We start from the raw sequence: 72089 nt of genomic DNA, 5'->3' as shown, positions 1-72089 counted from the left end.
AGAGGCCCACCCAGAATTGTGTACCATCCCAGTGAGCTAGGCTCTGCTTCTGCCCTCCCCTCAAGAAAACCTATCTAGTTGAATGTATCACTGTTTGAGTGAGTCACAAGCTTCAGTACTTTCTTTATTAGTAACAACTGACTCAAAGCACACCTTGCAGCTGTGGGTGCCCCACCCAGCACCCCGACCCTTGGTGCAGTGCAGCTGCTCTGGGATATGCTGGGATGCCACAGCTTGTGAATCATTCCTGACTTGCCCTCGACTAGCAGCACAGATTTCCTCAATTTCAAGTGTCGTGTGAGTGCGCAACTCATTGTTCAACAAAGCCTAACATCTGTGCTTCCTTGTATCCAGCAGGAAAACTTCTCATTTCCCCCCAAATTTATTTGTTCAGTCAGTTGTGAGGAAAGTTGTATTTGCAAAGTCGCTCAAGGAGCAATTGGGAAAAAAAAACTCTTTTGGGTTCTTAGGACCCTTAGAGGAAAGGCTGACGGAGAAGGGAAAGGGAAGAACATTTCTTGCAACTCAGCTAAGTGCCAGGCGCTGTACGGAGTACTTGGCAATATTTTTTTTTTAGCCTTCCCAGCAGGCCTGTGAAGTAGGCACATTATACCCATCGCTCTTGGAGCGATGGGTATCCACTTCCCACTTTTTCTGTAGAGAGCAACTCTTCAGAGCGCTCAAACTCTCCTTCACGTGTCTTGTTCCTACTCCTTTAGCCATCATTAGTCTCTTCTGAAAATAAAACATGTTTGTGTTAAACATTCACCTTCGTTGCTTCTCCAGATTCTGTGGAACTTGTGATCAGAAGATGTTTCTCTGATGTCGTACGATTGATCTTTCATCATCCGATTAAAGGGAAATGCCGTTGCAGCCACTAGCAAAACAAATGTGTGTTTTGGTGTCGTGACTTCTCACAGGGAAGAATATTCATGTTTTTCCCATGCCTTCATGTAGCCATCCGCTGAGAAACTTACAGTAAAACTTTATAACTTTTAAAAAAATTATTTACTTCTAGATAACTTTGCCTCGGCTTTAAACAAGTGAGCAAACATCGGAGTTGTTAAAGCGAGGGCAAAAGAAGAGCAGCAGAGAGCGACACGGGGAAGGAAACAGGAGGGAGAAGCTGTGAGGGATTAGCAGGGAACGAGAGGGAGGGAGGCAGAGGGAGAGCTGGACCCCCCCTCCTCCGGGGGGGGTTGAAATCTAGGCTGAGGAGAAGCTACTGTGTGCAGGTCTCAAAGTCAGCCTTGGCAATCGAAGTAAAAAGGGAAACAAGACAAATCCCATTGCCCTGTAAGGGGACATTAAGGGGCAGTGGGGGGCGGGCAGGAGGCTGTTCTGTGACTACGGAATTTTAGCTCATCCCTCAGAGCTAAAAACAGGGAAATTATGTGGCCCTTACCTATTCCCTGGAGGGGAGCTAGACCCTCACACAGAATTTGCTAAGCAGTGACCTATAAAACCCAGCCCAGTGACCCTGAGCCTATCACCTCTACAGGGGGGTGGAGAGAAGAGGAGAAAGTTCATGGGGAGGAAGGCAGTGGGACTTCTTTGAGGAGAGTCATGGGTACGCTGAGAACGTGAATCTCCACCACGGGCCGAGGGCAGGGAGGGGCTTTGAGAGAACCACGGGAAGGTGGGGTGTCTCCCAGGAGGGAAGCCGACATCTCGCCTCCTGGCTGAGCAAGGCAGAGCTGTGGAAACTGCCCGGCCCCATGCCGTCACAGTACCGAGACAGAATGTGGGAAGAGGCTTCTTAGGAGGACTTGACCTGTGTCATCAGGAGTTTAGGGAAACAGACTGGAGCCTGGCTGTTATGATGTCTGTAATGTAATCGGAGTGTGGCAGATATTCCTCGGGGAGCGTTCTAGACACGTCCAACCTCACAGTCCCCTGACGAATCATCCCCATCGCTGCTTCAACACAGGCAGGGTGATATCATGTGTGTTTGTTAAGCTCTAGCCTTACCCACACTCCAGGGGCAGCTACCCCACAGGATACATAGTTACCTTATCTTTGAGCAATGCCAGGGGCTTTGCTAATTAGCATAATGAATGCTTAAAATGGGTTTTATTTTGTGAAATTAATATTATTCAAGTTAGGTGGATTAGCCAAATATTTATGGACTGAGCGTATGTCTGGGGGGCCTATGACCTGTGCCCTTAAAGGCACCAGAAGCTTGATGTCTAATGTCCTGTAACCAGCAATTGGTTTGAAGGAATCTGGTTGTCTAATGCTAACCCTATAGTTTATTTGAAACTTGCCTCTGCAATATCATGATGTTTCCCTTAAATGATTCTTTTGTGCAAAGACAAAGAGCTTTCATGATTAGCTAGTGACAAAATTGTGAAGGAATAATTAATCCCCACCTACCTCTACATACTGATGGCTCCTGTTAACTTCCCACTGCCCAGCTGCCTAGGACAGTTCCTAAAACTGCAGCTTACCTGGAAAATCTAAGCGCTAGGCTCTGGCTGGAGCTGCCTGGGACAGGAGAGTAGAAAGGAAGGGCTGTGTGAAGATGGCAGGCAACCCCAGTGCTGGGCAAAGCAAAGAGGTGCATTCACATGGGTCCAGTGGAGACTGTGGAAGGTGTCATCACGAAAGAGACCCCCACCCCACAAGACGGAGTGAGGGGTTCCTAACAGAGCTGGGTTCTTTCCGGAGTGTGCTGTCGGTGGGGACTGAGGGAGGGGCTGTTGGGAGGCAGCCAGCGATTGGGATGTTTCGTCAGGGGACTGTGAGATTGGACATGTCCAGAATGCTCCCTGAGGAATATTTGCCACCCTCCAAGCCAGGAGAGTCCTCCTGCCTCTTACTTCCCCACCGGGAAGGGGCCAGAGCCAGCAATGTGAGCGGTGGAGGAATGAGAGGACCCAGTGGGAAACTGGTCAGGAAGCTAACCTTCTTTCTCCCCAACACACCGTCTGCACTTCCGCAGGCTTCAGACTCTTTCTCAGGCCCCAACTAGGGCGGGGAAAAAGCTGTATCTTAGATCAGAGACTAAAGCTTCATGTGAGACTAGCCTGGACTTTCTATACCTAAAATTGAGATGCTTATTAATACCTGAAAGTGACCGGGAAAGCTTGAGGATATGCCCAGCATTTCACCCAGGAAAATGGAAGAATAATTCAACAGAGGGACGTAAAAGGGTAGCGATGAGAGAAATACTAAATTGTTTATTTTTTTATGTCTAACTGAGTCCCACTTGATCAAGCATCTACAGCTTTCATTATTGAATGAAAGGGACATGGTATTTTTACTGTAATTTTCCAAATCATTTATTTTTATATCTCACTGTGTAGAAATCAAGGGGTGGCAAATTAGTTTTCAAGCCTATTCTTTAAAGCTGCAAACGAAATATCAGTGGGATGGAAAGGTGGGAAGACGTGTATTAGTTACTTATTGCTGTGCTAACAAATTACCAGAAACTTCGTGGCTTAAAAATGACACAAATTTCTTCTCTCACAGTTCTGGAGGTCAGGAATGAGTTTCACTGGATTAAAGTCAAGGCGGAGGCAGGGCTGTGTTCCTTCTGGATCCTCTAGGAAGAATCTGTTCTCTTGTCTAGCTTCTAGAGGCTGCTACACTCCTTGGATTGAAACCCCTTCCACATCTTCAAAGCCAGCAGCAGAGGGAATTCCAATCTCACGCAGATTCTGCCTCTCCTGACCCCCTCTTTCACTCATAGGGACCCTTGTGACAAAATTAGACTCACCTAGATAATCCAGAATAATCTTTTTACCTCAAGATCCTTAATCACATCTGCAAAGTCCCCTTTACTATGTAAAGCAACGTATTCACGGGTTCTGGGAATTAGTGGATGGACATCTTCGGGGTGGGGAACATTATTCTTCCCACCACAGGAGAGGCCCAAGTATATCTCTGAGAGCCCTCTCACCCTTACCTACCAGTTAGCTGTGCTTTGAGGGAAGAGGCTCTAAGTAATCTTGGGAGAAAGTCATAATCTAAAAAGAACAAATTTAAAAAAAAGCACATAATCTCTTCATACCTCAGTTTCTTCCATCTGTGAAATTATAGTATTAGGTGTTCTCCTACATTGTCTTCTAAATCTAAGCCCCATGCTCCTTTTCTCTTTGGCATAATAAGCATTTGAAGAAAACTGGCTGCTTGCCTCAAGAAGACAAACTGATGTTGTTCTAATGACACTGCTAAGCCCCCAGCCCTGCCTTGGGCCAAGGAGGCTCTGACAGCCTGCACTGTGGGAGCCTCAGGGGACAGCAAGCAGCCTTCTGCTTTCCTCCCAGAGAAGGGACATGGATGCCACAGGTGGGAGGTTCTGGCTGACCAGCTTCTCCCAGCAAGAGCAGTTCATCATCCTGTCCCTTTCTGCTGAGTCACCATGGAAGGCCTTGAGCAATGGTGCCAATCTCAGACATGGCTCCTGACCCAGAGCTGCTGGAGTGGTCCAGGGAAGCTCCAGGGGCATGACTCACTGCCCCTCAAGTCAGCACACAGACTCCTTCCTAGCTCTCCTTGGAGCCTCAGGCTTTTAGAGCACGACAGAGGTGTGACATCCATCCACTGAGCAGCATCTGTCCTCAGGGTCACCAAACAGGCAGGACTCTCTCTCTGTTCATACAGAGTGACGCTAGTCCTGGTCTGGTTAGGCAGGCCCAACTAAAGGAGGAATGACAGGCTTATCACATGGATGAAGAGTCACAGTTCAGTTGCTGGGGCTTCACAGTCCAACCCCTGACCTCCCAGGGATTGGTGGGTAGAGGTGACAAGTCTAGCCTAGGTTGGGAGGACAGGGACTGAGAAACTTGCTCAAGAAAGGACAGGAGCCCTCAGCAGAGTCCCTGGGCATTCATGAGGCTATGTATTCAGTACCTTCCTGGGAGGGAGCCGACATGGCAGTTGGGAGCCCCAGGAAAAGACTTATTCAAAGAAGGCTTGCAGCTGGGGGCAGGCTATATTCAGGAGCTCTGTGATAGAGGACAATTGACCTTCAGAACTGAAAAGGACTTTTAGGATGGTCTACTCTGATGCCCTCATATTGGCACAGGAAGGGACTGGAGGAAATAGAGGCAAACCCCAGTGTGGCCCAAAAGGATGGTGTGATGTCACCTCTGTCCTTGGAGCATCTGGAGCACCCAGGGCCCCCACCTACCCATTGCACATCTCCAGGGCCTCTGTGTAATGCTGTGTCCCCTTGCCTCAGCCCTGGCCACACTTTGCCAAGGACTCCTTATTCCCAGAACCTTCCTGGCTCCTTTGAACCCACAGAGGTGCTCTCTGGAACTCAAACCACCCTCGGATGTTGCCTTTTGCCACATCCATTTCAGTTGGGTTCTCGTGTTTCCCCTGAAAAGTGAGCAGTCCCTTTCTGCTCGTCCAACAAGGAAATCTACCTTTTATTATCACATGGGCTTAGGCACCACCCTCGCCTCGAAAGAAGGAAACTGGACACAAATTATCGGAGTTGTAAACTAGCTTCCCCTTCAGTCCAGACCCCAGCACAGAGTTGGCCTGTGCGAGCCCGGCTCTCTTCCTGCTGCTGGAGGAGAAAGGCCTATTGTTCCAGCCTTGCGGCGTACTCCACCGGACCACATGCTGGGTGTTCCCCTGGGAGGTAGAAAAGCAGCCTCCGAGATCCGACCATCTCCTGCCCGGGCTCTATTTGCTTTTGTTTTTGGTCTTTCCTTCTTCACTGTGTGCCTTTGCCAGGCACTCGGCGCCCCTATAGCGCTTATTTCTTCTTTTAGCCTTTGCACAGTGAATGCCTTTTGTATGCTGTGGATGTTGCTGGCCCTTCAGGGAGCGGAATGAACGTCTCTCCCACCTACAACACTCGCTCTGGGCTGGCCAGTGGTGGGGTGGGAGGGGGTGGGGGTGAACAAAGGCACTGTTTGGCCCCGAGGGAGGCTGGGGGTAGGGCCTGGGTCAGGAACATAGGGTCCCCTCTGCCTGGATTCAGGAGGGTTGCTGCTTCCCAGAGAGTTGGGGGTGGGGGGGTTAAGCAGGGGAGGCTTGGCGGAGCTGAGCCACCAGCATGAAGTGTAGTTTGGCCGCCCAGTCCTACCCTTGTCTGCTTAGTACCCAGCCCGGCTGAAGCTCTGAGAGGGAAGCATGGCAGGAGGAGCCAGGAAATTCTGGTTGGGCCCGCCTCTGCCACTGTGTGACCCAGTGCCACACTGGGCCTCCCGGGGTGAGCCTCCCTTCTCTGTCCCAAGTGGGGCAGTAACTCCCGCCCCACCCGACTGCTTCCTGGGGCTGATGTGAGGAGCTAACACAACACTCTCAGAGGAGACACTGTGAGAAGCAAAAGCCCTTTGTGAGTCAGCCGTGGGAGTCGTCCTGTCTTTCCCTGCTGTTTTCCAGGCCACCCCTCCACCCCAGTCCCTGTAACCATCTAGCGAGCTCGTGCTGCACCCTAGTGGCCGACTGCATTTCTTGTAAAGTAAATTTCTATTAAAATCGTAAGAAAAATTGATCATGATGAATATGCAATAATGAGCCCAGCCTGGATCATATCCATTTTTGTATCAAGTCAGTCATAAAATTTAATATTAAATACCCTTTTAATGGAGGAAGTGGCCCACGAAGAAAAACGTGCATACAGCAGCCCCAGACGGGAAGAGGGAGGCAGGTGTGAGCTCCCTGTCCCCCAGCCTCCACCCCCCGCCCAGTGGCTCCCCAGCGGCTGGCTCTGCTCTGAGCCTGCAGGGGGCCTGCCTGGGGCCTGACAGTGGCCTTTCCCCAAAAGGGCCCATATTCCCCCCGCAAGATGCTGTGGATTGGAGGGAGGAACATGTGAGAAAGCAAAGTACTTGGCTTTTCTTCTTCAGCCTTTAAAGCCTTTAAATCCCCAAAGATTATAAAAGGCCTTGATAAATCGCTGTCTTTCTCTTTGCTGATAACGAGACAGCTCTAGTTGGCCTGGGGAGAAGTTAGAGTTCCTACATATTAAAAATGATGAGTGACCAATAACTGCAGTGTTCCCTTGTTTATGAGAAGTCTCCTCACATATGTTCTCACAGACTGCTCATCACGGCCCTGAGGTAGCAACTGCTTTTATTTTCAGGTGAGGAATTTGAGGTCTCAGGGTCATGTGTGGGTCAGAGGGGAGCAACAGCTTGAACCCAGGTATTCAAACCCCTCACCTTGAACCACTGCACAAAAAAAGTAACAAGTCTTTTCCCTCCATACCTGTGAAAGAAATCATCTGGTCAATAGTCACCCTCCTGTCATGATGAACAATAGACTGAAAACTCATGCCCTTTGACCTGGTTAACTACTTTCCTTTTCCTTTCTCATCTGACAGATTTCTTCAGAGCATTCAACATTCCAGTATCTCTTTATTCCCTTCCCGGCCTTTTGCTAGGCCTCTGAGGAGTTTCCTTTAGACTCAGCTTCCTGGCGTTGGGACAGGGATGAAAGGTTGCTGGACTTCTGGAACTTTCACCCTGAGTCCTCCCCTCTTACCCCATGCCCTCTCTCTCCTCCTCCTCCTAAGCAGGCAGGATGGTAAGCATCTAGGGATTCACTGCACAACTGAGAAGAGTTTTGTCCACTGGTGGCAAATGCCGTCCTGCTTTGAGGAAACGGGTAAGCACAACACTGACAAGCCTGGAGGGCCTGACAGTGGAGGGGCAGGTGGACAGCTCATCACAGAGGCCCTGGGGACCCAGGAAGGCCGTGGGCAACCCGTCACAGGCACTGCTGGGGTCCAGGCCTGGATTTCCTGAGAAGGGCCTCTTGACACCCACAGTGCCGTGAAGTGACATGCAGGCTTGCTTCTCTACGCATTAGAGATGGGAACGTTCGAGCAAGTGTGCGGAAAGCCTTCTTCCAGATCCTCCGTCTCTGGGTGGAACTAAGTGAGATTATACCTGGTTTCTTACACGATCTGGGAAATTTCACATCTTCTAACTCTCTCTCTTATGCCAGCCCCTGGCATTTTTGCATATGTCACTGCAGTTAACCCTAGCAAAATCCTGTGAAGTAGGGGTGATTTGCCCTGTTTTTATATATCAGTAAATCCAGGTCCAGAGAGGTTCAGAAATATTTAGCCAAGATCACAAAGCTAACGAGCAGAGTATCAATTCAGGGCATGATATAAGCTCCAGAAGATGCTGCACCATTGAGACTGTAGTTTGCCTAACACACCTCTGGATACTTTTCTGCTTTGGGGCTGAAGGGAGGAGTCCCTTGTAGCATGTTAGGTGAGTGCATGTGATTTACCTATCCGCTGGATTTATAAATTGAGTGATCAGATGACTTAGTTACGCATGCATGTGCCTGCCACCAGCATTGGCCTTTGTTCCAGTTTCCTATCTCCTCCCTCCCCTGCACATGGAGGCCAAGGCATGACAGTCAGTCCCTGTGGCCTCATTTGTCTGACTAGCACAGATGTCTGGGCAGCTGTGGGGCAACTGACCAAGATAGGAATGGAGAATGTGCTTTGGAGCAGGTGGGGTTGGGTTTAAATTGAACATCTGCCATATCTTCAGGAAAAACTACCCCATTTCTAGGGGGGTGAAGATGGGGCTGAGGAGGAGAGTTAGAAACACCGGGTCTCAGCCTGCTTCTGAGGAGAGGAAGGAGCAGGTGCCAGGGACGGCCCCTCCAGAACCACAACCAGTCAGAACCTTCCTGCCCAGAGACGGGGAACGGAGCACTGCTGGTCACTGGTAGCCCTCAGCTCATGGGACACAACTGCAGGAGCCCAAACAAGACACAGGTGGCTCCTGTTCTCCCAATTTCTCTCCCACACTCAATTTTAAGGCTCTGGCCATTGGCCAAATGGAACTCTCCCTGGAAGGGGATGACCCTTTACAATGTTAAAGCGAAGCAACATGTAATGAAGGGAGAGGACTGGTATGGGGCCCACCAGAATCTAGGCTTTACACATGATTGTGTGGCCTCTGTTTTGTCATCTTGAACATATAGTAGCTAATATTATATAATGGTGACTAACCCTTCTGTAGGGCTGCTCTTAGTACTTTTTACATAAGTTATCTCATTTAATGCTCATAATAGCCTGATTCTTATTTTCCTGGTGAGGTGGCATGTAGGTCAAATCACCTGCCCAAGGTCACATAGAGAATGAATAGCAAACCTGGACTTGGAACTCAGGCAGTTAGGCAGCACCATCCCTGCTCTCGACCTCTACACCGTGCCGGCTCTTATGGTAATAATGAGGCCTTCCTCTAAGGTACGAGCGCCAGATTAAGATTCTGGCACAAAGCAAGGACTCAGTTAATGCTCTTTTCCTTCCCTGGTCTTTGGATTTGAGAGGAGAGAGCCACAGCCTACCTCTCTCAGCAGAGGTCTGTCTTGCACATATACACGTTCAGGCAAAATCTGAGGGACAAATGGAAGGGCAGATTTTGATAAGGTCAGAGGTAGTCGTTGGAGCCAGGGGCGGGGGCGGCACTAGAAATAGAGGCCTATATGTAAGGCCAAGGTCAGAGGGCTAAAACTGTGGCAAGTGAAGTGGTTTTCCCAGGGCCTCCCTGCCTGCTCAGGCATCACCATGCTGACCGGGGGCTTGATGCCCTGATGTGGGCTTCAGCTGTTAGCTGTCCTTATGTAGGGATGTGTGTGTGTGTGTGTGTGTGTGTGTGTGTGTGTGTGTGTGTGTGAGAAAGTGTGTGTGAAACTAGATCCAGTGCAGAGGACTGGGGGAGCCACTGGGGAGGAGAAGGAGGCACTCGCCGCCCCACCACCCCTCTGTTGCTGAGAAGAATGTGAGGCTACTCATGGTGGGGGGAGGGGCAGCATGGTGGTGGGGGATGGGAGCCGGTGTAAGGAAATAGAGCTGTTCTGTTCCAGGCCTAAGATAGCTCAGGCCCACACCCAAGCCGTGGCTGCCCCACCCCTGCTCTGGCCTGAGTCAACCAACCGCTGACAAATGGAGAGTGCTTCTTAGAACCCAGAAAGAGGTCTATGTAGGGGCAGACAGAGCCCAGCTCTCTGATGGAAGGTCTCCAAGCCATCCTGGTACAATTCAGCCAGACCCCGGCTTCACCAACACAGGCTGTCTGGGTAGTGGTTACTGAGGTGTATACATTTCTGTTTATCAAAATTACACTGGCCAAGGCCAGGTGTACCCAAGCCAAAACAAGCAGACCTTCACCGGGCAACATACCAATGCATTGGTTTCACCATGTTCTCTCTGAATGTCCCTCAGCTCAATTGATACATCATGATCGGGATGGTTTAGGATGACTAAAATGGAACTGCCACCCCCTGTGCCAAGTTTACCCATTTCTGTTCATAGGCACAGCCTGCGTATCCAGTGCCAAGTAAAATGAGGTGGTTTTTTACCTACAAGGTGGAGACACTGAATCCCAATTGCTTGGGGTGTTTTGGGAGGAGTTATTTAAAAATCCTACCCACTGCTTCAGTTTGCTCTGCTCTTTTAAAATAGTCACAACCCCAGACTCCAGGAGAGATTAATCCACTGTGCTTGTTCTGTTTTGTTCCACGTGACCAGCTGAACTGGGCTTTTCTTGTTCAAGATTTGCAAAGGATAATCAAGACCCTGCTTCAATCACTGGCATTTCAGAAGGGTTCTTGAAATAACAAAATGGTTTCTTTGCACTGTCGACATTTTCGTCGTCAATGAATATTTATGAAGTGCCCACACTGAGGTTGCTTGCCAGTTCTGAACCCGGATAAGAGGGAAGGTTCTTTTTTCTGTTGCAAAGGGGGACTTGGTCAGTAAACTGCATTTCTTTTAACTTCTGAAGGCCTTCCTCTTCCTGGGGGGTGGAAAAAGTCGTTTTTGCAAATGAAAAAGTAAAGCTTTTGCTAATGCATAGTGTTTCTTCACTTATCCTTTTGTTTTCCAGATGGTGCTTGTTTTCTGAAACCCTCAAATTACCTGATGTCTTTGCACTAAAAATAGTCAAACATTATTTGAACTCATGACTGTAGCAACTTGTGAATTCAACAGATAGTTTCATTTTTTCCAACCCATTCTTTCCCTTTTCATCTGCTCCACCCAAGAACAAATCATTCAAATACTGCATGGCTGGAATGAGTTCAGGGGAGGGAGTCCCATCACTGATCAGCTTCTCCAGCCTGCATGGTCTTGCACTGACCCCTTGTGGTGAGGAGAGCATGGGCTGTGTCCTGCGCTCACCATCTCTTAACGCCAGTGAGGGCAGAGGCTGCTGGGCTGGTCTTAAGGAGTAGGTGGCAAAAACAGCTTGTGAGGTCCTGAATGGCCCCAGGGTCCTTGGGTACTAAATGCCATCATATGTACTCTCCACAGTGAAAAGGCTCTGGGCTGTGGACGTGGCTTTACCTCTTCTTTGAGACACAGTAAACCAGACTGCCTCAAAAGGGAAGTCATTCCCTGGGAACTGGGTGCTTGGAAAGGGGTGCGTTAACTGTTCTAGGCCTTAGCAGGAACTTTTAGCCAGAGCAGGAGCTCCTCTGGCTGGGTTTTAATTACCTGGCACTTCTCAGAGCCTGGCCGTGACACTTGGTAAATACTCCATAAATCCTTGTGAAGTTACCTCCGTTAGTCTCTGTCTTCAACAGTCATTTACTGAGAACTTACAGTTTGGGGTCCTTGGTTAAGACTAGCAATGTGAAAAGGTGTGAAGGACGGTCCCGGACTTGACTGACATCTAGCTGGAGAATTAAGACAGGCCCAAGAGACGCCGCTTGCCCTCATCAAGTGATGTATTTTCATTGCTTAAGGAATAACACCGGCAGTGAGAGGCACTAGTGTTTGGGGAAAAGGACAGAGCCACCTAGGACACAGCATCAGGGTCAGCTACTCTGACTGGGGATTGGGCTCTACCTTTAAGGAGGTGATAGTAGTAAAATCCACCAAGTACCTCCTACCCTGTGCTGGTGTCCTTTACGTACATCATTTATTCTCACAACACGTGTGCCGGGGAAGTGTTATCATCATCCACCTACGGATGAGGAAACTCAGGCTCACGGAGTCAAGCAGTTCTGCCCAAGGCCACACAGCACTGAACAGGAGCACCAGGCTTCTAATGCAGGCCAGTCTAACACCAGAACCCATGCCCCCTTTCCGGTCCCTGCCAAGGTACCTTGGGGGGTTAATTTGAAGCATCTTCCAAAGCAAGCTGCTCCTGCTTCTAGGAAGCAAAGGCCAAGCAGGGAAAAGCTGGTGGCCTCAGGTTGTCTAAGTACAACACTGAACAGAGTGGTGATGAAGCTGCTGGGTTCCTGGGGTTGATTCCAGGACCTGGCCAGCCTGCAACCACAGAGGTCAGGCTGGGCTCAGGTGTGGGCATAGGCATGCCTCCACTGGACTGGTTCCCAGTGACACACAGCTGGTAAGAAGCAACCACCACTGACCTCCAAAAGACCTCTGATGATGTTAAATCTCATTTCGTGGATGCTTTATAAAGAAGCCAACGATTCCAGGCTTGAATATAGAAAGATTTAATTAAAATGGGACTCTAGAAAAGCCATGCAGGTTGATGCACAGCGTAGTGGTTAAGGATGTGGACTCCGGAACAAAGTATTTGGGTTTCAATCATGGCTCAACCACTTACTAGCTATGTGAAATCGCCTCTTCATGAGATCCCCCCAACACACATCATAGGGTTTTTGAAAGACGTGAGATGACTTAAAGTATGTGAAACAGGCACCTGAAACATAGTGCTTACATAAATAGATGTCTCTATCTTTATTTTTCTTCCAGCAGAACTTAGCAAAGCTATATACCCTTTGAGTTGTCATCAAGGATTCAAGTCTGGATTAAGGATTTAAATGAGGCTTAAGTGGACACGTCTAAAGACTCTAGTATTCCTTTGGAAACAGACAAATCCTTATTGTGTTCCAAGTGTGACTTGCCAGTCAGCTGGTAAGAGATTTAGAGAGAAATCATCTTTCACATCTAGCCAAAAGGGACCTCTAATGTGGGCGGAAGGAAGTACTTACTACTAACTCATACTGCAAACTAAAAGGTTCTTGTAAGGAAAGAACAGACTGTTGGAGTATGGGAACTGATCATGGGTGAGGAAGGTTGTCATGGGCCAAAAGGAAACTGTAGTGAGAAGCCCTATACAATGGCATTGTGGTGACCTTGACCTTTAAAAGTCATTCTATCTCCTTTAAAGCCAGTGCTGATGAGAAAGCCCAAGGGCTTCTCATAACACACTCCTAGAGAATGTACAAATGTTGTGAATCTTTTGGAAATCACACATGTGAAGAAAAGTCTTAAAAATATTCATCTCAGGGGCGCTTGGGTGGCTCAGTCAGTTAAGTGGCTGACTCTTGATTTCGGCTCAGGTCATGATCTCAGAGTCGTGAGATGGAGCCCTGCATTGGGCTCCACCCTAAGCATGGAGTCTACTTGAGATTCTCTCCCCCTCTCTCCCTGTCCCTCCCCCGCTCATGCTCCCTCAAGTGTACTCACTCTCTCTAAAATACATAAAAATCTTTAAAAAAAAATTCATCTCAAAGGACACAGAAACTAGTTTAAAAACGATTCTTACTGGCCAACATCTGGGATAATTATAACAAAATAAATGATAGTAATGGATTATGACTCACAAGATACAAGATGAGTACATACTGATATACATAAACAAATGAGTAAATGAAGGGAAAGCTCTTCCTTACAGTGGGATTCCAACTAATAAATGTGGAAGGAATGCTGGAATTAGAAAATCATTTTCAGTAAATGTTTCAAGCTAAAATCAGTGGATGCTAAAATTAGTAGGCAGAATTATGATGAAAAACAATATGTGATCTCAAAGTACCTCCTCCATAAGATACTGTTAATTACAAAGGGGGAACTAGTAACAGTTAAGTAGAGAACACTGGCAGACACCACCATAATCAATGACCAAAGTTAACACCATCAGTAATGGAACCAATCAACATGTGCCTCCTAATCTGATGCACTGAGAAAGACACAACCTCACTTCTGTTGTACTCCTACCAAAAACACAAAACCTGAGTCTAATCATGAGGAAACACCGGGCAAACCTCAATTAAAGAACATTCTACAAAGCTACTGGGTTACATTGGGAGGAAGGAGCAAAAGAACCCCGTAGTGATGGAGTAGAATCGGAGGTTTCATATGAAAGGATGTAAAAACAATGATACCGAGTAGCAATGAGCATACCTTATGCCAGAATTTGGTCCCTTACTAACAGGAACTTGTACTTCTTAGAGGAATGGCTTGTTCTGGGGTCGAAGCAGGGAAAGTACAAGGTGAGCCTGGATTATCTTGTTGTACAAGAAAGAAACATAATGCCCAAAACTAATGGGGACATTTTGAAAGGTCAAAGGAGCTAGCTTACAGAAGTTTTACGGGCCTAACTTGGGATGATGTCAGCATCATGATGAATAATGAGAGGAATGAATTATAACACATGGAATTTTTTTAAATAATGAGTCTATAGATACTTGAAATAATAAGAGATGAAGGGAAAGCTCTCTTCATAGAAGAATGCCAACCAATAAATATTTAAGCAGCTAGAAGTAGAAAAATCACCGTTTTCCAACTACTTCAGTAAAAAACAAACAAAAAACTTGATTCAGGTAAGACCATTAATGGATGCTAAAGCCCATTGGTGAAAACTGTCAAGGAACAGGAAATTCAGTCAAGACTTCATTTTTAACCCCACAGAGTACAGATTAAAAGTACCTTTACAAAATAGAGGAATCTGGTAGACAATACCTTAGTCAAATGACCAAACTTAATGGGACAAATTGACATGTGCCTACTTAGTGATACACTGAGAACACAATATCAACTATGTAGTGTACCTACCAAAAATGTTTAACATGGATCTAATCACAGGGAATTTTCTAGATTCATGTAGCCTAAGAGATATTAAACTAAATACAATATATAATCCTTTATCCTGCATCAAACAACCAACCCTCAGTTATAAACAACAATTACAACAATCTGGAAAATTCTAACATAAACTGTGTATTACATATTAAATTTCCTAAGTGTGATGACAATTGAATTGTGGCTATGGAGACAAATGTCCTCGATCCTTGGTGGTACATGTTAAAGTGTTTAAGGGTGAAGTAACTTAAATGGTTCAGAAAACAAAAGTATGTGTCTACATATATATACCTAGAGAGATGATGCATGTGTAGCAAAATATAACTATTCACCTCTGGTAATGAATATAAAGGTATTGGTTGTGCTACTCTTAATTTTCCTTAGAGGTTTGAAATTTATCAAGCTATAATGTTGGAAAAAATAAATCTCTCCAAAACAAAAAATGTCAAGGTTATGAAAGATGGACTATTTCACAAGAAAGGAAATTAAAGGCAATGTGTGATTCCAGACTGGATCCTGGACCAGAAAAGGGCATTAGTAGGAAAACTGGCAATATTTGATTAGGTCAATATATATGTATTTTTTTCAATTTCCTGACTTCAATAATCATGCTATGGATATGTAAGATAAGGGTCCTTATTCTTAGGGACTATACACTGAAATACAGGTAAGGGGACATCATGACTACAACTTACTCTCAAACATATCAGAAAATCCGGTACACACACACGTAGAGGGAGAGTGATAAAGCAAGTATGGTAAAATGTTAACATTTGGGGAATCTGGGTGAAGGCTATACAGGAATTCTTTGTACTGTTTTTGCAACTTGTATTTTATAAGTCTGAAATTATTTCAAAATGAAAGTTAAAAAAATGTTCACTTCAGTTTCTTTCAACTTGTTTTTCTTATGTCACTGTAGTGGGTTGAATAGTGTCCCCCTCAGCCCCCAATTCATGTCCATCTAGAACCTTAGAATGTGACCTTATTTGGAAATAGTGTCTTTGCAGATGTAATTAGTTTAGATGAGGTCATGCTGGATTAGGGTGGGACCTAAATCCAGTGCCTGGTATCCTTATAAAGAGGGGGAGGACATACACAGAGAGAAGAAGGCCATGTGAAGATGGAGGCAAAGAATGCAGCGACACGGCTACGCCAGCGATGGCTGGGAGCCACCAGCGGCTAGGAAGAGTCAAGGAAGGATTCTTCCCTAGAACCTTCCAGGGGAGTACAGCCCTGCCAACAGCAGAACTATGAGAGAATACATTTCTTTTAAGCCAGCAAGTGTGTGGTAATTTGTTACAGAGACCCTAGGAAGTTAATAGTCACCCACCTGCTAAACACAGTGGCTCTCTGGTCTACAAGACACCTCAGTCTGGCATCTACAAGCCTCTGATGATGCTAATAATGGTAATACCACTTACTGAACCTTCACTACAAGCCTAACACTGTGCTAAGCGCATTACATACGTACATTACGTCTCTTAACCCTTGGAACACCTGAATACAGCAGACTCTTATGACGAACTCTTCAGATGGGAAATGGAAGTTTGCAGATGTTAAGTAATGTGTACAAAATTATATAAAAAGTGGAGGAGGTAAACACTGACCCACCAGCAGTCCACTCCCTAAGTCCACTATTCTCTACACAAGCTTCTCTGGCCGCACAGGTCTGGTGTTTCCCCAGCGCACACTCCAGAGTCCACCTCATACACTGCCTTAATATTACATTACTTTTCCTTCTTGGCCTTTCCAAACCCTTTCCCATCCCAGGCCAGACCATGTTCCCTATTCTCTGTGAAGACTTTCCAGGGTCCTCTAGGCCACAGAGGTCCCTCTTCCTTCTTTCAACTCAGCACTCATTATACTGCTTGCTTGGCCCTAAACTATACTGAAGATTATTTTGGATATTAGTTGGATTACTTTGGATGTTTTTTGGCTTTTTAAAAAATTGCCTCCAGGGTCGCCTGGGTGGCTCAGTAGTTGGGCGTCTGCCTTTGGCTCGGGTCATGATCCCGGGGTCCTGGGATCAAACCCCGCATCGGGCTCCCTGCTCCGCGGGGAGCCTGCTTCTCCCTCTCCCACTCCCCCTGCTTGTGTTCCCTCTCTCGCTGTGTCTCTCTCTGTCAAATAAATAAAATCTTTAAAAAAAAAATTGCCTCCAACTGGAAAGCAAGTACCCTGCAAGCAAATATTAATTATTATGTAGATATTTGCCGCAAATCTAGCCATCAAGACTTTCTCTACCTTTATTTCTCTAGGTAGAAACTTATCATGGCTACCATTTAACCTGATGAGGGTTAAATGAAATTATGGCAGACACTTGACAGTTGCAATGACTATTTTCAAGTAAGTTGAAAATTCATTTGCTGACTCTTAATTTCACTTGTGTGGAAAATATCATCTGCCAGGACTAACCAGTTTCAACATGACATCATTGTACATTGTTTATCCATGTTGCAGTAATTGTTAAATGAATAAAACTTGGTTTGCTTGAAAAGATCCAAGAAAATAATACATTTTTAAAAAAATTTTTATTATTATGTTAATCACCATATATTACATCATTAGTTTTTGATGTAGTGTTCCATGATTCATTGTTTGTGCATAACACCCGGTGCTCCATGCAGAATGTGCCCTCTTTAATACCCATCACCAGGCTAACCCATCCCCCCACCCCCTCCCCTCTAGAACCCTGTTTGTTTTTCGGAGTCCAGCATCTCTCATGGTTCGTCTCCCCCTCTGACTTACTCCCCTTCATTCTTCCCCTCCTGCTATCTTCTTCTTTTTCTTTTTTCTTAACATATGTTGCATTATTTGTTTCAGAAGTACAGATCTGTGATTCAACAGTCTTGCACAATTCACAGCGCTCACCATAGCACATACCCTACCCAATGTCTATCACCCAGCCACCCCATCCCTCCCACCCCCGAAAATAATACATTTTGAGCAGAAAATTAAGTTTTGTAACTTAGCGTGGAAAATATTGAACCTCATCATGGCTTAGATTTATGATGTGCCTTGTGCTCTGTACAAAGATCTGATGTGTCAAATGCTCTGTATAAAAACAGGAAGAATCGGGTGCCTGGGTGGCTCAGTTGGTTAAGCGACTGCCTTCGGCTCAGGTCATGATCCTGAAGTCCTGGGATCGAGCCCCACATCGGGCTCCCTGCTCAGCAGGGAGTCTGCCTCTCCCTCTGACCTTCTTCCCTCTCATGCTCTCTCTCTACCATTCTCTCAATAAATAATAAAAATCTTTATTAAAAAAAAAAACAAAACAGGAAGAATCCACTTGTGGAGTTTTTCCCCAAGTGCTCCAGCAATGCAAAATTTCCTCAAATGAGAAATTCCAGTTGAAAAGGTTAACCGTATAATAGTGGTTAGCCAGTAAAGAGAGGTTGGGCACAGTAAACAATCTGATTTTTCAACTGACCCAGGATCCTATACAAACTGCCACATTCACAGGTGTGGGGATTTGTGTAGGTCTTGGATTATTCTCTGTGATGTCAGGGGTCTACTGCAAAAAGACCAGGCAGAGGGCACCTGGGTGGTTCAGTTGGTTAAGCGACTGCCTTTGACTCAGGTTATGATCCTGGAGTTCCGGAATCGAGTCCCACATCAGGCTCCCTGCTCGGCAGGGAGTCTCCTTCTCCCTCTGACCCTTCCCCCTCATGCGCTCTCTCTCAAATAAATCTTAAACAAACAAACAAACAAAAAAAAAAAAACAGGCAGGTAACATCAATGAGCAAAAGGAGCAGGATTCAAGAAAAAGACCACTGTCAGCATACTGATTAATGCAAGCTGACACCTGGCTTCAGTGGCTTCAGTGTTGTGAATAAGAGGGAGTAGAAGGAACTATAATGCACTGGAGTGTGTGCACCCCAACCAGAGAGCTACCTGGGGCAAGTCAGTTGCTGCCAGGGATTGTGGATCTCATCTATTTTTTTAAAAGAAGCTGGCAGTTTAGGTTTTTATGTGAATATTTCCAATAAAAAATGTGGCAGCTAGTTCATTTAAAACTAACATTGCACAAACCAGATACATGTGCAAGCCAGGATTTGGCCGTGGCCTACCAGTTTGCACCCCCTAGGCTGTTGTTTTCAGGTCTCTCCCCCTTTGTCAGATCCAGGAACCTAGAACCCTCTGAAAGGAATATACATTCATAGAGGGGCAGTTAGATAACCTCTGAAAGGAATATACATTCATAGAGGGGCAGTTAGATAAAGAACACATTGAAAGCTGAGGGCTTAAAAATGTCAGAGAATGAACAGTAAGTGAACTTAATTCATTCCTCAGTATTTACTACATGCCCTATTATGGGGTCAGGCACAGTTGTAGGATTAGGTGAGTGGCATATGATAATGAATAAACCACTTTTTGCTGCTCTCTTGAAGCTTATATTCTTATGAATAAGAGAGTCCATGATAAAGCAAAATAAGGTAATTTAAGATAGTGGTATTAGGAAAAATTAGTGCTAAGGAATAGAACATGATCGGAGTGGTGTCTAGAGATGCTCATTTTAGATAGGGTGCGAAAGAAGCCCCCTGTAGAGAGAAGGACACGCGGATGATGGAGCCTATGATGTATGATTTGGGAGAGCATCCCAAGTAGGAAGGACAAGTGCAAAGGCTCAGGAATAGATGTGCATATTTGAGAAGGAGAGAGGTTGGTTGATGAAGAGGCTGATAAGGATTGGATTATGTATAGCCAGAGTCAAGGGTTTATATTTTACTCGAAGTGAAAGAGGAAACCATTGGAAGCGTGTTAGAGGAACATGTGATGAATGTTTTAAATAGATCATTAGCTGCTGTTTGAAAGATTGTGGCAAAGGCATAGACAGAAACGCCGCGACTGCATAGTGTTGAGGTGATAGCTGATGTAGGGAAAGGAACGGGGTGACATATAAAAGCAGGCAGGCTAGTAATTCCTCTGTACGTGGAACTGGGTTAGAAGTACACTAAGCAGAGGTGGCAAAAACAGACGGGTCAAGAGAACACCTGGAATCAGAGGGCCCAGTGTTTTCATGAAAATCTTGTCCAGAATCAGATCTAATTTCGGTGAAGTAGCATTCTGAAATTACTGTATTTTGAACTGTGTTCATAGGAAATGTAGAATTCAAACTCTTCTAAATAGTTGGGATGCTTTCTTATAAGAATTGTTTGAATTGCAGAGCTAAAGATAGAACCCTGTATTTGCCTAATATATACTAGAACAACATGCTGTGAGGTAAGGCTCAGTCCCCTTAGTAGAGGAGTATCCCGAATCCAGAGATGGCAGGGAAGTCCATGTTCCTTTCATTCAAGCAATGAACAAAGGCAAGCTGTGACTTCCAGCCACACACATAGCTACTCTAGGGGACAAAGATCAAGGCCCACACAATGAATATTCTCCCCTCCCAATTTTCCCGGTGGGGGAAGTGATGGTTTTCCTTATCAAACCACGTGTACATTTCTCTCTCCCATCTAAACTAAGCTCCCAATATGCCTATGCTTTTAACATGAATTCTGGAAAAATCTGGTCTTTAAAAAACTTCACTGTTGGGCGCCTGGGTGGCTCAGTTGGTTAAGCGACTGCCTTCGGCTCAGGTCATGATCCTGGAGTCCCAGGATCGAGTCCCGCATCGGGCTCCCTGCTCAGCAGGGAGTCTGCTTCTCCCTCTGACCCTCTTCCCTCTCATGCTTTCTCTGTCTCTCAAATAAATAATAAAATCTTAAAACAAAAAAACCACTTCACTGTTATCTATTATAGCCCTAAGAAATGGCTCTTATGACAATGAGTATTATGAAATTATCTTGTTTTTGGAAACCTTCATGAGAGCTACCTTTACATTTTTAAAGATGGCTTTTGATGCAGGTTGTGGGCATAATAATGTGGTTACAAACAGATGGTAACTGACAATATTTAAAGCTTTATAATAAACAGCAAAACTTAGAGCCTCAGTAAAAAGGTAGTCATTTTGATGATATGGAGAGGTGAAAAGAGTTTCACTGGTCTTCCTTTAGGGTTAAGATACCAATCATAAAGGACAAATGTAATACTCCATACCATGAAAGGACTTAAGTATTATGAATCAGGATCATAAGAATACTAAACAATTCATCTGCAGTAAGACTTATGGCTGTACAGAGGAAACACAAGATGAGAGAACATATACACAATTGGGAAATACGCACAAAGCTGTCAAGGTGCAGGCACTAATGGATTAAGAATCAGGAACTCAGTGAAATAGTGAATGAGGCAGCAGTCTAGTAACAATTCTAGAGTAACACATAGCCTGGATCCCCAGACTTCTAAATTTCAGACTAGTAAAAAAAAAAGTTATCAAATCTGAATCTCGTCTTGAGATCTATTAAGTTTACAAGAGACAGAAAAGTATGTCCACGGATTCCACAGGGTTACAATGAGCAAACCCAGAATACAAAAATGTCCTCAGAACAATTTTAAGGGAAAAAGGATGGGAGAATCTGTGATTAAAGCCAATGTAACATATATGAACTTTGCTTGAACATCCCAATTATAAAAAAAATTAGAGATAGTAAGGAAAACTGGATATTAACTGGGTAGTTAGGTAGTTCTATTAATTTTTTTAAGTATAATAAAAGTATTGTGGCTGTATTTAAATCCTTACCTTTTAGACTGAAATAGCTAGGGATGAAATGAGTTGTCTGGGATTTTCTTCCAAATAAGCATGGCAAGTAGAATGGTAAATTGGTAGGTGTGAACAAGGTTGGCTGACCACGAATTGATTATTTTTGGAGCTGAGAAATGGGTATCGTACTACTTCTATTTGAAATTTCCCTTAATAGAAATTCAAAAATTGATATACTTCAGGTTTTAAATTCAGGTAGAGCAGTAGGATGTCAACTTCTTGACAAAAACCTGGAAAACGGGTTTTCTTTTTGCCTGTTGCACAAGGCAAAAATTAGGGTACCTGAAAAAAGTCATCTTTGCAAAACCATCTCTGACATTCAGATCTTACCCCACATGCAGGTGTATTCTCTGCATCTTCCATCTTCACAAACCTCACCCGTGGTGCTCTTTCCAAACAAGGGTAAGTAAAGTAGGTAAAAATTGAAGCACTACTAAGAATTCAAGATTAATCTGTTAAACACAGCCTTTGTTACTTTTGCCTTTGCCTTTTTTCAATGCCTGTCTTGTAAAGGAAATAAACGGTTTCCTGTTTAGATATAGTTTAGGCTTTTAAGAAAGTTACAGTTCAGCATTACGTATTTACAAGATCATCTATACAAAGAACGTTCCTAATACTGTTCACCCCCTTTCAGAAGTTACTCTTTCATGCTAGGCCATGTTAGTTTCTAGTTAGAAACATAACTGATTTAAGTAGCACACCCAACATTTTAAAATCCAGATGAGTCTTGTCTCCTTCAATGTAGTTGCCTTTTCTTTTTCCAGCCCCAATGCCCACTGTTGGTGAACATGTTTTTTAAGTCTTTGGGATCATCTTCAGCAACTTTTTTTTCTTCTTTTAACATCCTTACAGCAAATCTTCCTATCTCTGTGAGTGTATTTCATTTTTTGATACAGCAAAAGAAATCATTTGGAGCCAAGTCTAGTGGACTAGTAAAGTATCAAGTTGTGTTAAAAAATGGAAAACCTATTTTAACTATAAAATAATGAAATCATATATGGCCCTTTAAGATTTCTAAATTCAGGGGCATCTGGGTGGTTCAGTCAGTTATAGCATCTGATCTTGACTTCAGCTCAGGTCATGCAGGGTTGTGGGATCACCCCACATCCAGTCCCATGTGGAATCTGCTTGAGTTTCTCTGTCCCTCTTTATCCCTCCCTGCTTATGCGTGCTCTCTAAAATCTTTAAAAAGACTTCTAAATTCACTTCCAAATTATTGGGAAAATAACTCTCAGTGTAACTTAAAAAGTATTCATTTGAATATAAGGACTTGTGGCTTTTTCAACAAAATTTCATTTTCTTTGTGGTCAAACTTTATCAGCCCCAGCCAACTCTGGGAGAGCCTCATTTTATTACTGAATCCTCCTAGCCTAGATAAAAACCATCACTAAATAGCTAAAGAAAAACTTTAAAGGTCAGTAGTTGGGTCTAATTTACTGTCATTTTAAAAGTTTTGATTTGTTCAAGAGGGTAGCTCACTTAAAATAACCTTATGGTATCATTTCTTAAGTTAGTTTTCAGTACTATTTATGTGGCAAATGGATTTCCATTTGAAGACTGGTTTAGTGCTACAGTATAACATTTACTATTACATTGTTGCACAACTCCTGTTTTTTCCATATATAAGGCAAAGACTTTTACAATAGCTCCCAATGCAGATAAGAACTGCATTTAGTAATCTCAAACCATAGCTAATAGAAGAATAGGTTTGTCAGAAAATCAGTACAGGCACTTTACTATTAAATTTTTACTTTTTAATAATTTATTTAAATAAGATATTTGAAGCAGTTTAGAAAAACAAGATTTGTATTTTATTTCCTTGTAAAAATCTTTACACATGCAGACAAACCAGTGTTAAGAAAGTATTCACCATCATTTAAACAAATAACCACTTAAATAGAACAGTGTCTGCAATTTTATCTGTATAAAAATAAGATACATTTTTACAGAATTCACGCTCCAGTTCTTATAGCAATAACAATACACAACTATAGTAAGTACAATTGAACCTGACCATGGTTTTCAATTAGATACTGCTAGGGCATTTTAATGTGCAAAAAAAAAAAACCCAAAAACAAAAACCAAAAAGAAAAAAAACAAGAAAACAAAAACAAAACAAAAAAAACATACTTCTTTCCAAAAGAGAATGTCCTCAGTGTTTCTAGAGACCTAGAGGGTTTTAAGAAATCAAATCCTAATCAGTTTGCTTTTAATGTTTTTGATTATGAGTCCATACATCACACTGTAGATAGGCAAAACCAGGAATTGATGCAGGCTCAAAGGAAGAAAGTCAGCGCCTGTGCCTGCTATGTCCTGAGCGACTGCCACCATGGTGCTTGCCTTTATGGGACCTCTCAAAGGAGCGAGACCTTTCACGCCTGTCCCTATGATGTCCCCTTTCATGCCTGTGTTTCTTGGCAGCATCTGAGTGATCCCGAGACTTGCTCTGAGATCGAGAACGAGATTTTTTCCTTTTATGACCATGTCTATTAGAACTTTTTAAATCATCTCTGGTATGCTTGGCCTTAAGGTGAGGAGAACCATGATTATGATGTCTTCTTGGGCTTTCACTGTGACTGCGTGACCTGCTTCTTGATCTTGAGCTGTATGTTCCAGATCGGCTCCGCCTATTATTATAACTTAGATAATAAAAATTTGAGGTTTAGATTTCAGTTTCTGCTGGGAACAGATTATTTTTGGTGGTGCTTATGACAAGTTCAAAACAAAACTATTGGCCTGTAGCAGTACAGGCCAGATGGAAAACTTTCATTAAATCTCCCTACCCCTAACTCCCGTCCAACCTATATTAGACAAGTCTTAATGTACTGGATGTCTCTATATGCCAAAGTAATTTTTACAAAGTGTCCTGGATAACTATGCTTTTTACTGAGTATCTCCCACATGCTCAGAAGAGCCACTGAATGTAGACATAAGCAGCCAGCGATCTAATTACAAAGCTACTAGGAAAGACTCTTTGGCTACGATCGACTTGAGTTTTGGTTGTTAATTAGCAGTTAATAAAATATTAATATTTTCTAACTGATATTTTCACACATAAGGATATTCTAGCTTTCCATAGCACTTTGTGGCCAGCCCCTACACTTCTTCAAAAAATGGGCAAAGACAGAATAGAATGCTCATAAGCTACACCACCCCAAAATAAAAAAAGCCACATATAAGCAGGATGTATTTCCAAATTCATTTCTCATAATTTACCTCATGTTAAAAAGCTAAATCTAACCCAACTGTGAGAACATCTACGTTCAATTTTTTTAAAAATAGGAACCTTACTCCAAATAAGACTGCTTTCTCTTAGAGAATATTTACTTACTGTCTTCTTGGAGTATGTGATCTAGAACGTGATCGCGTTCTTGACCTTGATCGACTAGCACTTCTGCTATTTCTACTTCTCTTGCTGTCTTTCCTTACACTTAAAAAAAAACAAAAATAAAAACCCCATTATTTTAGATACATGTTTAGTATGTTAGAAATTTAACACATAAAAGATTCCTTAGACCAGTTTTCTAACTCAAGTATACTCACCCATTGTAAGGGCTTTTGGAAGCCTGTTGTCTGTCCTCAGGTTCTTTCTTGACAGTCTTCACATTAACGGAAATTGGTGACTTCTCTTCAGCTTTCACTTCTCTTGGTGATGCTTTAAAAAAAATAAAAAAAGACATGTTACCCATTGGGACTTAACAGAGGGCCAAAAAGTTGTTTCTAAATGTAAATCAAAGTACCATGCTTTCAAGTAATTAGTCTTAGTCCTGAGTTGACTATCATGGGAGAAAACAGTAACAGCTTCTCTTATCATTGTTTATACGCCACTATTAAATGCTAAAGCTTTTTTAAAAAACGAATTTATTTTATTTATTGGGGGGGCGCAAATGGAGAGAAAATCTCAAGCGGACTCTGCACTGAGTACAGAGCCTGACATGGGGCTGGACCTCACACCCTGAGATCATGACCTAAGCCGAAATCAGGAGTCGGATGCTCAACTGACTGAGCCACCCAGGAGGCCCTAAGTGCTAAAGCTTTCTAATAACCACACACCTGCAGTGCCTAAATCATTTCAATTCTGAATATATCTTACATGGTTTAGAGGCTGGAGAAAATCCACCAAGGGTTGAAAGGGCTGGAGTTCCATCGGGATTCAACCCCTTTGCTTTTAATTTGGCTTCTTGTAAGGCTACTTTTCTTTTCTCTACTTCTTTTTCCAGCAATTCATAGTTTGGCTGATGGAAGAAAATGAAGTTAGTATTTTTCCCTTAATTAGTTTAGACTCTTAAGTACTTAAAAAGTATTAATACAAACATGAGTAAACAACTACCTTTTTTCTGGTATAAAGCCTAAGCGTTTCTATGCAGATTTCCTGGATCTCCTCTTCCGTAGTACCAAAAAGAAGAAACCAATGGGGACGAGTTGGTAATGGAATCTAAACCATAAAAACAGAATGGTTTAGATCAAATTTCAGTTTTTATCAGGACTGCTAATTCTTGTGATTTATCCTATAAGAACAAAACAGGCTATATATACCTACCTGAAGAGCTCTAGCCGCAAGGTAGATACAAGCACATGCTATAGTCTCTGGTTGAAATCGAACAAATACATTGGTTCGAAGACTGTCATTCATATAATTCCTGAAAAATATTTCAACCATAAGCTTTGTACATAAACAGTCCTTCTGAAGCTTACATAAAATTGGAGACTCAATCTACTTTATTCTTTTTTCTTCTCATATTTATATTCATATCCTCATATTCTAGCATACAACAATTCTTAACTCAAAAACCAGTAAGAGATAAGAATTTAATACTAGAACCATTCTTCAGTTTTCCTATATATGACCAAAGTCCTTTAAAATAATTCCATGTTATTATTCCAAATAGAACTTTAGAAATAAGTTTTTATGTACTTCTAATTTTGACATAACTAGCTTCAGAAATGATAAACCACTCCAACAATACTTCGAGCCATTAATTATTGACCATCTCTCCTTTATCCACAATGAAAAAGCAGTGTCAACCAAGTTCTTTCAAAAACTCAAAATACTGTGACAGGGGTAAAAAAGGCATTTTTGGTAAGCACTCACCAAGTTATATTAGGAAATCTCAGCTACTTCAGAAAATTTAGGTAGGGAAGAGCAGTAAATATACAAAACAGCCTTGTTTACATACCTTTTTTGTGACTAAGTATAAACAAAAGCAATAAACTACTTCAGTTATTTAACTGCTGGACTTTTTTTTATTAGTGAACCCTCCCCACAATATCCCTAAAGTATTAAAGAAATTTCACGAATTGTTTAAAAGGTTAAAAGACTATTTCTTAAAAATCCTTACCCATGAAATAACTGCGTAAATGTTTTATAGAGCATATATTAAAAATGTCATGCATTTTATAAAAGCAATTAGACTTTTCTAATATTACTAATATTTACTGAGTCCTAAAGAAGCATGGCACTCATTAAGTCCAGAACATAAAAATTACGTAAGTCCTGCACATCATCAACAGTCTTGAAAAAGTAGTTATAGCTGGACCAAATTCCTTGTTTTACCTTAAAATAAGCCAGCCCTCCAAATCAAACATCTTCATGTCAAAAGTTCAAGTTCTAAAGTGCTTATGTTTATATTAACATCTCTTTTAAAAATGTACTTCTATTATTATTCCTTCAATAGTCCAGCAGCTGTAATTCATCCAGTATGGGAATGGTGCCCATTTTAAGCTGCAAGTTGTAGTTTCCCTTGGTAGAATCCATGGTATACATACTAAAAATAGAAATCTAAGTCAAACTCCTAACAAAAAAAATCATTTAATTCATAATGGCTGGACAACAAATCTATCAAAATTGAACTACTCATTTTGATAGTTACAGGTATACATTATATACATAGGCATGTTGAATAGTTACTTCTAGAAGCAAATATACAAATCCTTTTGACACCCCGACAGAACTAGAAGATGCTGCCAGATGGATATGGACCACTTCAGTGAATCTCGGATCAGAGCTTGCACTGGATTGGCTGGAGAGCAGGGCAGCCAATCAGGCCATCCTGAGGTCATGGGCTGAAGTGCAGAGGGCAGAGTTCTATGACTTACCATCATGGACTACCCTTTAATTAAAGAGTAGAAAAAAGAACAAAGTTAAATTGAGTTCTCCATTGAAAGCAATTAGTCAAGCCAAGAAAACAGGAAGCAGAAATAAGCATTATTTACCTTTTGGTTAAAAAACAAAAAAAACAAAAAGCACCAAAACAAACTCCTCTCATTATTTTGGAAAAGGAAAATGAAACTTACTTTATTTCTGCTTCTGTTTTCCTGGCTAGGAAAGAAATGTAAAAATGTAACTTACCAGGCAGTCTGAACCAGGGTTTGATTACGTTCACATTCTAAGACTTGTAAATACATAACAATGATCTGAAGGACAAGGGAAAAAAACTCAATTTAGCATATCAGTGGGTCTTTCAGAGTTCAATGAATATAAGTAATTGAAATGTTAGGTGCACGTTTTAACTCTTCTACAAAACTGCATAGATAATACAGACCAACCTAAAATGTACATTATAGGCAATGTGGGTTATTATGCTACTAGATTCTATAAAAACTTTAAATATGCTCCAAAATGGCACAGGAAAAAAAATGAGAGTTAAATCAATTAAAAACAATACCTAATTTCTCATGAACACTTTACTATGTGACAGGCACTGTGGTAGATTTCACTTAATTTCCGAAGTACAATTCTCCATGTCCAAAAACCGTACAGACTATGTTTTTAAAGTTACACAATGAGTATATCATATTATGTAATATGGTGGATATTAAACACTACTCTTTCTGCAGTGAAGCTTATCATGTTTAAGTGTGATAAATAAATACTACACCTATAAACAGCTTCACAGTTGGAGTCAAGAGTTTTCTGGACCTGTATAATCAATCATTCCCATTTTACAATCTTGAAGATGTGGAATCTGAGGAACAGAGATATTTGCCAGTTACAGAGCTAATGGCATAGACAAGTTTCTATCGCAGATAGTCCTGTCCCCAGAGCATCCATATGGTAACCACTGTGCTCTTATGATGATCGTATGTAAGCCGACAGATACTGGAGAGATCTATAAACTTACAGTAATGGAAACAGAGAGCGAGCAGCCACCATGCTTTGAACATTTTACTGTGCGACAGGTAGCATGCCAGGTACTTCTGTGGATGTGTATTATTTACTCCTAGGAATAAGGTACTTCGCTGTTTTCTAGGTGGGGAAACTGGGTTAACCACAGAGGAAAAAAAGAACTTCTCTATGCCCACACAATGAAGAGTGAAGATTTGAACCCAAGTCTTTTTGACTCCCATTTTAGCGTAAGTTTATAAAGAATGCTTTTTAAAACCAAGGTTAACTCTCAAAAATAACCGTAATATAAATTCATGTAAGATACAATTTTAAGAAAAACCCTAATACTTACGAATGTAATTTCTGCACTCTACAACTCACCTTATGGGGATGCTTGACATGAACACAAAATCCCAACTCCTTTAGCACCCTCCTCTCTGCCTTGATAACTTGATTTTTGGTGTTAATGTAGTTCTGATCAAGGATCAGGGGGCTTGGAGTCCTATAGTTTGTAAGAAATAAAATCAAAACTGTTTTGCACATCCAAAAAATTTTATTTGTGGCATCTCCATTTTCCCTTCCAACCAACTATTGGCAACAGAAACCAGCTTTTTAAACTCCTGCAAACAAGTTAAAGCATTAATCTTGTGCTGTCCAAGTTATGCTAATTAAACATATACTTAACTAAACTAAGTTTCTATAGAAACTAACTCGACCCCCTGTAGTGAAAAATTCACTCTAATGCTTCTTATCTAGCCTTTGTTGATCTTTTTCATGATTATCTTTTAGGTGTGTATGTATATATATAGATAAACTTAAATGATTGTTGCTTTATCATCACAAACCCCATTAGTCTCCACAGACTCCTTCCAATGACAAAACTAATTTGCTCTTGAAAATATTTACTATAAAGTCCTATAGATGATAACGATTTTACTCGTTTTCTAAAGTATCAACTCTTGGCTAGTTTATGGCCAAAGTAAAAATGAGAGAGGAAAAAATGGTAGGTAGCTAATCCAGATTCTCCTGAGTGGATAATTTGCTTAAGCAAATTCTTCTAAGAATCCACCACTGTCAAATAAAACCTGAAAACTAAAGATTCAGCTCAATTACAAAAAGAAATGTTTTAAAAATCAGATTCAAAACTAAACGTCACCAATAAAAACTAAGCTTGAATTTGGTCTGAGTTGTCATTATTAGGCAGAATAACATTCTTTAGAATGCAATGTAAAAGAGGAGGACAACCGTAATGAGGGAACCAGAACAACACTCAAGGTCTCTATTGCCAGACTGTAATTCTGATAGCTTCTAAAAAGCCGTAACGCAGAAAGCTATCAATGGTTCAATGCTTTGGAAAAGAAGACTATCTGATTTAAATCTTAAATTCAAAATGTTTCTTCTTGAGAAGTTTGTTTTCAGTCAGGACTTTTGGACTTTCATTTCCCAATGTCCTTCATTTGATACGTTTTTAGATCCAACCACCAAGAAGTACATTTTCATTAAGACATGATTATATGGTATATACATATGGGGAGAACATTTAAATATTTTTCCCCATACCGAATTCATTTTCAGTCAAAATATTCAAGATTTTTTGCTCTGGACAGAACACATCTATTTTTAAAAAATAGTCATTCTGTGTATTACCCCAAGTCACAACTCATTTTACCATGCACACCAAATCCAGAAAAATGTAAGCTCTATTTAAATACATCCATTTGAATATTAGAAAACAATCTGAAATTAGCTACAATTAATTAGCCCTGCAGTGACATATTATCTAAAAATCTGCTTTCATTTATTTTCCTTCCTAACACCCATCTAAAATTATAGCAACTGGAATTCTTATTAGACTATATTTCAAATTATTTCATACAATGATTTTTATCAAATTACATTAAATAAAGCTGGCAAATTTGGCAAGATGGAAACTAGCTTACTTAAAATACTGAAAATTAGCTTCCCTCAGTTCAATTCCTATTACAGCTATGAAAAGTGTGAAGAATGAGGCCACCAACTCGACAGGGGACTGATTTCTAACATAAAAATATAACAATAAATCTATCTGATCAGAACAATAGATTACAAGTTAAATGCTCTCTGGGAAAAAATTAATTTAACTTCACAGCAATCAATGTTCACATGAAAATGTAACCCCAAAATCTTAAGGTTTCTAATTTTTCAGGGTTTATCACCGTAACAGGAAATTTGGAAAAAAGTCAAATCCACACCTGACTCTCAGAACTAGTTATTTGATGGCCCTCCTTCAACATGTATTAAGAGACAGAATCTATCTCCAGTGTCGTATTTGCCTGCCACTAACTCAGACCGTAAACTGCACCATTACAGTCCTAAAATTTTATAAAATCAATTTTCCATTTCCCCCTTTTTGTGTTGAGCAAACTCATCTACACCTTTTATTTACTAAGCCTGCTTTCAGAGTTGCCTTCAAATTGTCAACATTCATTTTTTCTGCAATTAACCAACTAAACACTTGTTTGAATAATGGCTACCATCTGATTCCCAAATCAGGCTTACTCAATTCATTAATTCTGCTTAAATGAACTATTTTTCACTTATTCTGCCACAATCTTCACGTCCCCTTCTTTGTGTATCAAAATCCCAGTAACACCAAAACCCAATTAAATAAACCACAAACTCATTATTTACTATAATGCAACTATATACTCAACTTCTTGCTTAGGCCTTCTATTACCTAATTTTGAAAGTTAACAACTTTGTAGGTATGTAATTTACTATCTTCATTTTGTTAAGAATTGGTTTTAAATCAAGAAAGGCTCAATGAACACGTAATTTACAACTACCTTATGAAGATTATGTTGCATCAGAAAGAGAAATGTGTCCCAGTAAGTCAGCAGTATGAAAAGGTTAAAGAAAACCGTCTAAGCAAGTGGTTTCCTTACTTATGTTAACAAAATATCAATTTGTACTGCCTATGGCAGCAAGCATATAACACTGAATTGAGGCTTGCTAGAATTTCTTCATCTCCAATTCGGTAAACTTTCCAGTAAGTTTTAGGAGATGACATTCTTAAAACTCTTAAAAACAGAACTTTCATCTACTCAGAGAAAAAATAATTTTCAACAACCAATCAAACCTAACTCTACCTCTCCCGTTTTTGAGTTTGTCAGATTTTTCAAATTAAATGAAAAGAACAATTTTTAAATTTTAGTCCTAGGAAATCCTGGACTTTGATCACTGGAAGTTTATCTGGTCTCTCAGAATAACTGTTCCTTCAGCATAATTGATTTAGTTGAAATACAACTTAACAGAAAAAAAAAATTAGCAATAGGAGATCCAAACACGGTTGGTTACTCTCACTCATGTGGTACAAAGACCTAGAAAATTTGGAACTAGCTCTTCAACAGACTATACTAAAAAATGAGACCGAGTAGTTTACAGAGAGCAGACTGTTGTTCAATATACAGAAATGTGTAAGGCCTACTCCAAAGGAATGTTCCTCCTTTAGCAGTGTTTAAACTTAAGGCCACCACCCTTAGAACCACCGAAATAAACTGAGAAAGGTTGGACTAAATGACAAGGTCACTTAATACCCTTCCAACTTGATCTATGATCTATATACATGTTGAAAATACCACACCATATTCATCAATGAGTGGTTACACCAGTCTGAAGATGTCTTCCTTTAGAGAAGCCTTCAAAGATGCAAGCAAGCTCCTTACAATTACAGAAAATGCTTAATTTTCTGGAAATATGCTGCATCTCTAAAGCAAATTAAAATTGGAAACTGCTAAAAAGGCAATTTTCTCTTTCAATTCAGCCATTTATTCCGAGCTTAATTATGAAACTACAAAAAATTTGGGGAGGGAAGGGGGGGAATCAAATAATCCAGGACAGGACTTGGGCACTGGTACTTTCTAAAAGCTCCTCTGGTGATTCAAAAGTGTAATCAGGACTGAAAAATGACCAAAAAGCTACAAAAATGATACATCCTCTGTAATTACCAAGATCACACTACAATTTAAAGCTATGAATAAACCAGATTAAACAGCATCATTAAGATAAACTGATATGCTATTTAACTAAAGTGTAACACTGATAGTACTTTCTAGTGATATTACTCTACATGAAAATATATCAAGCTATAGTTCTAATAACTTGGACAGCAAAGACAAAAGCTTATAACAAGAAACAGGAGTTTTTCTAAATGGTTCACCAGTGGCCAACCTGTTAGTCCCCGATTCCAGTGACCTATTCTCAGAGCACTGGCTTCTCCTTGGGGATTTTCGATACTTCACTCACTGTTGCCATGACGACAGCTTCATCTCTATGTACCACTCCACATCACCCAGGCTTTGGTAAATGTAGCTGGTCGCTGTATAGTCGGTTGCAAGGGAAAAAAGAGTTGAAGTTAATAACATATACAAGTTACGTGTCTGAGTAAACTTGTAATATGCATAGAAACACTTTTACATCCTGCTTTAAAAAAAAGGCTTCCATGCAATTAACAACTCCTTTTAAATTTCATGCTATTATCAACTTGTAAGATTGAGACAAAGTCAAATTCTCTGTAATAATGACCAAAACACACTATTACATCAGACACAGCAGTCAGTCAGGTGAGATGTTTTAAATTCCAAGGTTTTTATGGTTAAGAAGACCTACTCTGACATCAAGGAAGAATACACTAAGTCTCATAGAAAAACTTCAAAGTAGATAATCATTGTTAAGTGATAATACAATAGTTGGCTCAATGATTCAAAGAACACAGACAGAAAACTCCTTTAGGCAAACACAGAATCCTTTGACCAAGGACAAAAAGCCTTTTTATTACTGCCATTTTGTTTTAAACACCCTGAAGAATCAGCTAGATATCTAAAAACAAATTTTAGCTCAGACCATACTAAATACCAATTTGAAATCTTCCCAATTTCCAGGGATTCCTCACCAAGAAGCTATAAGATACTTTAAAATGAAATAAAAAATTAGTCTATCCCTGAACATGGTTAGGATGAAGGAGAAAAGATGGTGGAAAAAGAATATAAGAAAACTGAAAAATGCTGTGAAAACTATCTGGGTAGCAATGTTTCAGACTTTGTAACTAGACTAAAGATTACTGTTTGTCTCTGAATAAGTCCATTACCGCCAACTTATAGATTCAGCCAATAACGACCACTCACGTAGGATACTACTTTGGCACTGACACCCAACCCCAACAACTTAAAAATCCTTTTATAACTAAATCCCATACTGTAAGTGTATCTAACATCACCACAATTTCTTAAAAAGTTAAAACACAAAAACTAACCTACACCAAGTATATCCTTCTGCAGCATGTACTGGAAGTCACCTCTAGACGCAGGAAGCCCTGCAACTGAACTTTTTGGCACTGCCTCACATGAACACATAGGTCGTCCACATAAAGTGTTGTCATGTAGCCACAAAATCTGTAAAATGACACTACTTGGTCTCTATTTTCTTACTTCTTACAAGATCAAATAAAATGGGTCTTATCTAAATGTAACCCAATCAGTTATTTCTCTACCCCACTCACTGATACTGTATCTGACCAAAACAAAATACCTGTTTAATCCCTTTGACTTCAAACTTCAACCTTTATCATCCTGCAGTCCTTTCAGATCCGGTATTATGCGATATATCGTAGTTCAATGTTGAGAAGTATTCTAACAAAAGCCAACCTCAATTGATAAAGAATTAACTGGGACTTCGAGTAGAAAAACATAATCTACACAAAACTTTGCCACAATATTAACTTGAACTGCAGTGTTCACACTTCCAGCCTTCAGTCTTCCAAGAGAGGGGAAGGGGGGAATAACTTACAGAATACACTCACACTTGAGCCAAACGTATTCCCTTTCTTGTTTAATCTTAAGCCACAGGACTGGCTTCACAGCACTGTTAGGATTGTCCATAAATGCAACTGCCTCTACAAACTTTAGATAGCTGGTTAATTGTGGTTTGTTTCAAATTAATTTAAGTATTAGTGAGCTCCTATGTGAATTTTAACACCTAAATTAAAGCCGGTTTTCCTTTGTATCAGTTTTGAGAGGAAAGAATGTTTTGATTTGATGATTGGTGCACAATACAGTAGCAGCAAGAAATACTGTGTTCAATAATGCCAATCTTACCTTTTTCCTCTTAACTGGCGCAGATGGTGAAATACATTAATCACATCTCTTATTCTTCTAGGTGCTTCTTCAATTTTTGATGCAAGATTAATACAAGCCATGGCAACAATCTGAAAGAACCCACAATCCAATGAAAGGTTGTTAGATTATAGCATTATCAAGTAAAATTAGGAAAAAGTGACTCCCTCCCCAAAGTTTAACTAATTCTGATGAAAAAATTTTAGGATACAACTGGGACTTTTGGTGAAATAAAAGTACGGTGAACCTTTCTAGGCCATAGACTTAACAGATATGCTGATACTATTTTTTTTTTTAAGTAATCTTAATTTTGAATCCAGAGTCAAGCTCAAGTCTCCCTGGAGTTTTGAATTTGGTTAAAATGTTAATTTTTGCTAAGGGAGCACCGGGGCCTAAGATATGCTTTATAGCTTTCAAACACATTCCAAAAGTCTTTGCTTCTCGGTTGTTGAGAACTAGGTACAAAGGCCTAAACTAACCACTCCCTTTCTAGAAAAGCTGGCTGGAGACACTACCCCCTCCTTTCCGTTTCCGGATGAAGAAATCCCTCACACCCGCCCCCGCGATGCTTACCTCGAAACTGTGTTTGACGAAAGACTTGGAGTAGAAAAAACGATGAAACAACACCTGCCCCGTTGCCATCGCCACCTGCAGACAAGAGACAAGAACGGAAGCACAGGGGTCAGGCGGGCCCGCACCAGGCGCCGCCGCCATTTTGTGCCGCCGCTCGCTCCCCCTCCCCCTCCCGCCGCGAACTGCTCGCGGCCCGGTCCTCCCTTCGCCTCCGCGCCCTCCCGCCCTCGACACACCCAGGATCCGGCTGGAACCCGTGGCTGGAGAGCCCGCGAAGGCATCTCTACCCTAACGAGACACGGTGATACCGGGATGCAGTGGAAGGGACAGCGGGGAGGAGAGGCGCGCTCTGCCGGCCCGGGGCCGGCGCACTGACCTGCGGCAACCGGAGGAGAATGCCGGCGGCTTGGATGAGCTCGCAGCCCAGGATGCGCAAATCGGTCTCGCTGGGCAGATCGAGCCCGTCCTGCATGGACGGGGTAGGGGAAAGCCGCTCCTCCGGAATCAGCGAATGATCGATGGTGAGCGAAACTTCCGAGTAAAGACGGTCGCCGATCAGGATCCCTCCCGTCGTGGTCGTCGTCGTGGTCGTCGTCCCGGAGCTGGAGCCGCCTGCGCTCGGGGCGGCCGAGGAGGCAGCAGCGGCAGCGGTCGCGGTCGGGTGAGGCCCGGACGCCATAGTCTCAGCGAGCTGCACGCACGCCCAACGCAGCCGGAACCCGGAGCGAAACTAACCAGCGTCCTCGGCGCGACGGATATTCCCGTGACCGCCGGGTTCTGGGCCGCTTCACGCAGCGTGCGCTTCCGCCCTGACGTCACCACGCCCCCGCTGGTGCGCGCCAACTAGTCCCTTCAGGCCTCCCCTAGGCCTGCGCCGCGGGTGGAGCCGCGGGCCGCAGTGTGGGATCCTCCTGTCACCTGGAGACCTCTCGGCTGGGGTCCCGGAGAGGTCGAGGTGCCGTCTCTTTAGCTAAAACAGGTTTTAGCCGCCGCGTTTTTAATAGTATTTGCCACGAGTATAAAGAAGGGAGCTTCCACAAGCTATTTTATCCCCAAGGTAGAGTTGGCAGAAGTTGCTCTAATCCCTGCGCGATTTCGGTAGTTTGTCCAGAACGTGCGTCTCTTTGCTTCCGTCTCTCGCCCTCTCCTAACTTTCAGCATTTGCGTGGCGCAGTTCAGCGGGTACAAAGGGAAACTTAGGGCCGACCTTCGCCCGCATTGGCGGGTAGAAGCAGTTACTCTGCTGTCGTGCTCGGACGAATTTGTAGTTTGTGAAAGTGGAATCTGGAGAGGGCTGCTTTACTGTATTTCTTTTAGACAACATGAATGTGAACTACATTGGTTCCCCCAAAAATGACATGCTCATCGGAGCGTGTAATTTCCCGTGGTATCGATGTAAAGCGAAGGCTTCATAATGACCGGGAGAGAGGCTGCTTTTGCCTGTTCGCTTGCGAAACTCAGGCCCGAGTCAGTGATATGGCCACAGTTTACAGTAATCTGGAAAATCCCTAGTTTCCAAAAATAGGGCGAGAACTTTCCAGAGGTAATTGGATTATACCCAGGGATCAATGTATTCATATTGGTTACCACAATTAGGCAGAATGGGAGAAATCAGTCTCCTTTGTGTTTTTTTTTTTTCCTCTGGGATGTTAGCAATTCCCAGAATTTCCTCAAATTTGAAGTAAAAATAACGATACTGATACAAACTACTAGAGTCTAGAGTTGGAAGAAAATGATATCTTGGTTTACTCCAGCTATCTTTTTATCCCACACTTGAATTTCAGAGATGGTTGGCTAGGGATCAGAAGTCCCATTATCTTTCTATTACATAGCTGGAACCCAAGACTTACTTTGTTTAGTTATGAAAAGTGCACTGAGCCTTGGATCTTCAGAGCAAAGGAAGTTTGAATGCGTTTTGACATTTGTCAGTGATGTGAGTAAAGCAAAACAAACTCAGAAACTTCATTTTTTAAAAAGCATTAAATTAGTTTTATTTAGTAAATCCCTACATGAGTAATTCTGAACCCTGTCTGGGAAATAGAATCTTCTGGGTAGTTTTGAAAACATACTGATGCTTGAACCTTACCTGCAGAAGTTGATGTAATTAATTTAGGGTGGTCCCAGCCAGTGTTTGGATTTTGCCATCCTCCAGTGATTCAAATGTTCAGGCAGGGTTAAGAAATATTATTCCAAGAGACTGTAATTCTGGTGGTGGCTAAAGCAGTTAACCTCTCTGCCATCATCTCTTTGACCTTTCTGACCAGACTGTTTTCAAGGAAACCTCCCTTCCCAATATTCAAAGGGATTTAAAAATACTATTAACTTTGAAAACTTGGGACTCTTCAAAAACTAATCAATGATAGGCTATTTTCCTGATTCTGATAACCTGTGGTTATGTAAAATAGTGTTGGGGAAATTTGGATCAATGATACATGGGAATGCTGCCATTATTTCAAACTAAAAAAAAAGGCAAATTGGTAATATGCTTCATTGAAACATTGAGTTTCAATGAAATAACCACCTGTATTTTTAATAACCTGAGAGTAATATAATTTAACTTACTTTTAAGATACTTCTTAATGGAAATTTTTTTTCTCTTTAGGGGCTCTTCCACCCTTCCCTCCAATAAGCTGACTTGGTGATGTTTTGATATATTTTATAATATATTTTTACTCTCTAGGTCGTTGATATTTAAACTTCACAAGCATAGGAGTGAGCTCTGGGAGGAGGAGGGGTTCCTTGCTGTGTTCCTGATATCTTTTCTCAGTAGACTTCCCTGCTCCGCACCTGCTGTGTCTCACATTCATTTCCAGAAGAGCAGAAACACCCTGACTATTCTATGCTTTGGGCCTATTTCCAACTCCTGACTGTACCCCAACTTATATCTAATAGATAAGAGCATTTTCACTCTTCATGCCTTCAGCTTCAACAAAGGTGGTAAAAGAAGTAGGCCAACATTTTATTTGTTTAGCATTAACTCATCAAACTAATGTTACTTTTACTTTTAACTTAAAAAAGAAAAAAAGCCACGACTAATCCAGAGGATGGAATGCAGTAGGTCTAGTGGTTCTGCTCCACAAGGTTATCTAAGGACAAGGGGTTAAAAAAAAAAAAATTATGATTATCCTTTTCAGGGTCAAATTCCAAAAAAATCATGGTTTAGAAAATTGTTACATTATTTCTAAGTTATTTTGAAGAAAGTTGTTTTTCTACATACCCACTTCCAAAACATCAACATTTAAAATGTAGAAAGACTAAGACCTATTCAGTGTTGTAAAGTTTCCAGAACTGGGAAGAGTAAAGCACACGCTTTAATTGTATAAAAGCGTTAGTAGAAATGTATTCAGGCAAGTGAGAGAGTTCCATTAGGAAGGGAAATGCTTGAGTTGTCACTTAAAAGAAAAATGGAATGGTGTGTCTGTAATAAATTTTGTATATTCTTTCTCAAAGAACAGATGTCCTGTTAGTAGACCCTGAGTTCACCCATGTCTAAAAGGAGATCAGTGATAACTAGAGTAAAGTTGCAGTTTTTACTGTTTTAAGCCCTCCAGGCTTCAGATGATGACTGGAGAGACAAATGGAATTATCATTGGCCTTCCTGTGACTACTGAAGGATCACATTCTTGATGCTTTAATCAGTTCTCGTTCCATTAAACTGTGTAGCCTCCCTGGGGATCATGTTTTTCATTATTATTTAAACTTTCAGGTTCTTTAACCCTAAAATCATAATTGATATAATCTCATTAATTTCTTCAGCAATTGGTATTCATCAGTAGACCACCAGAGTTTAATAACAACACTGTAATTTAGGCTAAACACAAATGAAGTGAAAGTCCCCACCAGAAGAAGCTACACTTAAGAAAAAAAAGATTTATTTTTATTTATTTGGGTGGGGGAGGGACAGAGGGAGAGAATTTCAAGCAGACTCCCCACTGAGCGTGGAGCCTGACACGGGGCCTCAGTCCCAGGACCCATGAGATCATGACCAGAGCCAAAACCAAAAGTCAAATGCTCAGCCAACTGAGCCACCCAGGTGCCCCAAGAAGCTACACACTTAATAAAGGGAATGGTACGCACAAAGATAAATGTTAGGGTGACCAGTAAGTGCAAAAAGCAGGCAGAGAAGGGATAAGTCATCATGGTTAATGTGATCAGGGAGAATTTATAACTTTAGGAAGTTGCTAATCAAGTTTCTGTTTATAGCAGAGATCATAGAATATTTGACTTTACACATGAACTGTTCATGTGACTACATGATTTTTTTTTAGTCTTGTGGTTATATGACAGTAGATTTTGGTCTGGTTGCTGTCATCATTAAATAGTTATTCTGAAGGTAATTTATATGTAAGTAACCCTTAGGCATATACTGCTTGGCAAATCTCGTAATAGCACTGGCTTGGGCATTCTGCTGCCGGCTCTGCTGAGCGCTAGTTCTGAGGTTTTAAGAAACCATAGTTTTCTCATTTCTTAAAGTGAGGGAGTCCAACTGGACCCCTTGCATGTCTAAACTTCTGTGACTCTGCTTATCCAAACATCTTGAACCTCAGACTCCTCTTTGGTTCTTAATTCTTCTTTATTTTAGTCACCTTGTTCTCTTGTTCCTTCCTTCAAGGAAGGGAATTGTTCTCAAATCTGCTGTTCCTCATGCCTGGTCTTCTTGGCTCCATTCTCACCCATTCCTCATTCATCCAGGTAACTTTCTAAATCAATCTTTGAAATATCAATTTCAAATATCAATTTCCTCACCTCACTTTCTCAAATAAAAACTTTGGAAATAAAGGCTGTTGAGGCTTTATACAATATAAACTTACCAGGGCACCTGGCTGGCTCAGGTGGAAGAGCTTGCAACTCTAGATGTTGGGATTGTGAGTTCAAGCCCCATGTTGGGTGTAGAGATTACTTAAATTAATAAAATTAAGAAAAAAAGTTTCAATTTGCCTTGTCACTCATTTCCTTATCAAATTACCACCTTGCCTTATTCCCTTCTATGTCTCTGAACCAAGACCAGCTGCACTTGGCTCCTAACAAATACATAGTTACTTTCCTGATTTCACACTTTCTATTTCTCAAGCCTGCAACATTCTTAACTCTTTTCTCTGTGAATCAAATCCTTCCCAGTTGCTTGAGATCTAGATGAAGCTCTACCTCTTGCCAGAAGCCTTTCTACCTGATAGGGCTTGCATTACTTTTCCCCTTCTTTGGGTTCCCTCCTAGCATTTATGACCTCTAGAATACATTTTGACACATGATTTTATACTGTTACGCATTGTTACTTGATAACTTCATGAATGGGTGTCTTGACTCCTTAAAAATAGGACCATTTTTGCATTTATTTTCCATTGTCCACAGAACCTGGTAGACACTGTGCCTATGGGAGGTAGTTAATCAGAACTTATGGAACTCAATTGCCTATTTTTTTTTTCCCTAGTGCCTGGCATAGGAAGGCTGGTCTTGCCTTTTCCTTTCTGTCCAGCAGCCAGTTCTATCCTCGGGTATCTGTCCTACCACCACAGCCATCTCTCCCTAATAGAGAGCTAATGTACTCCCTAATGGGGGTCCCCATTCGTCCTGTTCACTTTGCAGCACTCAGCCGTGTTTCCACTTCTGCTCTATTCTGTGTCCTTACGGTGGGCTACTTCTATAGCCCACAAGCTCTGTTCTATATAGGCATGAGCTGCAGAATAGGAGGCCTATTGGCATTGTTATAACCAGAGTTGTGGTTCAGGGACAGGAGCTCACAGCAATACAGTGGAGTAGTTTGATGTTTGAGTGTAGAGAGAGGCTCTGGGACAGTTTTTGGAGGTGTGTCCCGAAATTGGTCATGTGTGACTAAGAGTTAAGGCCAGTGCCAGTTAGATAAACTGAACTGTAAAGCCAACAAAACCATAGGTTTGCTTTGGGAGCTAGACTAATGTTAATATCTGGTCTGATCTCTTTTTCACACAGGAAATTAAGGTCCAAGGAGAAGGCTGCAAATAGTAGCTACTCATTAGTATTTGCTGATTGCAAATAATTCAGTGCAGGCTATGCTTGGGTGGATTCATTCTTTATGGTATTAAATGTGAGGAATTGGCCAACTAGTCTTGGTTTTAGTCACCTATTCAAGAGTAGTAAGAGTTTGTTGGTATGACTTCCAAACAGACTACATCAAGGGAATGTGGCCCTGCCAGCACCTGGATTTTGGCCCAGTGAAACTAATTTGGGACTTCCGACCTATAGAACTGTAAGATAATTTTTGTTGATGTAAGCCACTAGATTTATTGTAATTCTGTATAGCAGTTATAGGAAAACAGATGCAGTAAGATTAACTATTTCCTGATACTATTTTTTTTTTAATTTATTTGTCATAGAGAGAGCACAAGCAGAGGGAGCAGCAGGCAGAGGGAGAAGCAGCCTCCCTGCCGAGCAAGGAGCCTGATGCAGGACTTGATCCCAGGACCCGGGGATCATGACCTAAGCCGAAGGCAGACGCTTAACCGACTGAGCCACCCAGATGTCCCTCTTTCCTGATATTATGTAGGAAATGCTCCTCAAACTTTAAGATGCTTCACCTGGGTGGAGCCTGCAAGCCCCAATTCTAAAAAACACTCGTGAGTTGTGCTGGTCAAGGTCTATATTGAGCAGCAGGTTTTAAAACACATGAGATGATTTTATGTCTTTTATAACTCCCAGTATGGAGGAAGTAGAAATCCAATTGTTGAGAGTACTGAAGGCTCTGTCACTTAATAGCTATATAGATACCAACTTTTGGCAAATTACTTAATTTGCTTAAATTGCTTAGGCAATTATTTAAGTTCAGTTTTCTCACCAATAAAATGATACTGATAACACCTACCACGAAATACTATTTATTAGGTGAAATGGTTACACGTTAATTCATTTTCCAGTCCTTCGAAATGCAGATTATTTACCTGATGTTGGGCAGTGATTAAAATGCCTGTAATTCTGTCGCCAAGGACTTTTGGTCTGGCAGCTGTGAACGTTTTGTATTCATTTATTCACTCATCTTTAAACTCTTATTTATTTGTTGTTTTTTTTTCAAGATTTTAAAGCGAGAAGAGTGAACACAAGCAGGGGGAGTGGGAGAGGGAGAAGCAGGCTTTCCACAGAGCAAGGAGCCCAATGCGGGGCTCAATCCCAGGACCCTGGGATCATGACCTGAGCCAAACGCAGACGCTTAACAAATGAGCCACCCAGTCACCCCTAAACTCTTATTTATTTGTTGACAACTAAGTACTAGGCTCTATTCCAGGCAATGGGGATATGGTGTTGAATGATAGATTCTGCCTTCAAGGAGCTTGTAGATGATACACAGATATACAATTGTGGTAATTTTGACTAATTTTTTTTTTAAATGGAAGGACCTTTGAGATAGTAAATGAACAAAAGAAAGTTCCAGCTTGGGTGCCTGGGTGGCTCAGTTGGTTTAGCAACTGCCTTCAGCTCAGGTCATGATCCTGGAGTCCCAGGATCGAGTCCCACATTGGGCTTCCTGCTCAGCAGGGAGTCTGCTTCTCCCTCTGACCGTCCCCTCGCTCATGCTCTCTCTCTCTCTCTCGTTCTCTCAAATAAAAAAATCTTTAAAACAAAAAAGAAAAAGTTCCAACACCATACATGTAGTGTGATACTTTTTATATGAAATTAACTACATATATATGAACTACTAGTGAAATGAATTTTTAAGTGTTTCAAAATGCATATCTGAATTGTTTATTAGATTCAACAGATGTAAAGTTACTTTGTCAAATTGCCATAACAATTTCTAGACACCTTCAATTTCTGTACTTATCTCATTAACTACCCATAAGGAGCAGTTCAGAGTTTGGTGCCAGCCCATGGGCCATTCTTTGGTATTATTCTTTGAATTTTTTTAAAATAGCAAACATTTATTTCTTGTATAATTGCAATTGTTTTGAAAAAAAATTTCCAATTCAGTCTGATAATCGACATATAGGTACAAGGTAGAGAAGTGGTTCTGAGGATGGGGTAGTTTTATGGACAAACAACAAAGAAGGTGGCAAAAAGGAGATGGATTTTAAAGGCTACATAGGCATTTGTCAGAAAGGTAAGTGTGGAAGAGTGTTTTAAACAGGGAAAACAGGAGCCATGGTAGAGAGGTATGAAACTGCTAGGTGTGTTGAGAAAGGTAGTGGACATCTTTCCCTTAGGGACCCACAACTTCTCCATTCTCAGTGTAGGTGGTTTGGGTAGGGCTGACCTCCTCCCTAGCTCACAAACTAATCAGCATTTCTCACCCCTCTTCACTTCCTCCCAGTGATTGGTTCAGGACATCAGTTAAGTCCAGGACTTTTACTGTAACCCTGGCTAGGGAAAGAGAAAGAAGTGTTTGTTTCTTCTGGGATTGTCAAGAGGGGAGATGTAAGCCCAGACCTACAGAGTGCCATCTTACTACTGGATAGGGGAACCAGTTTGAGAATGGAGTCAGCAGAGAAAAAGAACAGAGGCCAGAGATAGAAACCCAATCCAAAGACTTCATTTAAGACTCGCATGTAGCCATACCCTATCTTCTACCCCTGGGATTTTCAGTTACATGAACAAATAACTTCCTTTTTATTCATTTAATCCTAAATCCTCTTAACTGGAAAGATCTACATAAAGAATATGGTATGCTAGAATATTGTGTGTGCGTGCGTGTGTGTGTGTGTGTGTGTGTGTGTGTGTGTACCGTAGGGACTAAGATGCTGCAGGGGTGGGCAAGGTCTAGAAGGGCGGAGGAACAGGTCTTCACTTCTGGAGGCTCCCAGAAGCTCTGGAGGATCTAAAGCAATGTTAAAAGGGAGTCACTAGTGCTAAGACCACATCAAACCAAAACTAACATCTAACTTAATTGCATTTTCAGCCTCCTCCAGGAATGTAATCTTTACCCTTCAGTCTAGAATTTCTTGGTTGGCAGTAGTGAGGTAATTCATCTAATAGGTCCATTTGTCCCCCAGAGGAAGGTGACCTTGCCTGAAATAATCCTTCCTCCCCACCCCACCCCCACTTATGACTTCCTTGTCCCATTCCTTCTCTGGCTTTAAAGCCTTTAGTTTTCTGTAGCTCTTTGGAGCTCTTCTCTGTTTGCTAGATGGAGTACTGTCCAATTCATAAATCGCTCAGTAAAGCCAATTAGATCTTTAAAATTTACTCAGCTGAATTTTTTTTTTAAACAGCAGTGATTACCTCAAGAAAATGAAGAGCTATAAATCAGAAAGTAATATTAAGAACAGTTACTTCCTCAAGTTTTTCTAGTAGTTTCATTTTTATTCTGTTTACCTCTGGTTGGGGCTAGGCAATTAAAAATGGAAAGGACCTAGCAAGTCCTTGAAAATTACATATTAAAAAGTACTGTTTTCCTTTTAAGGATTGGGAGTTATACTGTAATTTAGAAAATTATAATTTTGAGCAATGAAGTAGGTGACTCCATTTATTAGTGTTTTCTGTTTCCAATAAGCATTCAGCATAAGCAGACTTTCACTGAAGAAACTTTTAGGAATATTAAGAATCAGCTTTTCTGAAGCACCCTACTCAGTTAATTAGTTTTCTTAGCAGGAACAAGAAGTAACTAGGAATCTCAGGAATGCTTTGGCCGTTTTGGACATTTTAACAAAAATAAATGAGCTTCACATCAAGTTCCCTACATATAATTATCATGCCTCTTTAACCTAGAATAATTACCTAGGGTTTTTTGTCTTTTATAGTATTTTTCATGATTCCAGGCCAATGGTTTTGTAGCATGTTCCTCAATTTGGATTTGTCTGATTGTGATTAGATTTAGGTTGAACATTTTCCCAGGAATGCTCCGTAGATGATGTATCCTCCAGGTTTCACAACAAGGGGCATACAATGTTAAATTATTGTCCACTTTTTGGTTAATTTTGATGATTTGGTTAAAGGTATCCACCAGGTTTATCCATTGTAAACATACCTTTACACCTTTGTAATAAGTAACCTGTGGGATGATTCTTTGGCAATAAATAACATATCTTATGTACATTGTTTCAAAGAAAAATGGCCCAGCTGAAACCTTACAGAGTTGGGAAGGATTATTTCAACAAATTTCTAGTGAGTACCCACTAATTATGTCATGCTAAGCGCTAAGACCACAAAGTAGTGAGACTGACCAGAGTAAAACAAAGAGCAAAATACCACAGGAGAATTTGGGAGAAGGACAAAGACCACATTAAAAGTGAGGAAAGGGAAGTTCAGAGATACAAAATGACCAAGATCGAATGTCAGAAGTGAGATTAGAACTCTGGTTTTTCTAATGCCCAGTACAGTGTTCTCTCCATGACAGCATCTGAAGATTGTATTGTAAAGCTGGTTCTCTGGGACAGATATAACATTTGTTCTTACAGTGAAAAAAGTTCATGACACCCTATTGTGTAACTAAAAGAACAAGCTTTCTCCGGGCCCACCATAGGTTGCTTTAGAAGAAATGTGTTTTAGACTGATTTAAATTATGTACTTTGTGACATTAAACTCCGCCTTGGAGACCTAATCTAGTTTTATATCAGGGAAAGTTTTTTTCATAGTGACAGGGACAGACACACACACTGGTGCCACACCGTAAAACTACCACAGAACAAGATTTGTCTATTCACAAGTCAGGAAACTAATTCAGAGGTATTTACATCCTACATTCTGGGACTACTGAACAGTTGACACGTAATTCCCGTAATTGCTTTATGAAATACGGAATGTTTGCATATATATCACTGGAATCTCAAAAATAACCCAGTTACTTCTTAAGGTGGGAAGCACGGATCAGTAGATGTAGGCTGGATTGCTAATTGTTTTGCCTTTACATTTAAGAATCTCTCGTGTATACTTAGTTTTCAGAACAGAAACATAAGGGGGAATAGTTTCATACATTTAGTCATGTATGTATGTCATACATTCATTCATTCAGGACTACTTCGGCTTCAAACTTAAAAGCTGGTTCTGGAGATGTGCTGTTTTAGGCATGCGGTTTCTTTTGAGCTCAGTTTTGAATCTATAGACACTGCAATCCCAACGTGGTCTTTTCCCTGATGGGGAAGGTCAGGGAGAAATAGGTGGTTTCAGGCTACAAACTGGAAAAGCTCAATTCTACCCCCTCAGTAGTTTCAGGAATTGTTTTTAAACGTGAAGGCCAGGATGTCAGTTGCCCTTTGCTCGCTCTTCTCAATACGGAACCTCGTAACGTCCTGCGTACTTGGGGTAAATGAATTTATTTGAACAGGTAAATATTTACAATTTTTTACATTAGGACTGTAGCGAGAACTCCCTCCGCCAGCAGCTAAAGGGCCCTCCCTAATCTAGAGGAGGCAGGGATCCCCAAGGGCTCTACCGTGGGGGAGGTGCCTTAAGTGGGCTGGTCAATTGGAAAGTTCTTTTCCCCTTGCTACGAACTCGGCGAAAACTGTCCACACCCCGTGAGACAGCTGACCTGAGTGTATCCCCACCACCCCAGGCCCCCAGGCCCCCGCGAAGCCTCACGGTCCTCCCAGGGGCAGTCGCGCTCAGCTCAGCCGCTGAACTCATGCAAGGCCGGACTGGGCTACCGTAGGCGTCAGGGGAGAAAAATTTCTCAACTGTCAAGGGGGAAGAGCACGCCCGAATACTCCGTCATTTCTAAGGAAGCCCAGAGCCCGCCAGGGTGCGGGGGCGGACAGGAAGGACGGCACACAAGCCAGATCGGCCAGCCTAGAACCAATCCACGCAAGCGCAGCGCCCTCTTCCTATGCGTGGCTGCGTTTGACCAACTCCCTCCGCCAATTGCCGGATCTAACTTGGGGGCCCTCTCCGCGCGCCTGACTTCCGTCCCTGAGCGGCCGTGACGTAGCCGGTCTCCTCCCCTCGCCCTCAGTGGCGCCGGTCTCTTGTGACGTAAGCAGCAGAATCCTCTGTCTGGATCTAGTGCGGAGAATGGGGTGGGTCGGGTGGGTGGGTCGCCTGATCCTCCCGCTGACCTGAACTTGTTTTGTAAAGGAAACGTAATTTCCTAAGACCTCAAATTAAGGCTTTAAACTGTTCCCGTTTCCTAATAAGGGAGAAAACGGCCCCTCACCTTAGTTCCAGCTCCTTCCAAGCGGAGAGTTCTGTTAGACGTAAACTACAAAATGTGTCGTTATTTGGATTTATTTGGAAGCTTTTGCTTGTTATGTGTTCTCTTAGTGTGTAAATTGGAAGAAAGTGACACCCATAAAATCGTAACTTTGTATATGGAGGCAGGGATAAGCTGTACATAGTTTGGCTTGATGAGATTAATGTAATTTTAATTTAGTTTAAAGTTAGTTTCTATTTGTATTATCCAGGAGTGACATCAAGAAAGGCTGGGCATAAAAACGGTTAAAAAGCTTCCAGGACTGTTTAATTTTTGTAAGCTATTTAAAGCCGAGATAAAAATCAAGGTGTATTAGAAATAAAAAGACTTTAAACTTACAAAGGGTGAAGATTTTGTTTACAGATAGTGAAATAGACACAGATTTCTGTGACGTGCTCAAGAGGGATGGAATTCAGGCCACTGCTTTCACAATGCCAGTACTCTCGCCAGTTTGCCTAAGGCTGTCTTCAGAACCCCCTGCTGGACCTGGGCATCTGTTGCTACTTTTCTTGCCTTCCTCCCTCACTTGTCTTTTCCCCTTTTCCATGATTCTGGTTCCCTTCCTGAGTTCTCCTCTTGTTCTCCCACCCCCTTTTGCGTTCTCTGTTTAACTTCCTTTGTTTTCTTCGTAGTTGAGCCAGCCTTTCTTTTCTTCTCCTTTAAATGCCTCTTTTTAAAATACCTGTAAAAGGAAATAGAAGAATTTTTAAAGTTTATTTTCTTGTTTTAAGGGAGGTTTGGGGGGGGGGGTAAGTTTGTGTATTAGATGTAAAATTTCCTCTGGTAAAAGCTGCCTTCTGCTTTCTTCCAAAGCAGTACAGCGAAAGTAGGAGTGTGTGTGTGTGTGTGTGTGTGTGTGTGTGTAGTGAAGAAAAGAGGGGAGGAAGTATGTAGTGTGCTGTTTGGAATCAGAAACTGGAGAAAAAAATATATAACTAGGTGCTCTACTCAGTTCAAAACAACATAGTGTAAGTTCTGTGAAAAAAGAAACACATCGTTTCCAATCAGTCCCTGCGCATTGCCTCAGTAATGCATTTCTTTAGATGATTTGTGTCATTTATAGAATAAACCTGTAGCTTTAGTTTCCCCAAAAGTAGTAGTCACAGGGATTCTGTTTATTTATTTCATAAATAATGAAATAATATATCTGTTTCCAGACTACATGGCCACCCTATAGGCTTCTCAATGTGGTGACACCTGTTTCCAGTTCTGCCAGTGGATGCTGCTATCCTTGTTCTACACTTGGGAAACCTAAAGCAGAGTCACTTGCCTAACATTACAAACCTATAATGAGGCAGAACTTCTGCTGCTTTTCCCAGTTCTCTAGTCTCTGAGTGAACATGTCTAGTAATAATATCTAATTTTGAATGAATAATAGAATTCACTAAAATATGCTTATAGCAGCTGAAGAAGTATGCTCTCCTATTACCAGTTTGTTTCTTTGGTGTTTGTCTTATTCTGCTTGGTCAATAGTAATTTACAGAAATTGATTGGAAACCTATTTTGTATATTGCTAAAGCATTTGAGGATAGTCCTGAAGTTTGGTTTATGTTTTAGTTTCCTATATTGAAAGAAAATATGCTGCTCTGTATCCCATAATTTAAAAATAATTGGAATGTTGAGTGCATTAAACTAAGTGAAACAGAGAAAGACAAATGCTATACTATATTCACCATTCCCCCAGAACTTATTGCTCTTATAACTGGAAGTTTGTGCCCTTTGACAAATATCTCCCCATTCCCCACCTGTTCCTGCCAACCACTGATAATCACCACTCTACTGGTTTTCTGAGTTTGGCTTTTTTAGATTCCACATATAAGTGAGATCATACAGTATTTGTCTTTCTCTTTCTGACTTATTTCACTTAGCATAATGCCCTCAACGTTCTTCCAAGTTGTCTCAAATGGCAGAATTTCCTTCTTTTTCATGGCTGAATAGTATTCCATTATATGTATACTCCACATTTTCTTTATTCATCCATTGATGGATGCCTATATTGTTTCCATATCTTGTCTATTGTGAATAATGCTGCAACAAACATGGTAGTGCAAATATCTCTATGGGATCCTGATTTTAATTCCTTTGGATATACATCCAGAAGTAGGATTGTTGGATCATATGGTAATACTATTTTTAACTTTTTGAGGAACCTTTATACTGTTTTCCACAGTGGCTGTACCAATTTACATTCCCACCAATACTGCACAAGGATTCCTTTTCTTCCACGACCTCACCAACACTTATCACTTGTCTTTTTATGATAGCCATTCTATCAGGTATGAAGTGATATCTCATTGTAAAGGGAGGGATGTGTTGACTACCCTTACTGTGTTAAATGTTTCATAATACATATGGTGTATCAAATCTTGTGCACCTTAAACTTACATAATATACTATTATAGCTCAGTACAATTACAGCTCAGTAAATCTGGGGAGAAAAAGAAAATAAAGAAAATAAAAAGAATTGTTGATTTCAATGAAGAGTAAAAACAGAAAAAATGATATGATCTATGATATTCAGCCCAAACATTTATATTAGAATAAATTATTTCCATAATGTCTGTGTAATGTTATTTGTCTATCCTGAAGTTTACAATTCACAGAAGACTCTTATTCTATATTATTCTTTTTTCCCCAAAAATTCTACCTTCCAGAGTAGTGATTCTTTAACTTTTATATCTTACACCTTATCATAAAGTTAGGAACCTGGATCCCTGGATGGTGGAAACACAAAGCTTGCTTATCCCAAAAAACTTTTTTATATATTGATAGGACTTTATTATTATCCTTACCATATACACTATCTTAAAAACAAAGCAGAAACATCATTGGGGGTTAATTTTATTTTTGTGGCTTTAAAATACAAATAAAATGATTATATTAGTTTTTAAAATGTCAGCAATGGTGTTGACATTTTTACTGCTAGAACTGTAAAACATATCAACATGAGATAATATCATCACCTGAGAAGTTATGCTGATCAGTTGTCTTATTGGAAAACTTGAGGATGCCATGGGATATAATTTGAAATGGGGGCTCAAAGAGCAAAGTCTACTAACTTTATTCTTCTGTCTTAGAACTCTCACAATTAACATGTAGTCTGAACAGAAAGCATTAACAAGGGACTAGGCTTTACATGTTTCATTGCTCTGAAGCTCTCAAGTGGGACAACACATATGTAAAAAAGTTTTACATTATTTGGAAAAACCTTATTCCAAAGTATTGTGAACTTCCATTCTGCAGATGATTGGAATGTTTTTGGATAATGAATCTATCCATTTACACTGATACGTCCTTGACTCTCACATTCTTTTGCAGTTACTTTTGCTGCATAAACAACTGAAATTTGCCATCTGGAAACAACCATTTTACTATGTTCATAGTTTTTGTGGGTCAGAAATTCAGACCAAGAACAGACTGGTTGATTCTTCTCCTTGAAGTCCCTTGGACTGGTCTGGCTCAAAGACTGCTGATGGGAGCAACCACCCTTGGCTATTTTGTGTGGGTTGGCTTCCTTACAGCTAGTGTCCTCTGGGTAATTAGACTTTTATGTGGCAGCACAGGGCTGCAACCTCAAGTATTCTAGTGTATAAGACTGGTACTGCATTGCCTTTTATGACACAGCCTCACTATCATGTCCACTGTAGTCTATTGGTCAAAGGAGTCATAAGCCTACCCAAATTCAGTCAGTGTGCCCATTGATGCCCCCCACCCCCATGCCATGGAAGGAGTGTTGAAAGAAGAGGCACATTCTAAGACTGCCATTTACTCTATATCCAACTCTCTCATACTCCTATTCAACTGTAAAGGAATTCCTTTAGCTATTTTCTCAAAGTGAAAACAGGCATATCTCATTTTGTGTGCTTCACTTTATTATGTTTACAGATATTAGGCTTTTTACAAATTGGAAGTTTTGTGGCAACCCTGCCTTGGACAAGTCTATCAGTGCCATTTTTCCAACAGTGTTTGCTCATGTAATTTCTCTGTGTCATATTTTGGTAATTCTTGCAATATTTCCAACTTTTTCATTATTATTATAGTTGTCATGGTGATCTGAGATCAGCAATTTCTAATTGCTGAGAGCTCAGATGATGGTTAGCATTTTTTAGTAATAAAGTATTTTTAAAAATATTTTATTTAAGAGAGAGAATGCAAGCAGGGGGAGCAGCCCAGGGAGAGGGAGAAGCAGGCTCCCCACTGAGCGGGGAGCCTGACGTGGGGCTCGATCCCAGAGTCCTGGGATCATGAGCTGAAGGCAGACGCTTAACTGAGCCACCTCGGTGCCCCAATAAAGTATTTTTTAATTAAGGTATGTACATTTTTTTAAGACAATGCTATTACACACTTAATAGACTATAGTGTAAGCGTAACTTTTATATGCACTGAAATACCAAAAAATTCATTTACTTACTTCATTGCAATATTTGCTTTATTGCAGTGGTCTAGAACCAAACCCACAAAATCTCTGAGGTAAGTCTATATGTGTATTTGTATAGGTTAGCACTTGGATTTAAGCAGATGCCTGTACCCCCAAAACCTTACTCCTGTGACTTGGCCTCTCCAGTGACCTGTTTCAGGCCCCTAGCTACCCGAACTTTCACGGCTCACGTGTGTGCAGACCGCACTCTGTCAGCTGGCCTTTGTGTTGCGCTCAGGCTCCAGGGTGGAAGGTGCCCACTTCTCCAAAACCTTTCTGAGTTGGAAGCTTTAAACCAGTGACAAAAGTGCCCATTTGGACTAGCTGCCTGATATGGTCCTGGGCTTATCCAATCATCAACGCTCCCAGGTGTCTATATTGGAGAGTACCCAGCCATGCTGGCTGCCCCACCCACCTGGGCAGGTTAGTGCACTTTCCTCCAGCTCTGCCCTCAGGAGGAATATGCACATCGTGCGTGTAGAATAAGGCTTGGAGTTAGGCAGATGCTGGGTACCAGAAAAAGACTACTGCTGTGACCTGGCCTTATCCTGTCCCATGTTCCTGGCCACCCTGACTTACGTGACATGCACATGAGCAGTACGTACCCCGTCATCAACCCTGGGCAGCCAGAACCCTCCAGGCCTGTGGAGCTAGGGCCCATCCCTAACCACTTAACATCCAAGAGAATGGAGGGAGACCTCCCCCCGAAAACCACTCTGAGACAGCCACTGAAGTGGGTGGCTGGGACCCCATGTGGATATACTGTCTGCTGGAGTCCTGGGTTTCTGCAACAATCAAAGCTTCCAGGTGTCTCTTCTTGGAGGAGACCCTGGCCAGACCACACATTCCATCCCTGCTAAAACAATCCAGATTATTTGGGCTCTGCCATCAGTGGGAATATGCACATTTGTGTAGATTATGATTTGGATTAGGCAGATGCCTTGTAACCCCCAGAGCCTGCTCCAGGTACCTGGCCTCTCCAGATGCTTGCCCTGTTTAGGTCCTTGGCTACCCTGGCCTATGCCCCCTGTGCATGCTCACTTTTTTTGCACCCACTTTTTTGCACTCATAAGCAGGCCTTGGGTAGACCTGGCACTGAAGCGCATGAAACTCTGGCCAGGCCCCAACCACCCGCATACCCTTTGCCGTGGTAGGAGCCCACCTCCTGAAAATCTCACTGGGCTGGCAACTGAAAATGACTAACAGTGTTTATATGGACTTGCTTCCCTATTCCACTAGAGACTAGTACTCCCAGATGTTTTCTAATGGAGGATACCCTGTCCTGCCTGCCTGGCCACTTCCTGGCAAGAAAGTTGAAAATCTTCCAGCTCTGCCTTGGACAGGGAGAATGTTACACAATGGTGGGCAGGCCTTGCAATTAGGCTAATGTTTTGTACCTCCAAGAACCCACTCCTGTGACCTAGCCTCTCCCAACACTCACCCTTTTCCAGGACCCTGGCCACCGGGATCTGTGAGTCTGGTACACGCCCAGCACGCACACTGTCAGCTGCCCTTGTGCCGAAGGGCCCTCCAGGCCTGTGGAGCTAGAGCCCACCCCTAACCACCTGCATTGCAAAACGTGGAGGGAGCCCACCCTCCACCCACCAAAGTTGCTCTAAGGGGTCTGCTGAAGTGGGAGACTATCAGTCTCCCTGTGGACTGCTTGCCAGGTGGGGTCCTAGGCTTCTGCTGCAATCAGGCTCCCAGGTGTCTCCTTTTGGAGGATACCTTGGTCAGCCAAACCAGTATAGACTTTGCAAAGCAGTCCAGATTCGCTCAGCTCTGCCTTCAGGTGAATATGTGCATTTGTGTCCCAGAAGGCTTAGAATTAGGCAGATCAGTTCCCTCCAATAGTCCCCTCCTATGTCTGGACCTCACTTGACATTGGCTCATTCTAGGTTCCTGGCTACTCTGACCTTCAGTAAGAGACATCTGGAAGTCTTGATTGCTGCAGAGGCCTTAGACCCCTTCATGCAGCCAGGCCATGTGGGTTGGCTGTAGACAGTTTAAAGCTGCTTCCTCAGGAAGACTTTTGGGTGAGCTACATCCACCCAAAATGCTAAGCAGGTGGCTGGGTACTGGCATGAAATCCTAGGCCTGGAGGTCACTGGCTGCCTGGGCAGGCTGACAGGTGCATACTGCACATGATTGGGCCATGCAGTTAAAGGTAGCTAGGGACATGTATATTAGGAAGCCAAATCACAGATGCGGGCTATTGGAGTACAACGCTTCGGCCTAATTCCAAGCCCTAACATACACAAATATGCCTGTTTAACAGAGGGTAGAACTAGAGGAATCTGGACTGCCTTACCAGGGTGGGGACCCACAAGATGGTAAGGGTACCCTCTAATACCAGACACCTTGGAGCCTTGTTTTCTTAAGTACCCAGGACACCATCAGGCAGCCCACCCAAATGTGGACTGAGAGTCCTCAATTTAAAATGAGACCCAGGGGACGCCCAGGTGGCTCAGTTGGTTAAGCGTCTGCCTTTGGCTCAGGTAATGATCTCAGGGTCCTGGGATCGAGCCCCATGTTGGGCTCTTTGCTCAGCGGGGAGTCTGCTTCTCCGTCTCCCTCCACTTCCCCCACCCCCAATCGTGTTCTCTCTCTCTCTCAAATAAATGTTAAAAAAAATGAGACTCAGAAATACTTTCAGCTGGTGGGCTCTCTACACCTGAGACCATGTAGGTGGTTGGTGTCCTACCAGAGCTCCATGGACCTGGAGTGCCCCTGCAATCCAAGAAATGCTAACAGTGTGCAGACTGTACACATGCGGTCAGCACAATCAGGGTAGCCAGGGTCCTGGAACAGGCCAATGTCCCACGAGTCCCGTTCACAGGGCAAAGCACTGGGAGTAGCTGCCATCTGCCTAATTCCAAGTATTCACCTCCACAAATGCTCCTATTCCACCTGAGGGCAGAGCTGGGGGAATCTGGACTGACCTGCCAAGGTGGGTCGGCACAGGATGGTTGGGGTACCTCCAATAAGAGACACCTGGGAGCCTTGATTATTGGAGAAGCCTGGGATCACATCAGGCAATCCATTCCCAATAGGGACTATCTGTTGCCAGTTAAAGTGGCAGCCTCAGAAGATTTATGAGGAGTGGGCAGTCTCCACCCTGGAGCCTATGAGGGTTTCGGAGAACGGCCTGAGCTCAACAGACCTGGAGGGCCCCGGGCAGCCGAAGGCCAGCTGACAGAGTGCAGACTGCGCACGTACAGGTGGCCCATGTCAGGGGAGCCAGGGACATAAAACAGGGCAGCTGTAGGGAGAGGCTGGGTCACAGGAGCAGGCTACTGGGGATACTTGCATCTAATCCCAAGTGCTAATTTTCACAGAAGTACATATTTCCTCTGAAGGCAGGGCTGGAGGAATCTGGACTGCCTTGCCAGGGTGGGTCAGCACAGGATGGTGGGGGTACCCTCTAAGAGGAGAAAACTGGGAGCCTTGATTGCTGGGAACCCTAGGACCTCATCAGGCAGCCAGTCTACAGGGAGACTGATTGTTACCAGTTTAAATCTGCTTCAGAAGGAGTTTCCTAGTGCGGGCTCCCTCCACCCTAAGGCAATGCAGATGGTTGGGGTCTTCCTGGCCTGACCCCATCCTGGCAAGGCAGTCCACTTTCCCCCAGCTTGGCCTTTAGGGGGAATATACTCATTTGTTTAAAGTAAGACTTGGAATTAGGCAGACTCCAGGTACCCCAAATAGCCTACTCCTGTTACCCAGCTTCTCCTGACAGTTGCCCTGTTCCACCCGAACCTGCAGGAGCTCTTCTAAGAAGAGACACCTGGGAGCCTTGATTGCTGGAGTGCCCAGGGACCCCACTGACAGCTGCTGCAAATGAAGACTGTTTACAGCCTCTGCCTCAGAATTTCAGGGGTAGGATTTCTTTACCCAGGAGGCTATGCAGGTGCTTTGGACCAGCCAGCTCCACGGGCCTGGAGGGTACCAGCTGCCCTGGGTAGGCTGATGAGGTGCCTACTATGCATGTGCAAGCTTTGCAGGTCAGGGTAGCCAGGGACCAACAATAAGGCAAGTGTCTGGAGAGTCCAGGTGACAAGATTGACTCCCCCCTGCTGGGGATGCAAGGATCAGCCTAATTCCAAGCCTAACCTATGCAAATGGGCATGTGTATTCCACCTGAAGGTACAGCTGGAGGAGTCCGGGACTGCCTTGCCAACATGGCGCCTGGGGTGCTGCCGTGGTATCCTCCAGTAAGAAGAGATGCCTGTAAGCCTTGATTACTGGTAAGCCTAGGACCCCCTCAAGCAGCCACTCCAAAAGGGTCCTGACTGTTGACAGTTTAAAGCTGCTGTCTCACAAAGATTTCTGGGAAGTAGGCTCCCTCCACCTTGGAGACTGTAGAGGTTTGGGGACCGACCCAAGCTCTGCCAGCCGGGAGGACCCAGGATGCCCTCAGCAGGCTGACAGGGTGTGTACTGCCTATGTGCAGACAGCACAGATTTGGGGATCCAGGAACCTGGAACAGGCATGTTTTTGGAGAGACACAGGAGTGGGTCTGTTGGGATTCCAAGGCATCTACCTCATTCTAAGCTTAGCTTACACAAATGCGTGTATTCTCCCTTAGGGCAGAGCTGGAGAAATCTGGACTGCCTTGCCAGGGTGGGCCTGCATGGGATGGGCTGGGTACCCTCCAGTAAGAGACGCTGGGGAGCCTTGATTACTGGAGAAGCTGACATCAGGGAGCCATCCTAATGGGGACTGACCGTCCCGTTTAAAATGGAGCTTTAGAAGTATGATCAGATTGTGGGCTTTCTACACCCAGAGGCCATTCATTCTGGGGCTTGGGGTTCTGCAGAGCTCCATGGCCTGGGTGCCCCCTGCAGCCCGTGGGGTGTGATGATTTGAGCATGCACCACCTCAGCAGGCTGACAATGTAGGGCAAGGCTAGTTCACAGGATCGGGCTATTCAGAGTACCTGGCATCTGCCGAATTCCAGGCCTTAACCTACACAAAGGTGCATATTCCCCCTGAAGACAGAACTGGAGTGCCCTGAGCTGCCTTGCCAGGCCTGGGTAGAGAGGGATGGGCAGGGTACCCTCTATTCACAGATGCCTGGGAACCTTAAAGGGATGTAGAAGCCAGGGACTGATCAGGCATTCAGGCCAATGAGACTGTCACCAGATTAAAGCTGCAGCCTTGGGAAGATTTACAAGGAGGGGACGCTTGCCACCCTGGAGGCTATGCAGGTTTTGGAGACAGCCTGAACCCAACAGGCCTAGAGGGCTTCAGCAGCCAAAGGCCAGCTGACAGAGTGCAGACCGTGCATACGTGGGTGGCCTAGGTCAGGGGAGCCAGAGACCTGAAACAGGGCAGCTGTAGGGAGAGGCCGGGTCACAGGAGCAGGCTACTGGGGATACTTGCATCTAATTCCAAGTGCTAATTTTCACAGATGTGCATATTTCCTCTGAAGGCAGGGCTGGAGGAATCTGGACTGCCTTGCCAGGGTGGGTCAGCACAGGATGGTGGGGGTACCCTCTAAGAGGAGAAAACTGGGAGCCTTGATTGCTGGGGGACCCTAGGACCCCATCAGGCACGTAGACCAAATGGGGACTGACCATCACTAGTTTAAATCCACCTCGGAAAGATTTTCCTGATGTGGACTCTCTTCACCATGAGACCATGTAGGTGCCTGGGATTTTTCCAGAGCTCTAGGGGCCTAGACGGCAGCAACCTATGACCAGCTGAAGGAAAGTGGACTTCCTTGCCAAGGTGGGGCTGGACCCACTGGTCAGGGTCTCCAATATGAGATACCTGGAAGCCTTGATGACTGGTAAGCTCAGGGCCCCCGTCAAGTAGCCAGTCCAAATGGGGATGGACTATCACCAGTTTAAAGCTGCCATCTCAGAAAGATTTTGGGGAGGTGCGCATCCTCTGCCCCGATGGTGATGCTGGTGGTTCAGACTCACCCTAGCTTTGCTGGCCTGGAGAGGACTGTAGTGCACATTCTCAAGCTGTTCTGGTCAGTGTAGGCAGGAACCTGGAACAGGGTAAGCGTCTGAGGAGGCTGGATCATGGGAGTACGTTGTTGGGCATCCAAGGCATCTGCCTAATTCCAAGCACTAATCTGCACAAATGTGCATATTCCCCCTGAGGGCAGAGCTGGGGGAATCCGGACTGCCTTGTCAGGGGAGGTGAGGCAGGATGGTCTAGGAACCCTCCCATTGCATCAGGCAGCTAATCCAAATGGGAACTGGCTGTTGCCAGTTTAAATCTGTGGCCTCAGAAAAATTTTCACAGAGCCAGCTCCTCCCACCCTTTCAGCTGGTTGGGGTCCTCTGGAACACAGGAGCCTGGACTGCCATCTGCCACCAAGGCCTGCTGACAAGGTGGGGACTCGGTGGGGTATGGGTGGGACAGGCAGGTCAGAGTAGCCAGGGACCTGGAATGGGGCAAGTGTTGGGAGAGGCCAGGTCACTGGTGTGGGCCATTGTAGGTCCAAGTCATCTGTTTAATTCCAAGCGCTAACCTAACACAAATATGCATGTGGGGGCAAAAGACAGGTGCCCCCAAATGTGCCATTTCAGCATATTATTTTGAACTAAAGTCCCTTAAATAGCCAATGCAAGAATACCACTCTGACTCCTCCGTCTCTAGAAAGTAGGAAATAAAGTTCTCACGTGAAATTTACCCTCCCTGTACCAGGATGTAAAGGTAAATTTTAATTGCCAGATAAGGAATTCAGAGCTAAGAAGGCTGTGTAAACACCTTGTTATTTTTACTAATTTTACTACCCCAGCTCAAATTGTTAGAATTTCTTTAAAATTGAAGCTTGCAAATGTAAGTTTTCTTTGTACTGTCAACTCATCACAGATGTATTATTTCTACGTCTAAAAATGCCTCAAAGCTGCCCGCCCTCGTTGTTTCCCTGGATCTCAATTTTAATATCAGGCCTCTCTGTGCACAGAATTGTTTTTCTCCTGTTAATCTGTGTCTTGCTGATTTTATTTATTTTTTTATTTTATTTTTTTTTGGATTTTATTATTTGACAGAGAGAGAGAGTACAAGCAGGGGGAGCAGCATAGGGAGAGGGAGAAGTGGACTCTGTACTGAGCAGGGAGCCCGATGCAGGGCTCGATCCCAGGACCCCAGGATCATGACCTGAGTCGAAGGTAGACGCTTAGGCAACTGAGCCACCCAGGTGCCCCATGTGTCTTGTCAATTTACTTAGATTACCTGGGAGAATCTGGAAGGGCAGAGAGTAATTTTTCCTCCTCAACAGCTGGTAGAGTCGGCAGGATAAACGCTAACTGGCCAGACTGCTGCAGCTTAGAGATGGTGGGACATCCGACAAGTGACAGAAGGGAAGAAGCCTCACCACCACATCACCTACTGGATCTCTGCCTGCACGGGCTCAATTTAGGCTAGCAGGAGACAATATTTGTGGAACTAATTCCTTGGCTTTAAGGACTCTGGTGACATCAGTAGAGCTCTTGTGGCTCGAGAGCTCCATTTCCATCCAGAGATGGCCACAGTTTTCCTTTGTCCTTGTCTTTTGTGTCATTTGTTATAAAAAAAGAATTACTGTAGAAAAGAATACAGGCACGGGTCCAATCAGCCTGCAGTTTGAGTTGGCCTCACAGACTGGTGAGTTCACAGTCCTCATCATAACCTGCATCCGTTTAGACAGACTTTGCTGTGGGTCCTCTCTGTAAAAGCCAGAAGAGGTTTATCCTTTTGTCTTGTTTCATGTCCTAAGAGCTTTGGTTTGTGACCAGTGAGAATATTCTCTCTGGTCTCCATACTCCAAGGGTTCACTTATCGGGGTGCACCTTGGTGGCCCGTCAAGTCGAGTGGGGTTCTGAGACTCACACTTACAAGCAGTACTCTGATTGTCCGCCCATGCCAGCTCACAAGGGAGTGTGTTCTAAGAGGTCCCAGCCCATCAGGGACCTCTGTCATCATAACCTCCATTAGTGCTGGAAAAATCTCATTACAGTAGTGTCTGCCCCATGTAACAGATTAGTGGGTCTATGACTAGAGATGTCTCACATTTTTGTAGGAGACTGAACATCCTGTTTTCTCTATACCATCTTTACTGCCTGTGCAATGGAGGCCTTTGCTGTCTTAGACTATTTTGGGGAGTAAAATTTTGGGTCATGGGGAATGCATCATTTATTCCCTCTACAGGGATGCCTCTTGGGTCCATGGTCTAAGCCTGGAAATTTGCCTCTGTTTCTTCCCATGAAAAGGCTTAATGGGTTTGAGCCACGATTGAGATGATTAAGATTCTAGTCCTCATTGCCAGAAGATGAATCCTTGGGGTGCCTGGGTGGCTCAGTCGCTAAGCGTCTGCCTTCGGCTCAGGTCATGATCCCAGGGTTTTGGGATCGAGCCCCGCATCGGGCTCCCTGCTCAGCAGGAAGCCTGCCTCTCCCTCTCCCACTCCCCCTGCTTGTGTTCCCTCTCTCGCTGTACCTCTCTCTGTCAAATAAAATCTTTAAAAAAAAAGATGAATCCTTTACATTGGCTATATCTGAAAGCAAAATATTATTTACAGGGAGTTCTCATTCCGTTAGGATGATGGCTAGCCTGCGAATCTCCCTTGACAAGGTGAAAGAACAGTGATTTGACTTAAGATAAAAATTATTGTCCACATCCAATGTAAATTCTCCCTGAAATCTAGCCCCATCTGCCTGTTTTAACTTCCTTGTTCCCCACAAAATTGACCCAGAGCACTCCAGCCTAATCTCTAGGTTCAAAGTACCCAGGTTACTCATGTAAATGAGTAAATTTACACAGGAAATAAATTTAACAAAAACACCCAAGATTGGCAGGAAGGCTTGCTTTGCTCTGACTTTCTAGGACCCCGTAACTGGGCTCTGCCAGCTTCAGGCATTTCTACGCAATGTCCTTTGCAGACGTATCCTGGACACTCCCACCTCTACCACCCACACAACAAATTTTATGTCCTCTGGACAGCAGCAGATCCTTTAAATTATAAAAGCCCTTTTACATCCACTTTCAGAAGTTCCTACCAAATTTAGAGAGGAATGAGGGAGATTATGGCCATCCACAACACCCCGGCACCCACACAGATAAAACTGACAACGAGGATATTCCCTAGGCCCTTCTACAATTGCTCAGCAGGAGGTCAGTGTTCAGGGGCTAATAGAAGCCAAGGTTAAATCGTGTACTCGGAAAGAGGCTTTGTAAAAAAATGCTTTGTACAGACTTTGCAAGGGCATAAGTATTTTGATTCCCATTTTAGTTATAAATCTCTCTGATATAAAGAAGCAATTTTGATTTACAAAGGCAGGTCAGTCCCTTGATAGGTGGTAATCCATCACTTTGTGGAAATTAAAAACAGCTGTTTTTGTCTTAACACTCTAAAGTGTTCAAATAATCTAGAAATTGTATGAAGTTGCTTAGATTTTATATGCAGTGGTGTTATCGCTTGTAATTCTGCTTAATGTCTTGAATTGCTGTGTGTCACAGAAATAACCAAATTTCCTTCTCGATTGCATTGTGTGAACTCTAATCAATTTTTTAACCATTGCCATTTTTAAATCTTTTATCATTTACAGACAGCTCTATACTTTTATTCAGATGCTTTCATAAAAGTGTTCATACAAAAATGCCTCATCTTCAAGGAAATTCATGAAAAAGACTCTAGAATATAGGTTTCTGAGAACTTCAAGATCTTTAAAAACCCCAGAATTAATGGAAAAACTGGATTCAAGCAAAACAAGAATAATTACCTGTGAGTGAATAAACTGGAAGAGAAATAATATAATTGTTAATGATTTTGGTTAGAAATATCACTGACTTTTAAAAATGTTTTATTTCCAGATTTAAGGAAACTTTTTTTTCTCTTAAGCTGATTTATAGCATTTTGGTAAATTACATCTTTGTAAGCAGAATTGAAACCTTTATGTTCTTTTCCCTACCTGGTCCTCTCAGGCTGTGGAAACTCTCAGTATTTTTTATATTTTCAGGGCAGTATATTTATTTGCATCAATTCAATAAGAATCTGTTCCTTGTAATGGGACACAATTGGAAACACTGGTTATATTACCAAGGCTTTGACTGGACTGTCATATTTGAGGGAAACATGCATAGACTCAGATATGACCAGATAGCTTTAAGGAATTGAAGTTGACTTTATGGAGCCAATAAAGCCCCTTGGAAATATCAGCCTGACACCTTGCTTATAGGGTAACCAGCAGCCTTACAAGGTAAGTAAGATCAACTTCATTGCTGGTGCAAGAACCCCAGGATATCTTGGGGACCTCAAGAAAAGAGGAAGTAACCCAAATTTATAGATATTGCAGGTAAAGTCTGATGTTAAGTGTTTGGCTAGACTTCTTAGCCTGGAGAAGCTATTAAAAGCTCAATCTGAAGATTCCTTATGAAAAGTTCCAGCAGGGGCACCTGGATGGCTTAGTTGGGTAAGGGTCCCACTCTTGATTTTGGCTCAGGTCATGATCTCAGGGTCATGAGATCAAGCCCTTCGTTGGGCTCTGCGCTGGGCATGGAACATGCTTAAGATTCTCTCCCTCCCTCGCCCTCTGCCCTCCCCCTCTCCCTGTCTAAAAAGAAAAGAAAAGTTCCAGCAAGGCAGATTTAGAAGACCCTATACAATCACTATACTTGCTGCCTTTAAATAAAGCACCAGGCCAAGTTTATTAAAAGTAAACTTACTTTACAGACAAGTTAGTCTTAATTTGGCTAACTTAGAAAATTAGGGTGACTTCAGAGAGAAAAATAATCTTTCAGTAACCCTTTTGTGGATATTAGATTCTACTTCTGTTGTCTTTGAGGTTTTGTTTTCTACCTATAAACTCGACTAGATTTTGAATTTTTCTCATTTCTTCTGATGACTGACTACAACTCTCCAAACAACATTTCCAATTTTCTCCCATCCTTTTGACTGAGAATCATTGAGAATTAAAACAAGACTTTTCCCCCTGAAGTCCTGCAAACTGAATATGAATGACTTGATATAACCTTCAGGAAAATCAGCACAATAGATGACATCAAGGTAATTTTCATGCCTTTGTTTGATGGGCCATCCAAAAAGATCACCAGAGACCTTCAAGCTATAAACCAGGAGAATCTCTCTGACTGCCGCTACCTTCCCTCACTGTATTTGAAGATGCTTCAAGCCTGACATTGGTGCAAGTGGTTGTGGATGGCCCCAGCTCCACACCCCCCCTGGAGGGCCCTGGCTGTGCCAGGCTGGCTAGCCGGGTCAGGCCAGGCAGGGACTTGGAACAGGGCAAGTGTCCAGAGCAGCTGGGTGATGAGAGGAGACTGTTGGACGTACAAGGAATGTGCCCGATTCCAAACCCCAACATACACAAATGCACATATTCCTCCAGAATGTCAGACTGGAAGAATCTGGACTGTGTTGCTAGGGCAGGGCTGGGAGGACTAGTTAGGTTATCCTTCAGTAACAGACCCTCGGGAGCCTTGATTGCTGAGGGATGATCTGGACCTCACCAGGCATCCAGGCCAAATGGGAAATTACTACTGCTGCCTCCAAAATATTTTTTGGGGGAGAGTTCTCTCCACCCTGAGGCCATTCAGAAGGTGTTGGTGTGGCAGGAGCTCCCCAGGACAGGAGTGCCCCAGCGGCCCAAGACTGGCTGGCAAGGTGCAGACTGTGCATGCTCGGGAGGTAAAGGTCAGGGGGGCCAGGGACCTTGAACACGGTAGTGTGTCAGGCGAGGCTGGGTCACAGGAGGGGGCTATTGGAAGTACCTGGTGCCTGCCTAGTACCAAACCCTAATCTGCCCAAATGTGTGTACTTCCCCTGAAGGCGGAGCTGGAGGGATCTGGCCTGCCTTACCAGGGCTAGATTGGGTGGCTGGTGGGGTACCCTCCCCTGAGACACCTGGGAGTCTTGGTGGTCGCAGGAGCCTGGGACCCCACCAAACAGTAAGTACAGATGGGGACTAACTTGGCTATTTCAGCGACAACCTCAGGGTGATTTTAAAAGTGTGGGCTCCCTCTACTCTTGAGGTAATGCAGATGGCTGTGGATGCCGAGGGCAGCCGGCAGAGTGCAGACTGCTCATGCTGGGCAGAGCAGGTCAGGGGAGCCGGGAATCTGAAACACGTCATTGTGGAGTGAGGCCTCATCGCAGGAGCAAGCTGTTGGGGTGCCTGCCATCTGCCTCATGCCAGACCTAACCTCCACAAAGTGCACACTCCACCTGAAAGCTGTTTTGTTGTGGAAAACAAATAATGCTCAAAGACTGATTTTTGTCTTTGCCGACAATGTATTTAACATTGGTTCACTGTTGTGAACTTCGCAAGCCAATAACGTAAAATATAATTTGTTAGATTAATTATAGGAGGTTTGATGTGAAATATTTCTAGTTATTTTTTTTTTAAGATTTTATTTATTTGACAGACATTGAGAGAGGGAACACAAGCAGGGGGAGTGGGAGAGGGAGAAACAGGGAGCCCAATGCGGGGCTTGATCCCAGGACCCTGGAATCGTGACCTGAGCTGAAGGCAGACGCTTAACGACTGAGCTACGCAGGTGCCCCTCTAGTTATTTTAATAGGTTCTTTATCTTCTATTGACCTCAAATAATATCTTTTTGGTTTTGTTGTCCCATTTATTGCCTCTTCTATTTTTACACATCCCATCGTGTTGTGTTCCTTATTTCTCCCTTGACTCCAATAGGTTAGGGTGAGGTTTGGCTTAGAGCATCCTATCCTAGCTCAATTTTTCACATGTAACTGGTTGAGAAGGCATCAAGGTCATAGTCCTAGGTAGTTGCATTATAAGTTTATCCAAAGGTTTAGCAGTAATAAAGGTATTTGGGTTCCATTCCACCAACACTTCCTTAAGAACATGTTTTCCTTCAGTCAGGGTGGCTCAGTTAGTTAAGCAGCAGACTCTTGATTTTGGCTCAGGTCATGATCTCAGGGTTCCTGGGATCGAGCCCCACATGGGGATCCATGCTCAGTGGGGAGTCTGCTTGAGGATTCTCTCTTCCTCTGCCCCAACCCCTGCTCATGTTTTCTTTCTCTCTAAAATAAATTAAAAAACAAAAAAAACAAAAACATGTTTTCCTTCTATCATGAAAAGGCGTTCTGTGGCTTGGAGGCACCACTCTCCCTTTTGATGACGGAGAACCAGGAAAGTGAGGTAATCCAATGTCCTTTTCCCCACTTATGTGCCAATATTCTAATTTCACAGTTGCCCAAGAAATCAGACATTGGGATGCCTGGTATCTACTTCTGGTTGGCTTCTCTGTTATCTCAGATGACCAGTGTTGCTCCAAGATTATAGCCATTCTAGGAGTCTTCTAAATAACAGTCTCAACTCCAGAAATTGACAATCTATGTATAGAGAAATGTCTTTTATGTCATTTTTAGTATTTTGTTATTTTTAGTGTTTTCTCATATTGCTGTCAAATTTTTTTCTATTTCCTTCTGTGTGAAATCCACTTATGTTTTGTAATATATTGCTAACTTTATCCATCTATATACCCATGGATAACAAAGTTGCCATTGATGTGTGTTAAATTGAGATTGCTTGGTTTCAAAAATTTTAAAATTTAATGTGATTTGATGAATTTGGAATTGAGCAAAGTAGCTGCCATTGTTCTTTCATTTAAGCCTCTTACTCGTCCAAAAAGGACTGTAAGGGTTTCCTTCCTTAGCAAATCTGTTTATGGTATAGTTTGTAATTTGGGCATAAACAAAGATGGATAAAACTGAGCACAGTTTGGGGATCTATATCTCAGTTGAAAGTTCTGTATATTCAATTGCAAAGTGTAGGCTACCATTGCAGCTTCCATTATGACCATGAGAGGTTTTCTTTTTTTTTTTTAATTTTTTATTGCTATGTTAATCACCAAATATTACATCATTTGTTTTGGTGTAGTGTTCCATGATTCATTGTTTGTTCATAACACCCAGTGCTCCATGCAGAACGTGCCCTCTTTAATACCCATCACCAGGCTAACCCATCCCCCTACCCTCCTCCCCTCTAGAACCCTCAGTTTGTTTTTCAGAGTCCATCATCTCTCCTGGTTCGTCTCCCCCTCTGACTTACTCCCCTTCATTCTTCCTCTCCTGCTATCTTCTTCTTTTTCTTTTTTCTTAAAATATGTTGCGTTATTTGTTTCAGAAGTACAGATCTGTGATTCAACAGTCTTGCACAATTCACAGCGCTCACCGTAGCATATACCCTCCCCAATGTCTATCACCCAGCCACCCCATCCCTCCCACCCCCGACCACTCCAGCAACCCTCAGTTTGTTCCTGAGATTAAGAATTCCTCATATCAGTGAAGTCATATGATACATGTCTTTCTCTGATTGACTTATTTCACTCAGCATAACACCCTCCAGTTCCATCCATGTCGTTGCAAATGGCAAGATCTCATTCCTTTTGATGGCTCCATAATATTCCATTGTGTATATATACCACTTCTTCTTTATCCATTCATCTGTCAATGGACATCTTGGCTCTTTCCACAGTTTGGCTATTGTGGACATTGCTGCTATAAACATTGGGGTGCACGTACCCCTTCGGGTCCCTACATTTGTATCTTTGGGGTAAATACCCAGTAGTGCAATTGCTGGATCGAATGGTAGCTCTAATTTCAACTGTTTGAGGAACCTCCGTACTGTTTTCCAGAGTGGTTGTGCCAGCTTGCATTCCCACCAACAGTGTAGGAGGGTTCCCCTTTCTCCACATCCCCGCCAACATCTGTCGTTCCCTGACTAGTTAATTTTAGCCATTCTGACTGGTGTGAGGTGGTATCTCATTGAGGTTTTGATTTGGATTTCCGTGATGCCGAGCGATGTTGAGCACTTTTTCATGTGCCTGTTGGCCATTTGGATGTCTTCTTTGGAAAAATGTCTGTTCATGTTTTCTGCCCATTTCTTGATTGGATTATTTGTTCTTTGGGTATTGAGTTTGATAAGTTCTTTATAGATTTTGGATACTAGCCCTTTATCTGATATGTCATTTGCAAATATTTTCTCCCATTCTGTTGGTTGTCTTTTGGTTTTGTGGACTGTTTCTTTTGCTGTGCAAAAGCTTTTTATCTTGATGAAATCCCAATAGTTCATTTTTGCCCTTGCTTCCCTTGCCTTTGGCGATGTTTCTAGGAAGAAGTGGCTGTGGCTGAGGTCGAAGAGGTTGCTGCCTGTGTTCTCCTTCAGGATTTTGATGGACTCCTGTCTCACATTTAGGTCTTTCAAACATTTGGAGTCTATTTTTGTGTGTGGTGTAAGGAAATGGTCTGGTTTCATTCTTCTGCCTGTGGCTGTCCAATTTTCCCAACACCATTTGTTGAAGAGACTGTCTTTTTGCCATTGGACATTCTTTCCTGCTTTGTCAAAGATGAGTTGACCATAGAGTTGAGGGTCCATTTCTGGGCTCTCTATTCTGTTCCATTGATCTATGTGTCTGTTTTTGTGCCAGTACCATACTGTCTTGATGATGACAGCTTTGTAATAGAGCTGGAAGTCCGGAATTGTGATGCCACCAGCTTTGCTTTTCTTTTTCAATATTCCTCTGGCTATTTGGGGTCTCTTCTGGTTCCATACAAATTTTAGGATTATTTGTTCCATTTCTTTGAAAAAAGTGGATGGTATTTTGATGGGGATTGCATTGAATGTGTAGATTGCTCTAGGTAGCATTGACATCTTCACAATGTTGGTTCTCCCAATCCATGAGCATGGAACGTTTTTCCATTTCTTTGTGTCTTCTTCAGTTTCTTTCCTGAGTATTTTATAGTTTTCTGAGTACAGATCCTTTGCCTCTTTGGTTAAATTCATTCCTAGGTATCTTATGGTTTTGGGTGCAATTGTGAATGGGATCGACTCCTTGATTTGTCTCTCTTCTGTCTTGTTGTTGGTGTATAGGAATGCCACTGATTTCTGTGCATTGATTTTATAGCCTGCTACTTGACTGAATTCCTGTATGAGTTCTAGCAGTTTTGGGGTGGAGTCTTTTGGGTTTTCCACATAAAGTATCATATCATCTGCAAAGAGTGAGAGTTTGACTTCCTCTTTGCCGATTTGGATGCCTTTGATTTCTTTTTGTTGTCTGATTGCTGTGGCTAGGACTTCTAATACTATGTTGAATAGCAGTGGTGATAGTGGACATCCCTGCCGCGTTCCTGACCTTAGGGGAAAAGCTCTCAGCTTTTCCCCATTGAGAATGATGTTCGCTGTAGGTTTTTCGTAGATGGCTTTTATGATATTGAGGTATGTACCCTCTATCCCTATACTCTGAAGAGTTTTGATCAAGAAAGGATGCTGTACTTTGTCAAATGCTTTTTCTGCATCTATTGAGAGGATCATATGATTCTTGTTCTTTCTTTTGTTAATGTATTGTATCACGTTGATTGATTTGCGGATGTTGAACCAGCCTTGCAGCTCAGGGATACATCCCACTTGGTCGTGGTGAATAATCCTTTTAATGTACTATTGGATCCTACTGGCTAGTATTTTGGTGAGAATTTTTGCATCTATGTTCATCAAGGATATTGGTCTGTAATTCTCCTTTTTGATGGGGTCTTTGTCTGGTTTTGGGATCAAGGTAATGGTGGCCTCATAAAATGAATTTGGAAGTTTCCCTTCCATTTCTATTTTTTGGAACAGTTTCAGGAGAATAGGTATTAATTCTTCTTTAAATGTCTGATAGAATTCCCCTGGGAAGCCATCTGGCCCTGGGCTTTTGTTTCTTGGGAGATTTTTGATGACTGCTTCAATATCCGTAGTGGTTATAGGTCTGTTCAGGTTTTCTATTTCTTCCTGGTTCAGTTTTGGTAGTTGATACATCTCTAGGAATGCCTCCATTTCTTCCAGGTTATCTGATTTGCTGGCATAGAGTTGCTCATAATATGTTCTTATAATTGTTTGTATTTCTTTGGTGTTGGTTGTGATCTCTCCTCTTTCATTCATGATTTTGTTGATTTGGGTCCTTTCTCTTTTCTTTTTGATCAGTCTGGCCAGGGGTTTATCAGTCTTGTTAATTCTTTCAAAGAACCAGCTCCTAGTTTTGTTGATCTGTTCTACTGTTGTTTTGGTTTCTATTTCATTGATTTCTGCTCTGATCTTTATTATTTCTCTTCTCATGCTGGGTTTAGGCTTTATTTGCTGTTCTTTCTCCAGCTCCTTTAGGTGTAGGTTTAGGTTGTGTATTTGAGACCTTTCTTGTTTCTTGAGAAAGGCTTGTATTGCTCTATACTTTCCTCTCAGGACTGCCTTTGCTGTATCCCAAAGATTTTGGACAGTTGTGTTTTCATTTTCATTGGTTTCCATGAATTTTTTTAATTCTTCTTTAATTTCCTGGTTGACCCATTCATTCTTTAGTAGCATGCTCTTTAGTCTCCATGTATTTGAGTTCTTTCCGACTTTCCTCTTGTGATTGAGTTCTAGTTTCAAAGCATTGTGGTCTGAAAATATGCAGGGAATGATCCCAGTCTTTTGGTACCGGTTGAGACCTGATTTGTGACCTAGGATGTGATCAATTCTGGAGAATGTTCCATGGGCACTAGAGAAGAATGTGTATTCCGTTGCTTTGGGATGGAATGTTCTGAATATGTCTGTGAAGTCCATTTGGTCCAGTGTGTCATTTAAAGTCTTTATTTCCTTGTTGATCTTTTGCTTAGATGATCTCTCCATTTCAGTCAGGGGGGTGTTAAAGTCCCCCACTATTATTGTATTGTTGTCAATGTGTTTCTTTGCTTTTGTTATTAATTGCCTTATATAATTGGCTGCTCCCATGTTAGGGGCATAGGTATTTACAATTGTTAGATCTTCTTGTTGGATAGACCCTTTAAGTAGGATATAGTGTCCTTCCTCATCTCTTATTACAGTCTTGTTTTAAAATCTAATTTGTCTGATATAAGGATTGCCACCCCAGCTTTCTTTTGGTGTCCATTAGCATGGTAAATGGTTTTCCACCCCCTCACTTTCAATCTGGGGGTGTCTTTGGGTCTAAAATGAGTCTCTTGCAGATAGCATATTGATGGGTCTTGTTTTTTAATCCAATCTGATAGCCTGTGTCTTTTGATTGGGGCATTTAGCCCATTTACATTCAGGGTAACTATTGAAAGGTATGAATTTAGTGCCATTGTATTGCCTGTAAGGTGACTGTTACTGTATGTTGTCTGTGTTCCTTTCTGATCTTTGCTGCTTTTAGGCTCTCTCTTTGCTTAGAGGACCCCTTTCAATAGTTCTTGGAGGGCTGGTTTCGTGTTTGCAAATTCCTTTAGTTTTTGTTTGTTCTGGAAGCTTTTTATCTCTCCTTCTATTTTCAATGACAGCCTAGCTGGATATAGTATTCTTGGCTGCATATTTTTCTCGTTTAGTGCTCTGAAGATATCTTGCCAGTCCTTTCTGGCCTGCCAGGTCTCTGTGGATAGGTCTGTTGCCAATCTAATATTTTTACCATTGTAGGTTACATATCTCTTCTCCCGAGCTGCTTTCAGGATTTTCTCTTTGTCTCTGAGACTCGTAAGTTTTACTATTAGATGTCGGGGTGTTGACCTATTATTTTTGATTTTGAGAGGGGCTCTCTGTGCCTCCTGGATTTTGATGCCTGTTTCCTTCCTATGAGAGGTTTTCTTAATAGAAGGTCCCATATTCTTGGAGTAGAAATTTTGGTGTGAGAGAGAAGCCTGATGTATACCACCAAGGATAATGATATGTTATATGCTGTTTCCTATGTGTCCTCTGTAGACCTTACAGGGTGGTCTCTCTCCTTTTAAAGTCTGGACCTAGTGTACATGAATGCATTCTTTATTTTCTAATAGGTGACTATGGATTAAACAGTATAAGTTGAGAGTGTAGTAAATGATCAGTTTTTTGGCTAATTTATATTTACAGATATAATTGCCCATTCTGGGTATTCAGCAATTGCTCTTATAGAATAAAGTGCTGCCACACAAAGTAAGTCAGGAATGACATTGATGTTATTTTCAGAATCTCTGGCATGTGTCCAGTGCTACACTCAATTTAGTAAGATAAAAATCACAAATGTCAGTACCTGGTTGCCTTGGCGCATATATATATATATATAATACATATATATTTAAGATTTTATCTATTTGAGAGAGAGCGAGAGAGAAAGCACAAATGGGGGAGGGGCAGAGGGAGGGAGAGAAACAGACTCCTCAGTGAGCAAGAAGCCTGAGAGGAGATGTGGAGCTTGATCCCAGGGTCCTGGGATCATGACCTGAGCCAAAGGCAGACGTTTAACCAACTGAGCCATCCAGGTGTCCCAATATACGTTGGTTTATAATACCAAGAGACAGTTAGTGGGTCAGGCCAATCTTTCCTTCTTCAAGTCAGCTTCTAATAGGGGGTGTTGTTCAAGGATCCTCATCGATTCTAGTGGAGATTGAAATGGAAGTTTCCACTTTTTTAAATCAGTTTCCTAGGTATTTGGTTTCTCCATTGATCGAAGGTTTCACAGTGAGCACATGGTGCTTTATAGCAAAATTTTGGGAAGGGTAGAAATTGAGTCCTCATTTGCAATAAGGTATGAGTGGGGTGGTAATCTGTGGAGGAGAAAGAGATGTCACAGACTCTGGAGTTGTATCTGGAGCAGAATGTGGCATTCCATTTTGTACTGATGGCACGACCCCCATTGCTGGAGATGTCAGGGAAGTATCCAAGGCTGCAATGAGTATGGTTTCCAGTAGTGAGCAATAAGCAAAATAGTATGGCCAATAGGTAGCATGCTGCACTGACCCACATAGTAAAATTTTAGGGGCTAATAATGCATAGCAGATGATTCATGTCTACAAAATTAATATAGTGTCCTATAAATTTATATAGCTTTGTAGCTGTTTTTCTTGACACTCAAGGAGATTTATAGTTTATGCCAATATTGGGCAATAATTATTGCCAGTATTGCCCCAAGCATAATCATCCTGCATCATGCCAGGCTAAATATTAGGCATCTAGTGTTGATACAGTAAAACATGGTATTCTTCATACCTGACATTTTTATAGAGGCTTTGTTATTTTCCTTAGTTTGTTGTAATAGTCTTTCTTCTTTGGTCAACCACCAGACGTGTGTGTGTGTGTGTGTGTGTGTGTGTGTGTGTGTGTGTGTGTGTGTGAGAGAGAGAGAGAGAATGTGTGTGTGGCAGATGCTATAATTTCTTCAGTATTCTATATGATTATGTTTTTGATTAGATTAATTTTGATTCTGGGGTGTTGTTAGTGCTAATTCCTATCTCTGTGGATGTCTGTAATATTGATTCAATAGGAAGTTTTCCACCTTTCTGTATCTATGGTTTAGAGATCTTGCTGCCTCCCACATCATTTTAGTCCAAACATTCATACCTAGATTGTTACTAAGCAACTTAAGCTTTGCTTGA

The 72089-nt window shown here is 42.4% G+C and overlaps 1 protein-coding gene across 1 annotated transcript; it reads right to left on the bottom strand.

Moving 5' to 3' along the window:
• Positions 1-23161: 23161 nt before the first annotated feature.
• CCNL1 (cyclin L1) lies at positions 23162-35993 on the bottom strand. Its single transcript, XM_028103077.2, has 11 exons — positions 35626-35993; positions 35250-35324; positions 34659-34768; positions 28909-29029; positions 27772-27836; positions 25963-26062; positions 25753-25857; positions 25516-25657; positions 24966-25077; positions 24754-24852; positions 23162-24061 (listed from the first exon to the last, which is right to left on the bottom strand). Exons 1-11 carry the CDS (start codon positions 35926-35928, stop codon positions 23713-23715), a joined length of 1581 nt encoding a protein of 526 aa, XP_027958878.1. The 5' UTR covers positions 35929-35993; the 3' UTR covers positions 23162-23712.
• Positions 35994-72089: the final 36096 nt, after the last annotated feature.

The sequence above is a fragment of the Eumetopias jubatus genome, unplaced genomic scaffold, assembly GCF_037043125.1.
Source record: "Eumetopias jubatus isolate StellerSeaLion01/CBP00866 unplaced genomic scaffold, mEumJub1_p1.0 scaffold_1, whole genome shotgun sequence".
Taxonomy (NCBI): Eukaryota; Metazoa; Chordata; class Mammalia; order Carnivora; family Otariidae; genus Eumetopias; species Eumetopias jubatus.
This window is presented reverse-complemented; position numbering and strand designations above follow the sequence as displayed.

Coding starts and splice junctions, on each gene's coding strand:
- CCNL1 (XM_028103077.2), bottom strand. CDS start 35,928: ATGGCGTCCGGGCCTCACCCGACCGCGACCGCTGCCGCTGCTGCCTCC. Junction 35,325..35,625: donor TTCTCCTCCGGTTGCCGCAG/GTCAGTGCGCCG, acceptor TCTTGTCTGCAG/GTGGCGATGGCAACGGGGCA. Junction 25,658..25,752: donor GGCTTTATACCAGAAAAAAG/GTAGTTGTTTAC, acceptor TTCTTCCATCAG/CCAAACTATGAATTGCTGGA.